This window comes from Triticum aestivum, chromosome 1B (genome assembly GCF_018294505.1).
Source record: "Triticum aestivum cultivar Chinese Spring chromosome 1B, IWGSC CS RefSeq v2.1, whole genome shotgun sequence".
Taxonomy (NCBI): domain Eukaryota; kingdom Viridiplantae; phylum Streptophyta; class Magnoliopsida; order Poales; family Poaceae; genus Triticum; species Triticum aestivum.
In genome coordinates this window covers 518,661,040-518,731,596 of record NC_057795.1, presented here as the reverse complement: position 1 = coordinate 518,731,596, position 70,557 = coordinate 518,661,040, and the positions used below count along the sequence as shown (strand labels likewise).

At 46.5% G+C, this 70,557-nt stretch overlaps 2 protein-coding genes across 8 annotated transcripts; both read left to right on the top strand.

Moving 5' to 3' along the window:
• The first annotated feature begins 26,512 nt into the window (after positions 1–26,512).
• LOC123093603 (very-long-chain (3R)-3-hydroxyacyl-CoA dehydratase 2) lies at positions 26,513–29,203 on the top strand. Of its 2 annotated transcripts, XM_044515605.1 has the most exons (9): positions 26,513–26,746; positions 26,850–26,935; positions 27,045–27,092; positions 27,201–27,289; positions 27,401–27,454; positions 27,980–28,047; positions 28,393–28,440; positions 28,547–28,646; positions 28,755–29,203. In XM_044515605.1, exons 1-9 carry the CDS (start codon positions 26,688–26,690, stop codon positions 28,857–28,859), a joined length of 657 nt encoding a protein of 218 aa, XP_044371540.1. In that variant the 5' UTR covers positions 26,513–26,687; the 3' UTR covers positions 28,860–29,203. The 2 variants fall into 2 exon arrangements, with proteins under 2 accessions (XP_044371540.1, XP_044371532.1); XM_044515597.1 differs by lacking the exon at positions 28,393–28,440 and having other exon boundaries at positions 28,472–28,646.
• Positions 29,204–30,127: 924 nt separating this feature from the next.
• On the top strand, positions 30,128–45,860 carry LOC123136108 (uncharacterized). 6 transcript variants are annotated; one of them, XR_006466579.1, is made up of 22 exons: positions 30,128–30,421; positions 30,606–30,648; positions 30,752–30,890; positions 34,518–34,776; positions 35,174–35,405; positions 37,742–37,892; positions 37,996–38,202; positions 39,333–39,387; positions 40,584–40,744; positions 40,828–41,089; positions 41,574–41,796; positions 41,906–42,056; positions 42,159–42,746; positions 42,904–42,965; positions 43,039–43,093; positions 43,190–43,226; positions 43,357–43,688; positions 43,837–43,968; positions 44,055–44,215; positions 44,838–44,912; positions 45,039–45,107; positions 45,609–45,860. XR_006466579.1 is itself a non-coding variant. In XM_044555421.1 (21 exons), the coding sequence occupies exons 2-21, from the start codon at positions 30,635–30,637 to the stop codon at positions 45,661–45,663; spliced, it is 3,339 nt and encodes a 1,112-aa protein (XP_044411356.1). In that variant the 5' UTR covers positions 30,128–30,421; positions 30,606–30,634; the 3' UTR covers positions 45,664–45,860. The 6 variants fall into 6 exon arrangements, 5 of the variants coding, with proteins under 5 accessions (XP_044411356.1, XP_044411349.1, XP_044411341.1 ...); XM_044555421.1 differs by lacking the exon at positions 44,838–44,912 and having other exon boundaries at positions 30,758–30,890; XM_044555414.1 differs by lacking the exon at positions 44,838–44,912 and having other exon boundaries at positions 41,577–41,796.
• Positions 45,861–70,557: the final 24,697 nt, after the last annotated feature.

The window sequence follows — 70,557 nt, the reverse complement described above, 5'->3', positions numbered from 1 at the left end:
TGCTCGAGAGAGAGTCAGACTCCGGGAAGAAAAGGGTGGGAGGGCGGGGAAAGCAAAGGCAACTTGGAAGGGGAAATCGACGAATATCTTGAAGAGAAAACACTGGTTGAAAGAAAGCAAAGGCTTCACACGAGTAGGATGGATACTCGATAACGGACTCTGGCTTCCAGAAGAAAAGGGGTGGGCGGGTGGGAAAGAAAACAACTGAGGATTGAACTTGACAAAGATGAAGAGGCTCGAGTCAACTTGACGAAAAATGCACCGGATGAAAGAGCTGAGGAACAACTACCGGAAAACCAACTGCGCGAACCTAAAGAAAAAATTTGAAGGGGAAGAGGAGTAATTCAAAATACCTACGTCAAGATTCCTTACCAGAGCGACGAAGGGGCTGAGGAGTAAAAGAATTCCTACTCTCCGATATAACGAGACTCCGAAAATAGTTTTCTTCTAGACTCAACAATGGCCAAACTACACGATCAATCAAGGGGGCTCCTAGGGTCGGTCGAGGCTCTGATACCAACTTGTCACGCCCAATATGCGACCCTATCCAAAAGGAACTCGAAGGTCCCACCAAGGATAGACCCGCATATTGAAACGCTTTTGCAAGGTGGATATCATTACATCAACATTACATAATAGATGGGGAGACATACATAAGGCATACAATGCCACACGAATACAACATCACAATACATAAGAACATCATCCGACTACGGATGAACCACAAACAGAAACTCAAACGACATCCACCCTGCTAGCCCAGGCTGCCGACCTGGAACCTATCCCCTAATCGAAGAAGAAGCAGATGAAGAACTCAACGCAAGCAAGCATCGCTCTCGCGTCATGATCATCGAATAACATGTACCTGCAACTGTAGTTGTAGTAATCTGTGAGCCACGAGGACTCAGCAATCCCATTACCATGGGTATCAAGACTAGCAAAGCTTAAAGGGAAAGGAAGGGGTAAAGTGGTGAGGCTGCAGCAGCGACTAAGCATATATGGTGGCTAACATACGCAAATAAGAGCGAGAAGAGAACAAGCGGAACGGTCGTCAACTAGCAATGATCAAGAAGTGATCCTGAACTCCTACTTACGTCAAACATAACCCAGAAACCGTGTTCACTTCCCGGACTCCACCGAGAAGAGACCATCACGGGTACACACGCGGTTGATGCGTTTTAATTCGGATCTGGTGTCAAGTTATCTACAACCGGACATTAACAAATTCCCATCTACCTATAACCGCAGGCACGGCTTTCGAAAGATTATACCCTGCAGGGGTGTCCCAACTTAGCCCATGACAAGCTCTCGCGATCAACGAAGGAATAAACCTTCTCCCAGGAAGACCCGATCAGACTCGGAATCCCGGTTTACAAGACATTTTGACAATGGTAAAACAAGACCAGCAAAGCCGCCCGATGTGCCGACAAATCCCGATAGGAGCTGCACATATCTCATTCTCAGGGCAACACCGGATGAGACTAGCTACGAGTAAAACCAACCCTCAAGTTGCCCCGAGGTGGCCCCGCAGGCAGCTCAGTTCGGACCAACACTTAGACAAGCACTGGCCCGGGGGGGCTAAAATAAAGATGACCCTCGGGTTGGCCGACCCAAGGGAAAGGTATAGGTGGTGGTGAGGCAAATGGTAAAACCAAGGTTGGGCCTTGCCGGAGGAGTTTTATTCAAAGCGAACTATCAAGGGGGTCCCATAAATCACCCGACCGCATAAGGAATGCAAAATCCGGGAACATAACACCGGTATGATGGAAACTAGGGCGGCAAGAGTGGAACAAAACACCAGGCAAAAGGCCGAGTCTTCCACCCTTTACCAAGTATATAGATGCATTAACAATATAAGAGATATTGTGATATCCCAACCAAAATCCTGTCCACCATGGAGAAATCTTCAACTTCACCTGCAACTAGCAACGCTATAAGAGGGGCTGAGCAAAAGTGGTAACATAGCCAAACAATGGTTTGCATAAGAAAGGTGTCAAAGGTTAGAGGTTCATGGCAATTTGGGATGGCTTGATAAACAGGTGATAGGTAGCGCAGTAAAGCGATAGAACGAAGCAACTAGCATAGCAATGGTAGTAGTGAGATCCAGGGTAGCGGGCATCTTGCCTGAAATCCCGCAAGGAAAAAGAACGAGTCCATGAAGAAGACGAACGGATGAAGTCGAACCAAGCGTAGACGAACGAATCCTCACGATCGCAACGAAACAGGAACTATCGAAAAGAAGCACACAACATAGTAAACACACCACACATGAACAAGGCATGATGCACAACAAGCATGATGCAAGATAAGACTACATGAAGCTACTCATGGCAAGAGATGATGCAACCAAGAGCAACACATCAAGGCAAGTTTAAATGAGGCCGGAAACAACATATAACAATATCGGTAAGTCCTCATATGCATATTTCGAAATTGGTCCAGATCTGAATAAACCTTATGTTCAAGTTGCTAAACAGCAAGTTAAGATGCACCAAGATGATCTACACGAGATTCTAGTCAAGTTACATATAAAGTTCATTAGATTTGGAGCTACGGCCTAGAAGATATGAGCAAAACGAGATCAACATGGCATTGATGCAAAATGCATTCAAACATCAAGCAAACACCTCAAAACAAGGAATAAACATGATAACATGAAACTACATGCAATTCTAAGCAAGTTTCATATAGAGCACACTCAAAACGGAGCAACGGTTCAACACATGCACTCTATACAAGTTTAAAGGACAAGCTGTCCAAAACAGCAACTAGGCATATTGCAATCATCAAAACAATATGCTACAGCACCCCAACATAAAAACAAAAGGCATAGACATGAAGTACAGGTAAAGCATAACAACACATGAATACTGAGCTATCTCGAGAAATCACTAGAACATGCTTAACCACACATGGTAAGATTGCAAGTTATTACAATTCAGACTTTGCAGAAAATAACATCACGATGCAATGTTTAGAGCTATCAAACAACATGTTACAGGAACTTATCATGGCAAACAAAGGCATGGCATGAATCTACTAAATGCATAGATCAAAAGTCCCATACTGACCATAAGCCAAAAAGGATCAGAAAATATGATGGCACCCATGTAAACATAGCAAGTTATTATACAGATTCAAACATAGCAGAAATAGAATTATGAAGGCATGTAAATGAGCTTGTGCAACTTACTACAGAGCAATACATGGCATGGCAAGGCAACCAACAGTAAGAAGACATATTTGTGAAGCTAAGCATGGCAAGAGCAAGTCCATAGGATGCATATATCACTAGCAACAATCACGATAACAACTGAACTTAATGTTAACAGGCTGACAGCAACATTATGAAGCAACTTTGGAGCAAGATATGAACAAGCTACAGCAAGCAATAAATGCAACCAGGGGCATGGATGGATAGAGGATGACATGTAGATCAAAACATGTTTATAGAACATCTCCAGATTATGCATAGAATGATTTGTAGAAGCATGTTTACATAGCATCACGAAATAACAGATTCAGCTTAGCAAAATAGCAACATCATGAACCCTACTTAACAAGCTCGATTCACTCACCACATGTCATTGCATGACAAGATAAGCATAGCATCATCAAGAAGACATGTTTTTGAAACAAATCAAGTCAAGAACAAGTCCATAGCATGCAAGGGTCAACTATAACAAGCTTGGCCAAATTGAATAACATGTAAACAATCTGCCAGGAAACATTTTGAAGCAAAAGTAGAGCACGAAAATGACATGCTAGACTACTCCATAATTGCAACCAAGGGCATGAATGGATAGACAATAACCATATGTTCAAAACACACTTACTGAAGTATCTCAAAATATGCATGGATCTCTCTGTAACATCAAGTTTCCATGGCATCAAAATAACAGCAGAACGGAGACTAAAATCAGCAACATCACGATGCCTAGTTTGCATGCTTGTGCTAGTCACCACATTGATCACAAAAATACATGGTAAACACCTCTGTAAATAAGACATAGCATAGTTCAAAACACATGTAGACATCAACTCATAGGATGCACACATCAATCATGGCAAAAATGACAAAAGAGCTCGTTCTGATAACCGACAGCAGAAAACATTATGAAGCACTCTTACAACGATGATTCAGGCATCAAGATGAGCTCAAATGAATATGATGCAATGAAATGAAATGATTTACTCGTCGAGGTGAACAATTTAACATATTATATGCACGAAATGGAGCTACGGATGCAGAGATACGGCATGACGAACATGGCATGAAAATTACTGCAGATCTGGGACTTAGCAGATTTTCTCAAAAAAACTACAGATGAGCGTAAAAACAACTTCATCCTCAAGATGGCGCTCCCACCCACCCACCCACCCTCCGGCGACTCTCCTCGGTGATCTCCTAGTTCCTCCGGTAACTTTTGGATCTTCTCCACGCATTGGATTCGGTTTTCTCTCCTCTCTCTTTGGACCCATTTCTCTATGGGTTTGGATAGTGGTGCAACCCTGGATCTGGATTTTTCTCGTGGTGTGGCTTTCGCCGATGAGGTTTTTAGATCTTCTGGTCTTTCGATCCATCCTTTGGAGGGATCCCGTCCTTTTGTTCTTGTAGTCTCTTTCAGTCGGCATGATTTCCGGCTTGATGAAGATTCTGTGGCTGCGGCGCTTGAGGCAGCCCTAGGGGGTTCAGCAATTGATCTCATGGTGACATATGTCAAGGACAAAGTCTTTTCGTTTGTGGTGTCCTGCAAGGAGGTTGGTTTTCATATTGTTGATTCACGTTCCTACGCTTGCCCTCAGTTTAAATGTTATTTTCATCTTTGGGGCAATGGTGGCCCAAATTGGTGGCGTGAGTTCTTGATCTGGAAAAAGGAGTGTGATGCTGAATGGATTCTTGTTAGTCCTTCTAAGAGGCGAGCTGCTCTTGGTTTGTTGGCAATGCATAAGCCACCTGTCAAGTCTGCGATCAGATCTGCTAATCCTACTCGTAAAAAGCTTTCTTTCGCCACATTCCAGAATTATGATGTGTGCAAGGGATATCGCTATCCGGCTACTCAGAATTGTCTTGAATTGGCTTCTTTGTCTGGCTATGATCTTCCCCCAAAGGAACGCGTTGTGATTCACCCCCCGCCGCTGGTGGAGCTACAGTGGACGGTTGCCTCGCCGTCGATCAGTTTTGGTACTGTCGTTCCTATCCGATCGCTTTCCCCGGAACCCCTACCTCCATCTCCGGCGTGTCTTCGGGCGGATTTGCTAATGATTCCAATGAAGCCATGTTGGGCCCCTCCGCCATGTTGGGCTCTTCGGATTCGGTGGTCACTGGTCCTTCGCCCAACTGTCTTCCCAAGCCAGGTTTTTCTCCGTTATGTGGCAGCCCAAGTGCTGTGGAGCCCAATCCTTCTACAATTGGGCCTTCTAGCCCCACAACGTTACTGATCCCGTCCACGCAAGAGGCTCAGGATGCTTTCGAGGCCATGGTCAATGACATGGTGGACCAAGTGCTGAAGTGTTCTCGTTGTTCTCTGGGGGGGCCACTTGTCTGTCAGCTGCCCCTCCACCGTTGGATGTTTAGCATGTGGTGATCCTCATCATTCAAGAAAAGACTGCGACTATATTGCGATTGAAAAAGGTTTATGTTGGAAACGGAAGCGTCCCCCTATATCGGATACGCCGGTCTCTCCTTGCTTGGGGAAGCGCGCGCTGCCGCCACCTCTGCAGGCTTGCCCTATCACATCGCCATTAACCTGCCCGCAGTCTTGCACTCCGCGCACCCCATCTACTCTGCCTCCTCCAACGCCCCCGCTTCCTTCATCGCCGCCTCCCATGGCTACCTTTGCTCTGGACCCGCAGCGATATGTGCCGGTGGGTCATCACATCATTGACGGAGGTGTTCATCGCCTTCCTCGTACCTTCGTCTCGCCTCCATCGCCCATTGTTCGTTCGCATGAGAGCTTCATGATTGCTGAGGTGATGCCGGCGCCACCCTTGCATCAGATGGGTCAGGTACGTGAGCAGGTGGTGGAGCTTATCAACCACATGGGTTTTCATGTCCGCTCTGCTCAACCATGGATTTCTGGAGTGGGTCTATTTGAGGTCAGGGATGCTGGTGAGCGTTTTGCTTTGATTCAACTACCCCCTCAAGATCTTGGTCAGGATACATTTGTTTGCTTTATGAAGCATGACCACGGAGAGGGTTTTCGGGGGGTTCAAGGCTTTCGTGAAGGGTGTTTGATGTTCTTAGGTGTCCCCCTGGATCTTCGTAATACTGAGAATTTGAGGGCTGCTGTTAATACCTTTGGACAGTTCCATCATTGGATTAGTGATGATCCATATCTTGTCCAATCTATTGTGTTTGCCTCCTTCCCTGAGGATATTCTGGTTCCCAGGGACGTGGTGTTCTCTGATTATGCTGCTTGGGGTGGTGCTAAGGTTTCTTGGACAGCGCCTTGTTATATTTTAGGAGCCAATTTTGCTGAGCAAATGCCACAAGACGAAGATCCCATGCCTCTTGACGGCAATCCTCACCCCATGCCTGGTCACTTAATCCATGAAGATAATATCTTTGCTCTTCCGCCTTACCCTGCTCTTGGGTGGAACGATGTGCCGCCTCCTCTTCCTCCCATGGATGATAATCAGGGTGCTGGTTGGGGTTGGCACGCCAATCAGCAGGATGACCAGGTGGACCCAGTGCAAGTGGAGCTTGCTCCTGATCAGGAGTCTATGGTCATTAACCAGCAGGATTTCTCGGGCTCTGTTAGCCAGTCGGTAGGGGAAGTTCAGGCTGATCCTATGTTACAAAATGTGGCGATTGTACAAGATCCAGCTGTGATTGTGCAAGTTCCGGACGATATTGGAGATAATGCTTTGGATGCTCAGCTTGATATTGTACCAGTGGAGCCAGTTCTTGGCCAGGGTGATCTTCAGATTGGTATTCAGCATGCTGTGGATGTGGATGAAAATGTCATTCAGATAGATGCGCCACCTGTTGATCCTAATGCCTTGGCTATTGTGTCGTTCCAGCCTTCAGATCTTGTTGTTGGTAGAGTGCAGGTTGTTTATGGCCCACCATTACCTCCTGAAATGGCCTGGAGACGAACTTTTGATACTCTGTTGGGGCGCTGCACTACTCTTCAGGTTCCAAAGCCAGTCATGCAGTCTCCTTTTGGGCAACTGGTCCTTTCCAAGAGATCGTGGTCTATGGCTTTTGAGAACATCCATTGGGTTTCTGACATTATCATTGATGATTCGTTTAGCATGGTTGCCCCTCTGTCTGCTTTCTCACCTCCTAGGGGAATTGCTCGTGATCTTTTTCCTGACAACCAGATGGAGTTGGAGCAGGACACAGGCCTGCAGTTTTCGTCTGCTTCTGATGGGCAGTTCTCCTTTTTTGCTCCTTCTCTGAAGAAGAAGAAGGCCCCCAAGCGCAGTTGTACTCCTGTTGTGGACTCTGAACTACGTCGCTGCACCCGTAGTTCTGCAAAAAGAGATGGTTTCAAGCCAGTGTTTCAAGCCTTGCCTATGGTTGAACCTAAGAAAAAGAAGCCCCGCTCCAAGCCACTGACGGATGATGGTCCTGCTAGTCACATGCCCTCGGTGCCACCTCCAACACCTATTCGTCATATTCAGCAAATTGGAGCGGATCTGGGGATCTCTGCTGATAAACTCTCTGTGGATGCGCTTATGGCGGATCCTTCTTCTGACAAGGACAAGTCATCCCATGATTAGTCTGTGCTGTTCAACCGGGGTGTGGTCGACCCATAACTGCACTAGTTATCGTAGGATTTATTTCCATAATTTGTATTCGGGACTTGTATGCATTCGTTGTCCTTGCAAACTTCTTTTGTTTGGCGTTGCTGCATGTCTGAAATGCTCTATGTGCTGCCTGCTATGTGGGTATGCTGTTAAACTTGTAACCTCTATGCTCAATGGATATTCGGTCTACTAGAAGTTGGCGGGTTATGTGTTGGAATGTTCGGGGCTTAAATTCTGATGATCGTCAGCTTGCTGTTCGTAATAAAGTGGATGAAAGTCAGGCTTCTGTTATCTGTCTACAAGAAACGAAAATGGAGTATATGGACTCCAGAACTGTCAGGAAATTTTGCCCTTCTCGTTTTGACTCTTTTGCTAATAGCCCTTCTATTGGGGCTTCGGGCGGAATTGTTGTGTTATGGAACTCCTCTATCCTTATAGGGAGATTAATTGAGGTCAAGCAGTTTGGTGTAATAGTGCACTTTACGTCCAAACATAACAATGAACAATGGACGCTTGTTACGGTCTATGGGCCATGTCGTGGCCAGGCAAGGGATGATTTTGTGGACTGGCTTTATAACCTTTCCATCCCTGACTCTGAAAATTGGCTTATTTTGGGAGATTTTAATTTTATTCGATCAACTGAGAACAGGAACTTACCTGGTGGCGATGCTAATGATATCTTCATTTTTAATGAGATTATTGGCCATCTTGGCTTGCTTGAGTTGCCTATAAAAGGGAGATCCTTCACTTGGTCGAATATGCAGGATAATCCTCTACTAGAGCAGCTTGATTGGTTTTTCACTTCCTCAAACTGGATCACTTGTTACCCCTCCACCCAGGTGTTGCCTCTGGCTAGGACTGCTTCAGATCATGTGCCTTGTGTGGTAGCCATCAACACTTCCATCCCTAAATGTAACATCTTCCGCTTTGAAAATTATTGGGTGGAGCTGCAGGGTTTTATGGACTGTGTGTCTGCCTCATGGTCTTCTGCTTCTAGCAAAACCAACATCTCAGCCAAGATTGCTGGCAAATTGAAGTCCTTGAGGAGGGATCTTAAGAGTTGGCACATGAATGTTTCCAAAATGAAATTATTAATTGCTAAATGTAATAGGGTGGTTCTCATTTTGGATTGTTTGGAGGAATTGAGGCCACTTTATAGGCATGAGTTCAACTTTCGTACTCTGGTCAAGTTGCACTTGGAGCATCTGCTGCACCTTCAGTTTCTGTATTGGAAGAAGAGGTGCACTATAAGATCTATTAAAGTTGGTGAGGAGAACACTAAATTCTTTCATGCCATGGCTTCTGAAAGGTTTAGGCATAACTCCATTGCTTCTCTGCGTTTGGATGATGGTACAGTTGTCTCTGATCATGAGCAAATGGCTGCTGCTCTTTGGCAAAATTTCAAGAACAGGATGGGTACTAGTCATGGTATTGACATGTGTTTTGATCTTTCTTCCATCATGCATAGAGTTCAGGGTCTTGACTCCCTCACTAAGACGTTCTCCAAGGAGGAGATGGATAATACTGTTAAAAGCATGCCCATTGATAAGTCTCCTGGGCCTGATGGCTTTAATGGGCTATTTTTTAAGAAGTGTTGGTCAATAATCAGTAAGGATTTCTATGAGTTGGCTTCTGCTTTTCATGAGGGGTCTGTGAATCTGGAGAATATCAATTATTCTTATATCACCCTGGTCCCTAAGAAGAGATCCCCTGAGTCTGTTAATGATTTTAGGCCTATCTCTCTTTCTGGTATGGGGGTGAAGTTTCTTTCTAAGATGGCTGCTAACAGGCTGCAGCAAGATATCACAAGATGTTTGCATAAAAACCAATATGGTTTTATCAAATCCAGAACCATTCAAGACTGTGTTGCTTGGACTTTTGAATATTTGCACCAATGTCATCAGTCAAAGAGACCCATTGTCATTCTAAAGCTGGATTTTGAGAAAGCTTTTGATTCTATTGAACATGAGGCCATTCTCCAAATTTTGAGGCACAAGGGTTTTAATGATAAGTGGATCTCCTGGGTTAAACAGTTTTTGGCTTCTGGAACTTCCTCTGTTCTGCTTAACGGAGTTCCTGGGAAACAATTTGCTTGTAAAAAAGGAGTTAGGCAGGGTGACCCTCTTTCTCCACTCCTGTTTGCCATTGCTGCAGATCTATTGCAATCAGTGGTAAATGATATGCATCAGAAAGGACTGTTACAGCTCCCTATTCCATGCCATGATAAGGAATACCCAATTATCCAGTATGCTGATGACACACTCATTATTATGCCTGCTGAGGAAGCTCAATTGCTCTCCTTGAAGAAAATGCTACTTCTCTTCTCTAAGTCCACTGGACTGCATGTTAACTATCATAAGTCTTCCATTCTTCCTATCAATGTGGATTCTGTGGAGATTGCCAGACTTGCTGCTGTATTTGGTTGTGTGGTTGGCACCCTTCCTTTTACTTATCTTGGGCTTCCTGTGGGAATTACAAAACCTAAGATATTGGACTTAATGCCACTGGTGGATAGTATGGAAAGGAAGCTTTCTGTTAGCTCTTCCTTCCTTGCTCATGGTGGGCGCCTGCAGTACCTGATCTCTGCCCTTTCTTCTGTGCCAATTTTTTTCCTGTGTAGTCTGGATTTGCCTCCTGGTATTTTAAAGCAGCTTGAACGAATTCAGAGGCAATGTCTTTGGAGGAAGTATGGACAAGATTCTGGTCAGTCCTTGGCTGCTTGGGGTTTGGTTTGCAGACCAAAGAACAAAGGAGGCTTGGGTATTTTGAATCTGAAGCTGCAGAATGAGGCTCTGCTCCTTAAACATGCTAGTAAATTCTACAATAAAGTTGATGTGCCCTGGGTTCAGCTCATCTGGAACACTTACTATCATGATAGGGTTCCTCATGCTACCATCATTTGTGGCTCTTTCTGGTGGCGAGATATCTGCAAGTTAATGGATAACTTCAGGATGGTCAGTGCAGTACATGTTAATAAGGGGGACACTATCCTGTTTTGGTCTGATTCTTGGTCTTTGGGGGACACTAATACTCCTCTTGAGCAGAGGTTTGCTAGGCTTTTTTCATTTGCCATTGATCCCCTAATTTCTGCTGCTGAGGTTTTTGATTTGACTGAGCTCACCTCCTTATTCCATTTACCACTCTCTGAGAGAGCCTTTGGAGAGTTACAGACTTTACAAAATCTGCTGCTGCTCTCAAACCATGATCCTCAGCTTAATGATACATGGGTGTGGAAGGAGGATGGCAAGGGATATTCTGCCAAGAAATACTATTCTTTCTTGCATAAACACATTGTGCCCAACCCACTCTTATCCTGGGTGTGGGCTAGCTGCTGCACTATGAGAATTAAGTTCTTTGCTTGGATGCTGATTATGGATAGGCTGAACACTCAGGATATGCTGGAGAGAAGGCACTGGAATGTATCTGATTCTAACTTATGTGTTCTATGTCCAACACAAGCCAAAGAGGATAGAGATCATCTATTCTTTCAATGTAATTTCAGTTGTAGGGTCTGGAATTATCTTCAAATCAACTGGATGGCTGGAGATGATATGATTGCCATTGCTTATCATGCTAGAAGCGACTTTGCTAAGCCTTTCTTCTCTGAAGTGGTTTTCCTAGCATGCTGGAATATCTGGAATGTTAGGAATGACAGGGTTTTTAGGAATATCCCACCATCTTTTCATAGATGGAGGTCTTCTTTTATTCTAGACATTTCCCTCCTGGTTCATAGAATTAAGCCTAAGTTCAAGGAGGATTTGCTTAGATGGATTTCCTTTTTGCCTCCTTGAGGTGAGTTTCATGTTTTCTTTCTTTTTCTTTTTGGGTCTGTTAGACCTTGTAAATTGTGTACATTTGTAACCTTTTCTTGTAGAGCAATAAAATTACTGTGGGGTCTATACCCTACAGTTTCAGGTCAAAAAAAATACTAAATAGCGCATGGGGCGAGGGATAGGGCTGCTCACCACTGGGCTTGGCCCAGGAGGGAAGAAGAGGCAGGCCGGCGAACAAGATGTTGGGCCGGGGTGCCTGGACTGGGCCTTGGCGGGGGGACGGCGGCCCACGAAGACGCGGTGGGCCGAGCCCACACGGGGCGCAGGAGGCCGGGTCAGGCGTCGCCTGGATTGGGACCTCCCGATCCATGGTGGCGGCGGCGCTGGAGGTCTCCGGCGAGGCAGGGTGAAGTCGCGGACGGCGGGGCGCGATGAGGAACGCCGGGGACGGCGCGGGGGCTGCCGGATCTGGCCGGAGTTGGCCGGATCCGGGCGATGGCGAGGTGGAGGGAGACGCCGGAGCGGGCGGCGCTCGCCTGCGAGTTGGCGGCGGCGGCGAGCAGGTGCGGCGGCGGGGTTCCGGTGAGGCGGCGGCGGCGAGCCGCGGGGCGCGGACGGACGGGGGCGGGGCTCGGGCGCCCGCGGGAGGCGGCGCGGCGACCCGGGCCGGGAGGGTTGCGGCTGGGCCCGATGGGCCCGCGCGGGTGCGGCGAAGTGGGCGCAGGCGCGGAGGCGACGTGGAGGACACCGGTTGGCTGCGGCGGCGGGGACGGTGACGTGGCGAGCTCTGATTCGCCGGGGTGAGGTGTCCGGCGGACATGTCCGGCCCGATCCGGACGTGTCCGGCGGCGGAGAGGAGCGGGGCTAGGGTTAGGGGGATTTTCATCCGCGAATTTCGGGGGAGGGGGCTATAAATAGATTTCTGGGAGCTAGGAGGGTCCAAATGAGGAGCAGTTTTCGGCCACGCGATCATGATCGAACGACCAAGAGCATGGAGGGGAGTTTGCTGGGTTTTGGGCCACTTTAGAAGGGGTGTTGGGCTGCGAAGAGAAGGAGGCTTTTACGGTTACCCGGTTAACCGTTGGAGTACCAAACGACCTCCAAATGGCACGAAACTTGACAGGCGGTCTACCGGTGCTATACCAAGGCCACTTGACAAGCCTCGGTCCATTCCGATAACGTTTAACACCCGCTCACAACAGGAGACAAAAGGGGAACGCCGAAGAGCATAGGAGCGCCGGATTGCAAAACGGACAACGGGGAAAAGGCTCGGATGCATGAGACGAACACGTATGCAATGCAATGCACATGATGACATGATAAAATGCAACACGCAAGCAAATGACATGGCAACAATGACAAATAACTGGCAGACACCTGGCGCATCGGATCCGGGGCGTTACAAGAATGCCGAAGCCACGTTCATGAGGATGATTCAGAAGTGTTTGCTCACTCAAATCAGTCGGAATATGGAAGCATACATGGATGATATCATGGTCAAGTCACGGAAAGGTTCCGACCTGCTGACTGACCTTGCTGAGACATTTGCCAACCTCAGGAGGTATGATATCAATCTTAATCCATCAAAGTGCACATTCGGAGTTCCTGGCGGAAAGTTACTCGGTTTTCTCGTTGCCGAACGAGGAATCGATGCCAATCTAGAAAAAGTTGGTACTATACTCCGAATGAAAGGACATGTGCATTTGCACGATGTCCAGAAGCTTACTGGTTGCTTGGCCGCCTTAAGTCGATTCATCTCTCGTCTCGGTGAAAAGGCATTGCCTCTTTACCGATTGATGAAGAAGTCAGACAAGTTCAAGTGGACTCCTGAAGCTGACGCAGCGTTTGCAGAGCTAAAAGCCCTGCTTTCCACCCAGCCGGTGCTTGTCGCCCCAATCAGCAAAGAGCCTTTGCTGCTTTACATTGCAGCCACAGGACAAGTCGTCAGTACAGTACTTACGGTCGAGCGGGAAGAAGAAGGAAAAGCCTTTAAAGTTCAGCGTCCAGTATATTATATTTTTGAAGTTTTGACCCCATCAAAGCAAAGATACCCCCATTATCAGAAGCTTGTATATGGGATTTATATGACCACGAAGAAGGTTGCTCATTACTTCTCTGACCATTCCATTATAGTCGTCAGCGACGCCCCATTGTCAGAGATTCTGCACAATAGGGATGCAACTGGTCGAGTGGCAAAATGGGCGATTGAACTCCTTCCCCTAGATATCAGATTTGAGGCAAAGAAAGCCATCAAGTCCCAAGCAATAGCAGATTTCGTTGCCGAGTGGACCGAACAGCAACTGTCGACTCAAGTTCACTCGGAGCACTGGACCATGTTCTTTGATGGTTCTAAGATGCTGAATGGATCCGGTGCTGGGGTAGTGTTGGTTTCCCCCCGAGGAGATAAGCTCAGATATGTGCTCCAGATTCACTTTGATTCCTCCAATAACGAAGCAAAATACGAAGCACTTTTGTATGGGTTGCGTATGGCCATTTCACTCGGCGTCCGTCGCCTCATGGTCTATGGCGACTCTAATTTGGTGGTTAACCAAGTGATGAAGGAGTGGGATGTCAGAAGCCCAGCCATGACTGGTTACTGCAATGCAGTGAGAAAGCTAGAGAAGAAATTCGAGGGGTTAGAGCTTCATCATATACCCCGACTGAAAAATCAAGCAACTGATGATTTGGCAAAACTAGGTTCCAAGAGAGAAGCCATTCCCAGTAATGTGTTTTTGGAACACATCCACACACCATCAGTTCAAGAGGATCCTTTCACCGAAGAAGCCACGCAGCCAAAAAGTGCCACAGATCCGACTGAAGTTGAGGTCCCGGCTGTGGTCGACCTGATCATGGAAGTTTTGGTCATCACTCCCGACTGGACAGTGACGTACATCGCGTACATCCTAAGGAAAGAACTCCCAGAGAACGAAGAAGAGGCTCGACAGATCGTCCGTTGATCCAAGGCCTTTACTGTGATAAAGGGACAGTTGTACAGGGAAAGCACGACTGGAGCCAGTCAGAAATGTATAATGCCAGAAGAAGGTCGGATAATTCTTAACAATATCCACTCGGGGACCTGTGGCCACCATGCGTCCTCTCGGACTATTGTAGCTAAAGCATACCAAGCGGGGTTTTACTGGCCCAGCGCAAATGAAATGGCGAAGGAGATAGTCAACAAGTGTGAAGGATGTCAGTTCTATTCCAATATGTCACACAAGCCCGCCTCAGCCTTGAAGACCATTCCACTCGTCTGGCCCTTCGCTGTTTGGGGATTAGATATGGTTGGACCACTGAGAACTGACAGGAGCGGCTTCACCCATGTACTGGTGGCAGTCGACAAGTTCACTAAGTGGATCGAAGCCAAGCCTATCAAGAATCTTGATGCCTCCACTGCTATTTAGATATGGAGTTCCGCATAGCATCATCACTGATAATGGGTCAAACTTCAATTCCGACCAATTCAGAGCCTTTTGCGCTTCTCAAGGCACACGAGTCGACTATGCTTCCATCGCTCACCCCCAGTCGAATGGACAAGCAGAAAGAGCAAACGGTCTAATTCTCAAAGGACTGAAACCCCGGTTGATGCCTGATCTCAAACACGCAGTAGGCGCGTGGGTCGATGAGCTCCCATCAGTCCTTTGGGGATTGAGGACTACTCCTAATCGGTCGACTGCGCGAACTCCATTCTTTCTGGTCTATGGAGCTGAAGCGGTTCTGCCGAGTGACCTGCTTCACAATGCACCCCGAGTCGAGCTCTACTCTGAAGATGAAGCAGAACAAGCTCGGCAGGACGCAGTCGACCTTCTAGAAGAAGAAAGAGAGATGGCCATGATCCGATCGACCATCTATCAGCAGGACTTGCGTCGATTCCATGCCAGAAAAGTGAAGAGTCGAGCCTTCCAAGAAGGAGACTTGGTCCTCCGAGTGGATCAACAGAAGCCACACAAACTCGCCCCTACTTGGGAAGGCCCCTTCATCGTCACCAAAGTTCTCCCCAATGGAGCATACCATCTTTTCAATGTCGATCTCCAGATTGATGAGCCTTGAGCTTGGAATGTGGAGCTGCTCCGCGCCTTTTATACTTAAGTACTCGCCTAAGTGTTTAAAAATCCTACCGGGTGGAGAGCAAACCTCCCCACTCGGGGGCTTAGCTGCAGTCCAGTACTCGCCTAAGTATTTGAAAATCCTACCAAGTGGAGAGCAAACCTCCCACTCGGGGGCTTAGCTGCAGTCCAGTACTCGCCTAAGTATTTGAAAATCCTACCGAGTGGAGATCAAACCTCCCACTCGGGGGCTTAGCTGCAGTCCAGTACTCGCCTAAGTGTTTGAAATCCTACTGAGTGGAGAGCAAACCTCCCACTCAGAGGCTTAGCTGCAGTTCAAAGTGCTCTGCTAAGTATGAAATCCATCCCGATCCGCAAGGACGACGAGGTGCAGGTCGACTGCTACCATTTCCTTCGGAGCTACACCACAAATACAATGCGCGCTCTGCAAGGACGACGAGGTGCAGGTCGACTGCTACCTTTTCCTTCGGAGCTACGCCACAAATACAATGTGCGCTCTGCAAGGACGACGAGGTGCAGGTCGACTGCTACCTTCTCCTTTGGAGCTACGCCACAAATACAATGTGCACTCTGCAAGGACGACAAGGTGCAGGTCGACTGCTACCTTCTCCTTCGGAGCTACGCCACAAATACAATGTGCGCTCTGCAAGGACGACGAGGTGCAGGTCGACTGCTACCTTCTCCTTCGGAGCTACGCCACAAATACAACGTGCGCTCCATCTCAATCCGCAAGGACGCAGGTCGACTGCAATCTGTGCTCCATCCTTACCTGCAAGAGCGATGAAGAGCAGGTCGACTGGATTCTCCACCTCAGGGCTGCGTCTCAAGCATTAAACTGTATTCCGAGTGAAGAACAAAGTTCGCTCGAAGGCAAATGCAAGCATATTCAACGATAAGTTCAGATAACATCTTACGGATTCAGAAGTGCTCAGGCATCAAGCCTGTAAAAGTTTATCAGTTACAAAACCACTCGGCATTCCGAGGCAAATTTAAGGCAAAGCACAGAAGTTTTTCTTACTCCTCGGGTGGAGGACTGGAAGGCGCGACAAACTGGTCCAGGTCAATTCCATCAGCAATCCGAGTGGCAGCAGCAATGAAGGTCTCCATGAAAGATTGGAAGTCATGCTTCTTGGTATTGGCCACTTTGAGGGACGCCAGCTTGTCCTCTCGCGCATCCTTGCAGTGAACACGGACCAGGGACAGAGCAACATCAGCACCACACCTGGCAGAAGACTTCTTCCATTCTTGCACTCGACCTGGAACTTCATTCAGTCGAGTCATTAGAGACTCAAGGTCATTTGAAGCGTCTCTCCTGGCCAGAGTGTCGTGTCGATTCGCGACGCCGCAACCTTCAGTCGAGCAAGATACTCAACCACACCAGCAACACGAGACTCCAGTCGGAGCACGTTCATGGCAGTTTCGTCCTTCACAGGAGAGTTGATGGGATCCAAGCCTGTCTCCACTCGGCTGGTCTCCTCCTCGAAGTTTTGGCAGAATTCTGTAAACACAATTCAAAGATAAACCAGCAGTTCTACGATGAGTCGACGATAACAAGTCAGTCGGGTAGGAGAGATTACCCTCAAGCATGATGAATAACTTCTTGGCAAGCCCCCCCCCCCCCCCAGATAGACCTCCAGATCATTCTTCTTCCCCGCCAGTTCACTAGCCTTGTCACTCAGAGCTATCTTGTCATTCTTCAGACGGCTGACCTCCTTGTTGGCCGCGTCGAGAGCAGCTTTCAGATTGGCGTTCTCCTCTTCAAGTTTACCGACTGAAGCCAGTTTTTCTTCCGCAAGCTTCGTTTTGTCCAAAGCCGCCTTCTGCGCCTCGGCAAGGTCATGGTCCTTCTTTTTTAGAGCCTCCTTCATTTTATCTGCAAAATGACAATGAGATCAGAATCAGGAATGAGCAGAAAGATAAAGACAGTTGTCAAGTTCTCACCAATCATACCTTTTGCTTCGTCCTTCGCCTTCTGAAAGTTCTCCTGAACAAGCTTCAAGTCAAGGTCGAGCTGGATATGTTTGTTTTCCAACTCAGTATAGCGCGCCACAAGCTCGCAAGATTTCTGCAAAGAGTCAGTCGACAGACATTAAAGAGAGGTTGCTTCCGAGTAACTAAGAGAAAAACCGTAACATTTCTAAGACTACAGTCGAATCAAAATATTCAACAGTAGTCTCGGGGACTACACCCAGTGGGTGCACTCAGCGTGCCCCCACTAGTTCTACCGACTTGGTCCGATCAGTCGGCCGAAAATAGACAAAGAGGTTATGATCCTAAAACCATAGCTCTACAGCTAACTACCAGCAGTCAGCCTTGGTCTCATCATGATCTACCAAAAAAACAGGTTCTTCAGACTACAGTCGACTGCCAGCAGTCCAGCATAGTCTCAAGGACTACACCCAGCGGGTGCACTCAGCGTGCCCCCACCGGTTCCAACATTCCATTCGACATGGTCCGACCAGACCGAGTGAAGAAGTTAGAGTGAAGAAATTTAAAGTACGAAGACTACAGTCGACTGCCAACAGTCCACCATAGTCTCGGGGACTACACCCAGTGAGTGCACTCAGCATGCCCCCACCAATCCAAAAAATCAATCGACACACCCAGTGGGTGTACAGATACAAAGATCTTCGGAAAGAAAGTCTTCAGATAGCATATCCTAACAGAACAAGCGGTGACCAACTAACTTGGACATTGCTCTGAAGGGCTGAGCTAGCATCATAAACCGCTTGGCTGGCTTCCCGGATCACCTTCACCTGCTCCATCATGATCCCCGCCTGGCGTATAGCCTCCTTAGCAGCACCCGCTTGGTCCTCTGGGATGTGGTGCGTGGCGAAAAGGGAGGGCGGGTCAGCAATCGATGACGAAGGTCGGGCACTCGTCAGCGGCACATCAAAGGACACGGAATGCCGAGTGACATCACCACCTTCTTAAACCGATGCCTCAGGCACTGATGCGATCTGAGTGGTCTTGCCAGTCGGCGCCTTTTTATTCCTCCTCACCCTCAGTGGCACCTCGTCGTCATCATCAGGGAGATCAATGACATGAGGAGGAACTACAGGAAAAATCCAAAGTTAAAAACGAAAATCCAATCGACCAAAAGTGAAACTACAGAGAGCGTACCAAGGTTGGAGGTGGCAGCGTCTTCCATTTCCTGATCTTCGTTCTTGACGGAGGTCTTAGAGGTAGCAGCACTGCAGGTTTCAGAAACCAGTCGGTTAATCAATGAGTCGACGAAGAGTTCGTCTGTGCTAAACGAGAAGACACTGGTTCTGCTGTTACCCGGAAATGGTGGGAATGGCCATTCTCATCTTGGGCAAGGCCTTCGGCGGCTTTGATGGCGCCGCTCGTGGATGCTTCGGCGCTTTTTCAGTCGGTGCCGGAGAAGCCGCCCGAGGGCGCTTTGACGATTGCACAACAGATGCAATCGCTTTGCCGCGCTCGCTCGCGGGGTCGTGGGCAAGTTTGGATCGCCTTTCCGTGTGAGGAGGATCGACTTCCTCCTCCTCCTCTTCGCTGGAGCCGTCGTCATCCTCTTCCCCCTCGCCATCAAATTGCCACTCCTCCTCCTCATTTTCACCTCCGCTCGCCTCTCCTTCCTCGGCGGAAGCAAGCGCGGCAGATAAGTTTGGAGAAGAGAGGGGGAAATGAGAACGCACTGTTCAAAAAAAAACCCGTCCGGCGCCTTATATGAGGTTACTTCCGAGTGACTGACTTGTAGGCCCGGGCGATCCTGTCAAATCCCGCAACAGTCGCGCGCGCGATACATGGCGAAAAAGGTGGCGCGGAGATTGAGGCGTCCATGCCTTATCCCATCCGATTACTGCGGCCTCCTCAGCCCCGCGCGCTTCCCGAAATACAAATCCCGCTGAATCTGCGAGTTGCAGAACAACTCATCGGACGAAAGATCTCCTCCGCTCTGTCGCTCGGAGCTCTCCAAGTAAGAACTTCACTCGACGGATACAAAGAATGGATCAAGACGACTGAAAAAGAAGTTGGTGCCGTCACCTAAAGTTCATTGATCCAGAACAAGACATGCGCAAAGCACGAAAACGAGTCGGAAGTGTGTTCAACTCCTTCCCCACTCAAACCTCGATCCATTCGGGGGCTAATGATGAAGCTATGTACTTAGGGTAGGGTCATGGACCTGACCAAGATACCCTCCCCAAGGACATCTCTAGAAGAAATCACCTTTCAGTCGACCCGGAAATGTTCTACTTGACGGACTCAAAGACACTCGACCATGAAGCCATCCACTCGACAGCCAGGAGACCTAAGGTCACTCTGCACGCCAACGGTCGGTCATTAAGTGTCTTTTATGGTCATCATAGCACTTTATTTGTAGCGTTACCAGTAACGCCCGATCTTAATGTATCTTAAACCCTGCATAACTGAGGGCCGGAGGGGTCTGGCGGACTCTATATAAGTCACCCCCTCCTCAGTGTAAAGGGTTCGCACCCCTGTAACTCATACGCATATAATCCAGTCGACCGCCTCCGGGCTCCGAGACGTAGGGCTGTTACTTCCTCCGAGAAGGGCCTGAACTCGTAAACCCCTTGCGTATACAACTACTCCATAGCTAGGATCTTGCCTCTCCATTCCTACCCTCCTACACTACTGTCAGACTTAGAACCACGACAAGCCCTGTATTTAAAAAAAGAACATTTTGAAGTTTCAAAAAAATGTGAAAACTTATACATGTGGTGATTTGTAAGCTACAAAATTTCCAACCCATAAACAAAAGAAAAATCTCATTTTGATATATGTATTTCTGTTGTGTGCACAACCGCCCTACCAAATCGTGGGGTGCCAATTATTTGGCGGAGGATCGCGACCGCCACTTTGCCCGACGGTTGATGTAAAAACTGAACGGTTGACCAAAATCTTGGTGCAAATTCAAAAATCAGGCCACCATCCAAATATACACCAACGCCCGCAGTCAACGCCGAAAAAATGGTAAGGTAGTTGCTGGCTCCAATCGAAGCGGCCCCTTAACCCATTCCTGGTCAAATTTTGTCAAAAGAATTAAAGTGTCTAATTTTTTTTAAACATGAACATGAACGCTAATATAGTGACCATTCTGTAAAATTTTCACACAATTTGGCCGTACAGATTTTAAAATACCATGGAATTACAATTTCAGCCCATTTTGGGTCAAATTTTGTCAAAAAATTGAGTGTCTAATTTAAAAAAAAACTTCCATGCAATCAACGCTGATATATTTATGGGAAACGTTTGTATTCACCCGGCTGATCTTTCGGTGCGCGTCAACCGCCTCCGTGGGTGTTCGATCTGTTTTGATCGGACGGTCAGGAGCCAACCTCATCTACTTCACATTCTTGCAACTCCATCCCTATTTCAGAATCACTTCTGCAACTCAGCACTTGCTGCAGATGGACTACATGGCCAGGTAGTGTGCTCACTCGTGCTCGCCGCTGGCCCCTCCGACAACCGTCGTTCGCCGGCGAGGGAGGCCTTCGTTGTCCCAATTCCATCCCTCATCTTTTCTTTCGCCGCCTCACTTGTCGTCGGCAGGGCGCCCTGCATGTAGATCGGGATTGCCAAGCCACCACTCGACATCGGCGAAAGTGCCCGAGATTCGCGTGGCCCAGTCGTTGTTTCAGTGGCACGCGGCGCAGCGCATGGCCTCTCTGTCGATGATGTCGGTGTCGGGGGAGCCCTCCCTGCTGATCTGTCCCGGCCCTGCGCGGCTTTTTTTTCTGAAACAAAGTCATTGTTACAATAGTTATTTCTAAAACAAAGCTCTTGTTGCAGAGAAGGGACCCATACGCAGAGATGCTTTTTGCAATGTCATTAATGTTTCTGAAACAAAGCTCTTGTTGCAATAATCACCGATGTGTTTTTGAAAGAAAGCCCTTGTTACAATAGTCACCCTTGTTTCTGAAACAATATCCTTGTTGTAAAGACAACCTAGATCGAACGGCTCGCGAGGCGGCAGGTCTTTTAAAAAGATTGTCTTTTCACACAATTTATTATTCCGAAAAAGTTTCACACAATTTGACAGAACGGATTTCAAAAAAGGAAAAGCTTACCGTCATTCGGCGGATCGTAGTGGCCGTGTCCGCCACCTCCGCTGCATGACACGCATCCAATTGATGGCTTGCATGCCGTTCTTTGTCGAACGCGCTTCCAAAATAGAGGCTATGTTTTAGAAACATATGCGGTGTTGCAATGGTCCATGACGGGTCTAGTTTTGCAACAAAATCTTTGTTGCGGAAATTTTCTGCAACAAGACCTCAGTTGCAGAAAAAATGCAAGAAAACCCTAGTTGTAACTTTTTGTTTTGATAAAACAGCTGTTGCAAAAAAAATCGGTAACAAGACCTATGTTGCACAAATAATTTTTGCAACAAAACCTGTGTTGCAGTTCCGAAGGCACGCTCGGCTTGCTTGATGCGGCAATCCGACGGCTCAAGAGCGGGCTGATCTTTTACAAATATCAGCCGGCGTCTGCTGCGCCATCCCTGACCACGCGTACCAGCCGGGAGCCGCCACACCGTCGGGATCGAGTGCTTCTCCCCGTTCGGCACTGCCACTGCCTCGCCGTCGTCGCCGTCAATCTACACCACCACGACCTCCCCGGCCTCCCCGACCACGCCGTCGCGCTCACAGTGAGGCCCTCCGCCGATCCCCCTGACGCCGTAGGCCGCCATCACCATCGTGCCCGAACCCCTGCGTACGCGTGGGTGCGGCTGCCGCTCCTGCGTTGTTGGTGTCGCTGCTGTGCGCGCGCGCCCGCGCGTAGCCTCGCCGCGGCTTGCTGCTGCTCGCCAACCGCTGCGCCTGCTCGCTGCTTCACTGCTCTGCTTGCTGCTCCTTGTACTGCTGCTGCTGCTCCGCGGTGCCCCGGCCGCGCGCCCCTGCTGTACCTGCTGCTGTTGATCTGCGCTACTGCCGTTGTCACCGGCCTGCTGCTGCACGCTGTCGCCGGCCGCCGCCTGCTCTCCTTGCTGCGGCTGCCAAGGGCCGCCGGCGCCCGCGCTGCTCTGCTTGTGAATGCTGCTGCGCCTCACATGCCTGCAGCCACGCCACTGCCCAAATTGCTGCTATGCTGAACCTACTATTACTACTAGCCAGCCACTGTAGCTGCTACCAGTTAGCTTTTGAATTTCTACATTGACTAACCCCCTAGACAGCCCCTAATCAGTGGTTAGACAACTACTAACAGGAGTAAAAATAATATGAGTAGAAAGTATACATGACAAACTCTATTTTATCCCACTGGACCAAATCCTTTCGATGTATAGATTAAATTCTATGAAAATCGCAAAGTGGTATGTTCTGTTAACCGAAAACCGAAAAGCAACTTTATTTTCATAGCTACTTTAGTGTCGTTGATGATCAAGCAAATGAACTCTAATATGGATGAAAGTGATACTAACATGTAGATTGCAGAGAAATGCTCACAATTGATATAAGGCACAAAATCATAGGATGTACATAGCAATAGCTATAGCCTCCGGAAAACAGCTAAGTGATGTTTAAAAAACTGATGAATTCTCAGACTTCGTGAAATTTCAGGCATTTTTCGGGTATTGTTAAATCTTTGAAAAATCTTAGAAAATAAACCGTATCTCGGATGAAAAAGTTTTCTGCATGAAAGTTGCTAAGAACGACGAGGCGAATCCGAACGCCCGGTCCATTCATCTGCCACACGCCCCTAGCATAGCGAACATGCAACCTTACTCCTTCGGTTCGTCCGTCCGAAAATGCCGAACACCGGGGATACTTTCTCGGATGTTTTCCCCCTTCGCCGGCATGTAGCATTGTGTTAGAACACCCCTTGCATCGTGTATTGTTATGTTATGCTTTGTCATGCATCTGTTTGCTCTGTATTTTCTGTTTCTTCCCCCTCTTCTCCCCGGTAGACCCCGAGACCGCTGCTGATGCCCTTGTGATCGACTACGTTGACGACAACCCTTCTTCCCTTTCATCGAAGCTTCCAGGAAAGCCCCCCATTTGATCATCCCGATATCGCCCATTCCATTCTCTCATGCTTGCATTAGATTTTGCTACTGTAATTGATTGCTCCTATTCTGATGCATAGCCTGCTTTTGTACCTGCTGTTGTACCTTACTTGCTTATCCTAAACTGCTTAGTATAGGTTGGTTAGTGGTCCATCAGTGACCCCCACCTTATCCTTGTTGCCCTACTTTATCATCGACGACTCGATCAACGTGATCGACGACCAGAGCCCGACACCTCACATCACATCACGCCCATTTTGTTGCCCGACTCTGCAGAACTACTATCGAGTGTAGAGGGTGGTACCTCATACATCACTCCTGATGAGATCTCTGTAGTGTAACTATTTGGTCGTGGTCGTCGAGGGTGATTCCTCCTTAACCACTTCCGATACGACTCTGTTGTGCAACCCCTCAAGTGTGAACCTCGAGGGTGGTTCTTCTTACCTTCACCTTGATGATTACATCGAGTGGAATCCACCGAGGGTGATTCCTCGGGTTTTCCCCTTGCTGTTTGGACACACGGTTACCCGGACTTTACTTGAGACCATTATTGAAGTCGGGTCGGCCCTGAGGGGTACCCGCGAGTTGATGTGAAAGTCGGGCGGGCCCGTAGAGCACCCGCGAGTTTTCCACGTGGCACGGCCGGGCGGTCTGGGCCCTTGCCGTAAGTCCACGAGACGGGGCGACGGGGTCACATTATCGTGAGTCTCTGCTCGTCTCCGCGAGCCCCCAATGCACTAATGGTTTGGGTATTTGTTCTGAGTTGGCCTCTGGCCTTTACGCACTAACCACCACGCGAGAATAGTTATGGGCCTCGACGTCGCGGTATCAACCGAAGCTTTGTCAGACATCCAGTTCATCAGTGCGGCACGGCTGGGCCGGCACCATCCTGTAGTGGTGGAGCCTGGTCCGCCCTGCTCGCAACGACCCGGAGTGCAACGGGCGATGGGCCCAGACCCCGGAGTGCTTAGGAGGTAGAGCGGTGGGGACCTCTCTACTGAGCCTAGGTGGGCTACGACGTGTTGATCTTCCGAGGCCGGGCATGACCAAGGAAAGTGTGTCCGGCCAGAGTAATCAAGCGTGTTGGAAAACATGGTGCGCCCCTGCAGGGAAGTTATATATTCGAATACCGTGTCCACGGTAATGGACGTTCAGATTTATATCCTGATCTTATATAACTAGAAATGGATACTTGAGATATGTGATGGATATGTGGCTCCGAGATTGCTTTCCCGCAGGGAGTCGGGGAAGGATCTCTGGGCGTTGTTTCTACAACATGATTGTTAAATAAAAATGCTATTCTTTACTCTCCTACATGCTGCAATATGCTCGGAGCTGCTTGAAGATGCTAGTCTTCGATAGGCTAGGTCTCCCCCTCTATTCTGGCATTCTGCAGTTCAGTCCACAGTTACAACCCTTTTATTTGATACCAATGCATACTTAGTATAGATCTGATGCTTGCGAGTACTTTGGATGAGTACTCATGGTTGCTTTGCTACCCCCTTTTTTCCTCCTTCTATCTTCTTTCCGGTTGATGCAACCAGATGGTGGATCCCTGGAGCCAGATGCCACCGCCGACGGATACTACTATATGGAGACTGCCGACGACCAGGAGTAGTTAGGAGGTCCCAGGCAGGAGGCCTTGCCTCTTCGATTGTGTTGCTTTTGTGCTAGCCTTCTTAAGGCATTCTTGTTTAACTTATGTTTGTACTCAGATATTGTTGCTTCCGCTGACTCTTGTGTATCGAGCTTTTGTATTCAAGCCCTCGAGGCCACTGGCTTGTAATATAAAGCTTGTATTATTTTAATTTGTGTCTAGAGTTGTGTTGTGATATCTTCCCGTGAGTCTCTGATCTTAATCGTACACATTTACGTGTATGATTAGTGTACGGTCGAATTGGCGGCGTCACAGGCGGCGAAAGAAAAGATGAGGGATGGAATTGGGACAACGAAGGCCTCCCTCGCCGGCAAACGACGACTGTCGGAGGGGCCAGCGGCGAGCACGGGCGAGCACCCTACCTGGCCATGTAGTCCGTCTGCAGCAAGTGCTGAGTTGCAGAAGTGATTCTGAAACAGGGGTGGAGTTGCAAGAATGTGAAGTAGATGAGGGTGGCTCCTGACCGTCCGATCAAAACAGAACGAACGCCCGCGGAGGCAGTTGACGCGCACCAAAAGATCAGCCGGGTGAATACAAATGTTTTAAATCGTGTGAAAAGACAATCTTTTTAAAAGACCCGCCACCTAGCGAGCCGTCCGATCTAGGTTGTCTTTGCAACAACGATATTGTTTCGGAAACAAGGGTGACTATTGTAACAAGGGCTTTCTTTCAAAAACACATCGGTGATTATTGCAACAAGAGCTTTATTTCAGGAACATTGATGATGTTGCAAAAAGCATATCTGTGTGTGGGTCCCTTCTCTGCAACAAGAGCTTTGTTTCAGAAATAACTATTGTAACAATGGCTTTGTTTCAGAAGAAAAAAAACGCCGCGCAGGGCCGGGACGGATCAGCAGGGAGGGCGGTCGGCTGCCCTGCCGACGACAAGTGAGGCGGCGAAAGAAAATATGAGGGATGGAATTGGGACAACGAAGGCCTCCCTCGCCGGCGAACGACGGCTGTTGGAGGGGCCAGCGGCGGGCACGAGCGAGCACCCTAGCTGACCATGTAGTCCGTCTGCAACAAGTGCTGAGTTGTAGAAGTGATTCTGAAACAAGGGTGGAGTTGTAAGAATGTGAAGTAGATAAGGGTGGCTCCTGACCGTCCGATCAAAACAGATTGAACGCCCACGGAGGCGGTTGACGCGCACCGAAAGATTAGCCGGGTGAATACAAACGTTTCCCCAAAAAAAGATTTCAACCCATTTTTTGACCAAATTATGGCAAAAGACGTCATCGGCTCATCGCCCTTCTTCAGTCCTCCCGTCCACTTCAGTACAGACGACGAGCAACGAGGGCACAGAACCTCAGCCACATAAACTGCTCCGTCAATACTCATCTGCAGCCACTTCTGGTATCCTAGGACAAACCCTCTCTGTTCCAACACGAAGCGTCTCGCCGCCTCGGGAGGTTCGCCGGCCAGCGGCGAGAAGGAAGCGAGGCAGCGGCCATGGCTCGCCTTTCGCGGCTCTACCTCCTCGCCTACAACTCCCTGCAGGCCATCGGATGGTATCCAAACCACCTCCCAGCATCAGCAACAGCAACAGTTGAATTCCCTATTCGCTTGAACTAACTAATTTATCTCCCGGTCCCCTTCCTCGTCCAACTTCAGGTCCGTCGCCCTGCTCCGTCTCCTCCCCTGCCTCGCCCCTCCCGTCTCCGTCCGCCCCGCGTACGCCGCCGCCGGCGACCTCATATGTGCGTGCGCCCTCCCGCCTCCCCTTAATTTCTATTCTCATCTGAATTCTGAATTTCGTGTGGTGTGGACTGATAACTTCTTCTCCACATTTTCTTGCCGTCTCTGTAGGCTTTCTGCAGACCTGCGCGGTTCTTGAGACCGTCCATGCCGCCGTCGGTGGGAGGATGAAACTGCTAGCTAGACTTAATTTCGTCTTCTGCTGGATTTTCCCCCGTGTTGGCGATGTGAATTGACTCTGCATCGTTGGCCCTTTTGGTTGTCCAGGATTGGTACCCACCTCGCCGTTTCTTGTTTTCCTGCAATGGGGAGGGAGGACACACTTCATCCTCGCCCTTCTCCGGCAAACCCCTGAGGTTAAATGAATGCAGGAACCAACTGCCTTAACAAGTTTCTTCACTCTTCCTTCCTACACTTTAGTTCTGTAGAGTTTGGCTGATAAGTTCAGTCTGCTATTGCAAATGCAGGTTCAGGGCAGTCCCTCTGTGTTAATAACGTTTATGGCTTGGAGCATATCTGAGGTGTGGCAGAATCACTTCTCGTTTTCTCACTTTTTCATGAGTTGTCTTATTGTGACCAAGTCACCAGTAACCACACCAATGGAGAGCGGCATAACTTTGCTACTCTCTTATGTTTGTGATCCACTTGATGGCTATGTTAAGATGCATTGCGCTGATATAATGAGTTACTGCTCTGAAAGCCTGTTTTAATATACAGTACAGCTTTGATTCTTCTCTGAACCCATATATCTGTTGCTAGGCTAATTTGAATTCGTATCATGTTTGTGGAATCAATTCGTATCATGTTCTGTTCATAAAGTTTTTCTTGATGTATTTACCTGATAATGTTCGGTTTTTAAGAGAAAATAGACCGGCAGTTACCATTTGAGGAAACACGGATGAACAAACATAGTACTATGTGGTATCTTTAAGAATAATTAGCGGTAGAAAAATGTCCCTTATTTAGAATCTTCACAAGATTTGTAAGGTCCACCTTTTAGTTGAAGTTTTTTGGACCATACTAAATACATTGTTGTCATTGTGCAGGTCATTCGATACTCTCACTATGCTCTGACTACGTTAAAAGTTTGTCCAGCATGGCTGACTTACCTCAGGTTCCATCCTTGACAGAGTTGATATCGACATGCATATTTCATTTTAATTACATATGCTGCCCAATCATATGAGTCATTGTTGGCCGCGGACACGTAAAAGTTGAACTCATAGGCTAAACTCAGCTGATTGGCATTAGACCTCTACTGTCTTCTGAAAGAACTACCTAAGATTTGCAATTATAAAATTGAAAAAACTACTGTAAAATGGCCATCCTGTGTGAAGATTTTTGATTTACATTTTTTTTTTGCTGCACTGAGGTTTTTAGTCAGTACACCTCAATGCTGGTATTAAACTGCTTTCTTCTGCTTTGGGAAAACCTAATCTCAAATAACTACTGCCTGTAGGTACACTGCTTTTATCCCGTTGTATTCTATCGGGGTAGGGCCAGGAGAAAGTAAGCTGAGAAACTCTTTCGCGCTGCAGTGTGCCTACAAAGACACTTTTCCTTAATCTTGTAATCCACTGTTGTGCTCTACTCTCCTTGCCATGTCTGCATGCAATGTGGACTATGTACCAAGCTCTTCCATTTGTAAAGGAGAGGGACCTCTACTCAGGCTTCTTTGCAAAGTTCTCCATGAGCTACCATTCTTTTCTGGTGGTACGTCCGTGTCGAATCAACGAGACTGAATACACCCTGCATCCCTTCTGCTTTTCTGTTTTATCATAATGTTCACTTGATCACTTACCGACAAACTTGCGGTGACAGGGTGTGCTGCTGTGCTATCCACTGCTGTGGCTGAAGCTGTACCTGCATGTGTTCAAGCAGCGCAAGTCCAAGCTGGGAAAGGTGGACAAGAAGAAACGGGCATGAGGCAAGCAGATTTTTGGGAGGGTATTGCAGCTGAAGCAGTTGCGGCGCTTGGCTGGGTTGAACAACAACTTACTATACTGCCAGCAGATTACTGTGGCTGTCTACCTTTGGAACAACAACTTATTATACAACTAGCAGAGTACTAATCTCAAATATTTTTGAGAGTAATTCAGTTTGCCCATTTTGGAGGTTATGTGCACTGAGAGCAAATAGGTGTATACTTCTTTTCTATGAGAAAACGGTTGGACAGTAGATCAGGCCTTATGAGAAAGGCGAGGAAGGCCCATAGCTGCCTTTTGTTTTTTGTACTTCAATTTGATATAGTGAATTTCCATCATTGCACATGCAGAAATTACTTCTACAGTAGAAGGAAATTTGCAAAACAAGGCATAGTCGTTAAAACAGCTAGAGAAACTCAAAGAGCTCGATCCTAACACGTTTTATTCATTGTGTTCATTTTGTGAAGAAAAGAACTAAAGTAGTGGTCACTTCTTGTTTCAGAACAAACACACTATGGAGAACCATTTTAGTAAAAAATAATAATTGATGTTAGTTCTGTCCATTTTTTTTCACCTTCTTTTTTCATGAATGTGATAAAAGAAAATGTAATACAAGTGGGTGAATTACCTCTAATTTAAAATTACCTGAATTTATCAAATGTTTATTCATTTAGTGTTATTGATAAATTTCCAATCCTTCTTTCATTTCATCAAAATGGATGGGCACGGCAACACTAGTCTTTATGTTTTCGTGAACCAAATGATATCTATTTCGCTATAAAATTTGAGATACATGTCATCTCATTTTCCATCGTATCTTCATTCTCACCATGATATACATATCTTATGAACAACGGAGGCCTTAGAATTAATTTGAAGCAAAGGGGCCTTAAACGAAGAAGCCGGCCTCGACATATGTTCCTTTACGCACACGCAACCCAAGTGCTCAACAAACAAATCAACACACATTCACACATGGTTCCTGCAGTTCCGTTTTAAGATAATGAGCACAGTACTAGGCTTTGCCAGAAGGCTCGTGACCAAAGCACTTTGTAGCACAAGAATCTAAAAACTTCTTCAGTGATGCACCACACTCCTTGTTTAACAAATCAAACCTCCTGCAAAGCTCACATGTTTGCACATCCCCTACCCGTTGCTTTTAGAATGAACGACACACAGAGGTCAGGCGGTGGCTCCATACTGTATAGAAAGCCTCTCCGTAAACTATTTTTAATTCATCGGGCCTGCTCATCTACCTGCGAAATTTGAATCTCAGATCTGGTCTTGGCTAGACCTTGTTTCCCGAGCCAAGCCGGATTTCTTATCTTCAGATTAAAACTTTTTAATTGACCACCACCGTTTAGTTAATCTTCTTGCTGTCCGAGCGTCAAAAAAATATCCGGTCCTGGTCCTTCCCTCATTAAAGAGCCAAGCTCTTCATTCCTATCGCGGTCTCGCTCAGGCCAGTTTCTTCGTCTACACAAACCTTCTTGTACTGCGGTGCTGCTTGTGCTCTTCTCTTCTTCTCCGGGGAAGTATCCTTTACTGCTGCTCCGTTTTCAGGTGCGATTTAGCAGCTTCCTGCATACGTTTCACTGCATCTGTGTTTAATTAGCACAGATCTTCATCAGTTACCAGCAACTTCCTTCTATACTACAGTATACTGTACCTAACATTAGCTCACCAGATCTTGACTGAATGCAACCACTTATCTTCATATTGTGACAACTTCTTTGTGCACATGTAGTTGAAACTTACAAAAGCTCAAGGGGGCGAATGGCAGAGGACAAGTAAGCTACGTGTTTCTCCTAGCTTATGTTTTGTGGCTTCCATTTCAAGGTAAAAAAAAACCATGTAGTAGTTCTTATCCAAGGGTATTCTCATTCTAACAAGGAGCAGTAGCATCGGGAGCAAGGTTGATGACACAAGTGGTCAGCCGCGTAAGCTATCGTACCAATTTCTGAAAGATATTACGAATGATTTCGACGAGGCTCAAATAGTTGGCCGTGGTGCATACGGTACAGTTTACAAGGTATGACTATGAACACAGTCTTTGTCTTTATAATCAACAACAACAACAACAAAGCCTTTAGTCCCAAGCAAGTTGGGGTAGGCTAGAGGTGAAACCCATAAAATCTCGCAACCAACTCATGGCTCTGGCACATGGATAGCAAGCTTCCATGCACCCATGTCCATAGCTACCTCTTCAGTGATACCCCAATCCTTCAGGTCTCTCTTAACGGACTCCTCCCATGTCAAATTCGGTCTACCCCGCCCTCTCTTGACATTCTCCGTACGCTTTAGCCATCCGCTATGCACTGGAGCTTCTGGAGGCCTGCGCTGGATATGTCCAAACCATCTCAGACGATGTTGGACAAGCTTCTCTTCAATTGGTGCTACCCCAACTCTATCTCGTATATCATCATTCCGGACTCGATCCTTCCTTGTGTGGCCACACATCCATCTCAACATACACATCTCTGCCACACCTAACTGTTGAACATGTCGCCTTTTAGTCGGCTAACACTCAGCACCATACAACATTGCGGGTCGAACCGCCGTCCTGTAGAACTTGCCTTTTAGATTTTGTGGCACTCTTTTGTCACAGAGAATGCCAGAAGCTTGGCGCCACTTCATCCATCCGGCTTTGATCCGATGGTTCACATCTTCATCAATACCCCATCCTCCTGCAGCATTGACCCCAAATACCGAAAGGTGTCCTTCTGAGGTACCACCTGACCATCAAGGCTAACCTCCTCCTCCTCACACCTAGTAGTACTGAAACCGCACATCATGTACTCGGTTTTAGTCCTACTAAGCCTAAAGCCTTTCGATTCCAAGGTTTGTCTCCATAACTCTAACTTCCTATTTACCCCCGCCCGACTATCGTCAACTAGCACCACATCATCCGCAAAGAGCATACACCATGGGATATCTTCTTGTATATCCCTTGTGACCTCATCCATCACCAATGCAAAAAAATAAGGGCTCAAAGCTGACCCCTGATGCAGTCCTATCTTAATCGGGAAGTCATCAGTGTCGACATCACTTGTTCGAACACTTGTCACAACATTATCGTACATGTCCTTGATGAGGGTAATGTACTTTGCTGGGACTTTGTGTTTCTCCAAGGCCCACCACATGACATTCCGCGGTATCTTATCATAGGCTTTCTCCAAGTCAATGAACACCATATACAAGTCCTTCTTTTGCTCCCTATATCTCTCCATAAGCTGTCGCACCAAGAAAATGGCTTCCATGGTCGACCTCCCAGGCATGAAACCAAATTGGTTTTTGGTCACGCTTGTCATTCTTCTTAAGCGGTGCTCAATGACTCTCTCCCATAGCTTCATTGTATGGCTCATCAGCTTAATTCCACGGTAATTAGTACAACTCTGAACATCCCCCTTGTTCTTGAAGATTGATACTAATATACTCCGTCTCCATTCTTCTGGCATCTTGTTTGCCCGAGAAATGAGGTTGAAAAGATTGGTTAGCCATACTATCGCTATGTCCCCGAGACCTTTCCACACCTCAATGGGGATACAATCCGGGCCCATCGCCTTGCCTTCCTTCATCCTTTTTAAAGCCTCCTTGACCTCAGACTCCTGGATTCGATGCACAAAACGCATGCTGGTCTCATCAAAAGAGTCGTCCAGTTCAATGGTAGAGCTTTCATTCTCCCCATTGAACAGCTTGTCGAAGTACTCCCGCCATCTATGCTTAATCTCCTCGTCCTTCACCAAGAGTTGGCCTGCTCCGTCCTTGATGCATTTGACTTGGCCAATATCCCTCGTCTTCCTCTCTCGGATCTTGGCCATCTTATAGATGTCCCTTTCGCCTTCCTTCGTGCCTAACCATTGGTAGAGGTCCTCATACGCCCGACCCCTTGCTTCACCAACAGCTCGCTTTGCGGCCTTCTTCGCCATCTTGTACTTCTCTATGTTGTGTGCACTCCTATCCAGGTATAGGCGTCTGAAGCAATCTTTCTTCTCTTTAATCGCCTTCTGGACATCATCATTCCACCACCAGGTGTCCTTATCTTTGCTTCTCCTTCCCCTGGATACTCCAAACTCCTCTGAGGCCACCTTACGAATGCAAGTCGCCATCTTCATCCACACATTGTCCGCATCTCCTCCTTCCTCCCAAGGGCCCTCCTTAATGACCCTCTCCTTGAACGCCTGAGCTATCTCCCCCTTGAGCTTCCACCACTTAGTTCTAGCGACTTTAGCCCGCTTATCCCGCTGGACACGAATCCGAAAGCGGAAGTCAGTAACCACCAGCTTATGCTGGGGTACAACACTCTCTCCAGGTATCACCTTACAGTCTAGGCACGCACGCCTATCTTCCCTTCTCGAGAGGATGAAATCAATCTGGCTAGAGTGTTGGCCACTACTAAAAGTCACCAGATGTGATTCTCTCTTTCTAAAGAGGGTGTTGGCTACAATCATGTTGTAGGCTAGAGCAAAGCTTAAGACATCTTCTCCTTCTTGATTCCTGATGCCATAGCCAAAGCCCCCAATGCGCCCCTTCAAAACCTGTGTTAGATGTACCCACGTGGCCATTGAGGTCTCCTCCTATGAAGAGCTTCTCACCAATCGGTACACTCCTAACCATGTCTTCCAGGCCTTGCCAGAACTCCCTCTTGGTGTTCTCATTGTGGCCTACTTGCGGGGCATACGCGCTGATAACATTGAGAACCAAGTCCTCAACGACCAGCTTGACCAGGATAATCCAGTCCCCACTGACGTCTACCACTCCATACTCGAGGCTCTTGTTGATCAAGATGCCTACGCCATTTCTGTTTGCAGCCGTCCCCGTGTATCATAGCTTGAAGCCGGTATCCTCCACCTCTTTCGCCTTCTGTCCTCTCCATTTGGTTTCTTGGACGCAAAGGATATCAACACCTCTCCTCACCGCTGCATCAACTAGCTTCGGTCAGAGACCCTACGTTCCAGCTACCTAAGCGAATCCTCCTAGGCTCGGCTAGCTTCCTTATCCTTCGCACTCGTCGAGTCAAATGCGAAGACCCTTGCTCATTTTCCACTACATCCGGGCACCGATGTAGTGCGCCACTAAGGATGCGACGACCCGATCCTCGCTCACTTGCCACCGTATCCGGATCAAGATACGGCGCGCCACCTGGGGGGTGACGGCCCGGCCCTTGCCCATTTTCCACCACACCCGGGTTCCGATGTGGCGCGTCGCTGAGAGGGTTACGCCCCAACAAAAATCATTTGGGTTTCATCTCCATAAGAGTGGCTGAGTTTTTACGTTGGCTCGCCAAGCCTATCACAACCCTCCTCCTTTACCCGGGCTTGGGACCGGCTATGTTGAGACAACATAGGCGGAGTTAGTCTTTGTCTTTATAATGTAGAAACAATATATTATCTGTGATTAAGTGTGGACCGTGGGACAAATTTATATACTCGGTACAGACCTACAATAGATATTCGTTTGAAATGTGATATTGACTTGGTTAAACTTTCAGATCTTTTCCTCAGAAACCATATGGATATTAATTAAAGCTAGTACACTATCTTCCTAGTAACTTTTACTACTGTGTAATTTAATCAGAAAAAATAGTAATGGTAGCCTAAAATGCATTTAACCATAAAGTCATGTCAGTGTTAAAAGGTACTTAAGAGTTGATGAACAGGGTACTTGCGAAAATGGTGAGGAGATTGCTGTGAAGGTACTTACGAACATGACAGGACTTGATAATAAGGAGTTTCAGAAGGAGTTCGAGAACCTTAGGAGGCTCAAGCATCAAAATGTTGTTGAGCTGTTGGGTTTCTGCAACGAATCAGAGGAAGTTGTTGTAGAATATGATGGGAAGACAATTGTCGCTGAAAAGATGCATACCGCGCTCTGCTTCGAGTATGTACGTAATGGTAGCCTTGCCCAACATATTTCTGGTAATCTTCTGTATCTAATTAGCTAGCTTCCACTAACTTATTTTCTCAATATGAAAGCATGTCGTGTCATCATTCAACATGCATGGAAAAAGGCCCACCTCAACAATGCAACTATGCATAATAAAAATCCACCTGAACATGGAAACATGCATGCACGGAAAATTTCATTCTATTATGCTATTTACATTTAATTATTTTATTAGTTCTAAAATTATTATTTCAAATGTTCATGTCCCATATAATCAAAACCTCATTGAAATATTTTACAACATTCCGAAAACAACGTATGGGGCATCATCTAGTTAAATTGCACAGACATTTTACTTATTTACCATGTTATCGATACGCTTTAGTAAGTTATATAATGACTTCATAAAAATTTCTGGCTTTTTTACAGACGATGGATGCTCGGGACTTGATTGGCAGATACTATACAAAATAATTAAAGGGATCTGTCAGGGTTTAGAATATCTTCGGCATGGGTTGGAGTTTCCAGTATGGCATTTGGACTTGAAACCTGCTAACATATTGCTAGATAATAATATGATTCCAAAGCTTGCAGATTTTGGCTTATCAAGACTCTTAGGTGATGAAAACACAAGAAAGACCATCAGTCCCATCGGTACAGGGTAAGTTGAATACCTCATGCCGCAACATTCTATCTGGCTATGTGCATTGAGACTTGCAAAGCTTAGCAACTTCCCTTATGTGAAAAATGTTCCATTTGTACTGGCCTCTTTTGTCTTTGTGTTTCCAAACAGATTTTCTCTTTTGCAAATTTGTGTTTCCATAGTAATACATTAACTAAAAGTAAATAACAGAATAAAATAATGATTGAATCCTATTCAACCTAGGAGAAAATCATATATATTTAATATTAAATAATAAACTAAGTGATATTTTTTAGAAAATTTATATGAGAACCAACATGCATATGTTGGGTGATTTGTTTTCTGAACCACAAACCATAGAACAGTTGTTCTACGGTAATTTTCTACTAATACTCAAAGTAAAGTAAAAATATAAATAAAAGAAAAGAAAAAAAAAGAAAAGGTAAGCAGTTAACCAATGCCAGTCCTTGGGATCCTCATCCAAATTAGTGACACAAAAAACTTAAAGTGCAAAGCATCATAGATGTGCACTAATCCAAACTTGCAAAACAGGCAAATGTTTTGCCTTGATTCTGTGCTCCAACAACTTCAGATCTTCTTTGAGTTTGTATTTCCAACAGTACACACTAGGCACTTCGTGTTTGAAGACTTCTCTATTTCTTTGCATCCAAATGTTCCAGCACCTTAGAATGATCCCTCCATAGCAACGTGTCTTGGCAGTAATTGGTGAGCAATCATGATATCATCAAAACCAGAAATACCTAATTTTTTGGATGAGACGATGTTGTTCCAACAATCCTAGGAGAAAAAACAATCCCAGAACAGATGTCTTGAGGTTTCTTCAGTATTCTCATTTAAGAAGACACAAGAATAGTAATCCAAATGAGAAGTTCTCCTTAAAAGATTCATGATGTTTACTCTATCATGCAGAAGCAACCAAAAGAAGATCTTGTGTCTTAACCTGCTATCACTCTTCCAGATCCATTTGAATATGACATGCTCATGCACCCAATGGGAGTCCTAAAAGGGTGAAGACGCCCCGTTGCCAACAGTGATGGTCGTGGAGGCATAGAACAAGTCAAAGTTTGTGTCATCACTAGGGTTGCCCATTCAACCCACATTTTAGTTGACTCCTTCCACTCAAACCAAAACCGCTGTAATCTAAGAGCCCATGCAAAAAGTTGTATTTAACACACCAAGAGCTCCAAGGTCATGTGGTCGGCAAACAGTGTCCCAATTAACTTTGCATTTTGCATGAGTGGTCGCGTCCATTTCATTTTGCAATGGACTCGTGTTTTAATGAAATGAACGAATGTTCATGGCCCCTCATGTATGTTTGTTGTGCTATTTCATCGGCTTGTCTGGCTGGTGCATTGCTCTTTGTTGTGTGACCTGCTAGTTTTGTTGTTTGCGTGCGATAGGTGTAGCTCATCGGAGGATGTCTGTGGCTTCGTGGCATGTCTTTATGTGGATACGTAGTTGTGTTGTGTGTGTGTGTTGCACGCGGGGGGGGGGGGGGTATGTGTTGTTGTTTCTTCTAGACACAAAACATGTGGTTTGGCTTGGCGACTAGAAGGGTGGGTGATGAAAGCTATTCGATGAGGTTCGAGTGCCTCTTCACTAGGTGCACACTACTTAGAGAGGGGCACCGAGCTAGGTATGGTAGTCATAGACTCACATAGGTGTCTATTGTGGAAGGGGGAAAGAGATTGAATGGACAACTCTAAAAATAAAACATGCAAGCATATGGAATTAAGAGTGGAAGCGAAACTTGCAATAAGTCCATTTCATTAAACATGAGTCCATTGCAAAAACATGGAGATTTCTTGGGGGCTCGGATTGTCGACAATTTCATTAAACATGGAGATTTCTTGGGGGTTCGGATTGTCGACAATTCTACTCCTCGTTGTCGAAGGTTTGGACACGAAGTCCTAAGATAAACCAAGGTATTGGCTAGCATGACCACAAGAAAAATCCAAGCCGTCTTAGATTCTGTGTAGTAAATTTTAATAGCTCAGGTTAGCGACATCCATATTTGATGAGTTTATTTTATTGTCCTACGGCAATGTTGGAAATGATGATGAACTTTCAGAGATTCAAAAGCACACACTTCCGCGTACAGTCAATAAACTTTCAGGGATTATTATTTCTTTTTCCTACAAGCGAGTAAGAAAAACTACTCATTTCAATAATAATATTTCAAAAACATGTCTCTTAGTTTACCAGTATTTTAGATGAAAATATACTATTATTGTGCTCTTCAGAATTTGCTAGTGCCAGTGCCACTGTACATAAACTGCGATCATATATATAGTTGCCTGACCCAAATTGTTTCAATGTACAATGACATGCAGTGGTTACTCGCCGCCGGAGTATGTAGATCATAGACTAATAACAAAAAAGTTCGATATATTTGGCTTGGGTGTTATAATTGCAAAGTTAATGGCTGGACGTGAACGCTACTCTGAAATTGATTACATGACGGAAAAGGTGTTTACTAAGCATGTAAGAATAAAAAGTTCTTCATATCAGTACTACCGTCGCTTTTGGGAAAAGCATATTTGCCTTGTCTGTGCTATATAGTTATAACGTCATGTTTCGATGCCAGGTACATGGCAGCTGGAGAAAAAAGATGCGGGAAACATTGTCGCCTAGACAACTGGAAGTATATTGTGAACAGGTCAAGATATGCATTCAGATAGCACTGAAATGCATGAAGCGTGACAGACAAGAAAGGCCCACTGTACAGTCCATTGTCTCTAGATTGGAACAGACAGAAATAATGATAGGTAGCCTGGAGCTGCAGACAGAACAGGTGAGATCACTTATGAGATAATTGTCATTTCCTTTACCTGAAGAAATAAAAAAATGCGAGAAAAGAGGTACTCTTATTAGTAGCACGTACAGCATCTCATCATCATATAAATGTAGTACAATATCTTATTTACTTGAAACACTTCCAAGCTATACCCTGACTTCATACTCACCCAAAAGATTTTTTGAAAGATCCAGCTCGGCTGGCTTCATTAGATTTAGCAGAAGGTAGAACAAGATACAAAGTTGATCAAAAGATCAGAGAAGCAAAGAAAAAAGGCATGGGTTTTCTAGGGGTGACAGACCACCCCCTCTAAACCAGGGTCCTAAAGTTTTCATCTCGCAACTAAATCCCAGAACGCGGTCTCGATGACTTTGACTTCTGCTAGACGCCACTGCTCCATGGTTAGCCTAATTGCCCTGATGATGTTTGATGGTTCCGCCTTCTTATCTCTGAAGACACAGTTGTTTCTCGCGCACCATAGCTCCCAGGTGGTTGCCATGATCATGGTTTTTACTCGTTTTTTCCCCTCTCTGTCAATTGCTTCAAAGAAGGGACAAAAAAATTAGCATAGACATTTCATCAAACACTTGTCGGGCGTAGTGACTATTGTAGGGGCGGATGGTACCTACGCGGCGGATGGACGAGAGGTGTGTGTACCGGTGGCGGAGGACAAGCGGCGTGGAGGCCGCGTGTAGCGATGAAGGGCGCGCAGAGGTCACAAAGTTCCGGCAAGGGCTTGGTGGTTGGCCAGGGTGGTAGAACGGCGGTGGCGGCGAGAGAGAAAGCGAATGTGGAGAAATAGGGAAGGATGGAGTGTGGGGTCCGCGCGGGGTTTTGAGTGGGATGCAGGTGTCGAGGTCATACATGACCGGTGTCCGGACTCTCTTAAAGCCCCCTGGTTTGCTTCCGGTTTATGAAAAAACGGGCGCCTGAACCAGTCCATGGACTGATGTGGATTGTTGTTGCATGGCAAAATGCCTCTGGACAACGTGCTCTGGATGCTTGCGGGAGGTTTGAGAGTCCGCTTAGATATGCCCTAGGGTCTCGCAAAAAAAAGGATATGCCCTAGGGAAACATATGACTGCTCTTTAACTTATTGGACTAATTGTATATTTTATTCTTGACAGTTCTTTGATGGGGAAACCATTCACCCCAAGGGAGGCCTCCAGGCTACACCTCCAGGTTAGTTCTACCGTGGATACTATTTCTTTCTGATGAAGAAAGAGCAAAACTGCACCATTCTCTGCATGGTTTTAAATATTATAGGTCCTTACAAAATTAAAAAAAGGCTGCACAGTTGGAAAAACTTAAACATTACTTCCTCCATTTCAGAATTATTAGAGTTTTAGATTTGTTCTAAGTTAAACTTCATTAAGTTATCCATATAGACAGAAAAATATATTACAATCTACAATATCAAATATATATAACATGGAAAACATATTCCGTGACGATCCTAATGAGGTAACTCTGGTGTTGTAGATACTAATATATTTCAAATTAAATTTGGTCAAATTTGAAGATGTTTGACTTAGGATAAGTAGTTTAGAATGGGGGTGTAACACCCTGGCCACTAGTTCCTGGTCGTTGTGCCTGACGGGATCCAACAATAGTCTTTTTTGCTGCACCTGGAATCAACTTTCTAGTTGGTCACCCATCCTCAAAAATTTTCTGAAGCATGCTTAACTTTCGAATTCTTTAGAAATAGGCTTTCAGAAAAAAGAAAAAAACGCACCCTGTTGATATGAATAGTCTATCACTCCTATTAAGTCAGGATGTCATGGACCTTTAGGCTTTCCTCGGGTCAGCATCCCTCTTCCCCTCGCGATTACTGTTCCCACAGAAATGTCAGATCGGGATCTTACTGGTTCAGACGATGATTGTATCTTTGTTACCTCCCTGAGGCATCGTCTTGGGGCCTAATCTCTGTCGGGCAGCTTCGCTGGTCGGCTTGGCTGCCTTTCTCACGAGCACTCGTTATTACTCCCTCCCTCCCAAATTAAGTGACTTGACTTTTTACTAACTTTAGTATAAAGTTGAGTCACTTATTTTGGGACGCAGGGAGTACATCTCAAGAGAATGGAGTGCTGACATTTTAACTGTTTTGATCCTTTACATTTTTTGCTGTCACGCAGATGACATTTGCGAGATTTATAAATTCATATTTGTCTCTCATAGTTTCAGTCACATGCTCAGCTGTGTAATGTTTGTGAGCGTTGGTCAATAGTGGACGGCAGTGTGCGTGTGCACCTTGCTTGCAGTCGTACATAACTGTGTCAGTATAGGATGCTAAGAATAAGACGCTCTGCGTGAAAAAGAAGTCAAAGTTTCACATCAGTGCTACCTCTTGAAAGCCTTTTAACTGTTTTGATCATCAGAAATGGCCCCTGACACCAGCAGTGCTAGAACCGACGATGGTAAGACAGGCACTACGAGTGCAGAACGGAAGATGTGGCCGCTACAACTATGGAAGAATATTACGAATGACTTCTCCGAGGACCGAATAATTCGCACGGGTGCATTTGGAACAGTTTATAAGGTATGACTTTACCTTACCAGTTTCTGTGTTTTCAGTGATGCTGGAAAAGGATGCCAATATAGGGCCAATATGACGTTAAACAGGGAATTCTGGAAGATGATGAGATTATTGCTGTGAAGAAACTAGCGGAAAATGCACCGCTGCCAAGTGACAACGTGTTTACTAAGGAAGTTCGAAATATTATGGCTCTAAAAAATGAAAATATACTACCCTTGGTTGGCTACTGCCGGGAAGGACAAAAGAAAATGGTGCAAAACAATGGAAGATATATTGTTGCAGACATAGTTGAAAGTGTACTCTGCTATGAATATTTACCTAAAGGAAGCCTTGCGAAGACTCTTTTTGGTATGCAATACACTATCCAGTATATTTTGCGTTTCTAGTTTAGATGTAATGTTTACACTATTAATGGAGTTTGGGCAGGCTTTACATATTGATCAAATAGGGGAAACCATTGCAAACTATCAGCAGGGGATGTATAGTTATTTTTGTTGAAATAGATTGCCATTTTTCTTTAATAGCTCAAGATTTTGGGTGAACTGGTTAGGCGCATATAATTTGATATGACATCTAAGCCAAGAGGTCGTGTAAGAACCATTCTAAGACAGTACTAGTAAAGATATTTGTCATCCACATCAATCCCAAGGCTATGGCTTGGAGGAGTCTTAACTTGGAGGAGTAATGTATATTAGTGTAATACATTATACAAATATTTAGTTCAAAATTTCCATCTGCCAATATTTCTTTTATTGTTAGGATTCAACGAAATAAATACTATTGGATGTTATCATCTTAAGTGCTTAAACAATTTATTGTTTTACTTTGTCAGAAGTACCCAAGAAAATAGACTGGGAGACACGATTCAAAATAATTAAAGGGGTTTGCAAGGGTTTACTCTTTCTACATAGCATTCCTATTGTTCATATGGATCTCAAGCCTGAAAATATATTGTTGGATAATTACATGCGGCCGAAAATTGCGGATTTCGGTCTCTCGAGGCTCTTCGGTCAAAAACAAACACAGATGAATACACAAACTGTCATTGGATCATAGTAAGTCAATCACAAACTGTGATAAGATATTGTTTGTTTATTATGAAGTAAATTGCACTTTAACCTCTTTGATAATGCTTATTAATCTCTTAATATTGATGGTATTCAGTGGATACATAGCTCCGGAGTATCTATACAGAGGCGAAATCTCCACCATGTCAGACATTTACAGTTTAGGCGTACTCATCATGGAGACCAGCACAGGAGAGAAAAATATTCTCAAGCAAAACGAACCGTCTGCAAGGGAGTTCATTAAAAATGTAAGGAAAAACTTGACTTGATGATATGAATGAAGTTTAGGAACTTATGTTACATTTGTTTTATATTGCCTCAATGGATCATAATTCCAATTTTGTATGTAGGTACGTGAAAATTGGACAGAGGAGCGCATAGCGTCAAAGTACCCGTCGTTAGCTGCAGTTTGCCTGAACCAAATAAAAGCATGCATCAACATTGGACTAGAGTGTGTGGAGATTGATCGGCGCAAGAGACCATCCATAGAAAAAATTCTGGACACGCTCAACAGACTTCCGCAGATAGACTCCAATAACGTTCTCAGCCTGCAACCCCAGAGGATAAACTTCCCTATTGGGCCAAAGAGGTTGACCTCCAGCTCGCTTTACCTAATAAACAACAGAGATGATCGTATTGCCTTCAGGCTTGAAACCAAATTCCCAAGGAGGTGCCTTACAAAGCTTCCATTGTGTGGCGTTGTCCCGCCGAAGTGCACCTACATTCTCACTATGCTAATGCGCGAACAGAAGAAGTCGCCACCGTCGAACAGCGACGATGGTTTGATACTACAAAGCAGTATTGCACACCATGAGGACCTCGACAGTGTCGACCCAGCTTCCGTGGCCATGTTCCTTGACTCCATCGGCGATGAGGTGAAAGAGGCGAAAGTTCCGGTTGCTTGCGAACCACTAGCTGAAACAATCTCTAACGATCAGGTGAGTTCATTTGAGATCAAAAGTAAATATCTACTTAATATTTTCACTCTCTTAGTTTGTTAGTGTGGTTTCCAGGGTAGTGATTTTTCTTTTTCTGTTCCTTTCTACTTGACTATCAGAAAATTCTCTAACTTCCGTTGGTTTTTTGGGGGGTTAGATCATAGATGGTCCTAATTACCGGGAGGTGTTGTCTGTAGATGTCCATCCAACAGAACCATGGTGAGTGCTTGCTAATTCGTGAGGCAGTCGATGATTTCCCCTCTGATTTTCTATTTCCCATCATCAAATGCAGGATCTTGACGAGCAACAAGAGGGGTCATGTTTGCATTTGGAACTACCAAACTCAGGTGTGTTGTCAACTTGTCATCCTCCGTGGTTATTATAGTGTGCTAGACCGTGGACTGAGCATTTAGAACTGATCAAAAAATGTTCTTGTTGTGCAGGCAGAGGTGAACTCCACTGAAGTCACTAGAGAGCCAGGCATGCTTCCTAACACTATTCACCTTATTTAAAAATAACTTGGTCTCGTCATGAACTTTTTAGGACTTCAAACCAGTAGCAGTGATCACGTACGAGAACTACAATTCTGATATTATCTTCCCCATTGCAGCATATTCGGCAAAAATTATTGAACGGGAGGGATGGTTTGTGGTTGGCAGCGGCGATGGGTGCATCTATGTGTACGATTATAACATGATGGAAGATGTAGAAATGATCGAAGAAGCTCATGATAGTCATCGCATCATGTGTTTGGCGGTTAATCCAACTCATTCATTTCTGCTGTCAGCATCTGATGACCACAATATTAAGCTTTGGGATTGGACTAACGGATGGCAGTGTACCCGAACTTTTGAGGGGCACGATGACACAGTCACACAAGTAATGTTTAACCCGAGGCACAGCAGAAGCTTCGCGAGTGCTTCCTTGGATCACGGAGTCAAGGTTTTACTTCCTCTCTACTGAATCTGATAAACAAAATTATACACGGTTCTTGATTGAAATATTATACTCTTTGAGCCTTGGACTGCACTACCCAATGCTTGCAAATTTGTTATCTTTTTCTTTCTGAGCAAATGCTTGCAATTTACAGATTTGGAATATTGATTCTGGAACGTGCAACATCACGTGGGATGGCCATTCGGGTGGTCTACTCTCTGTTCATTACCACCCACGGTATTTTCAGCAGTCTTTGATTTGTGGATCTTCAGATGGTGCCGCAAAGGTATTACACATGGCTTCTTAACAGAACAATGCATTTGCATTTATATGTGAATACTAATATGTTGCTTCACTTTCTTATTCAATAAGATCTGGGACCTAGAGACGGACAGTTGCGTCGATACGCTCCAAGGACATGAAAAGGGTATCAGTGCTCTTTGTTGGCACCCAGAACTTCGGGCACTAGTTACTGGTTCGCTTGATGGGACCGTGCGAATCTTGAGCTGGATGTGTCATAGCAATACATACAGGTACTTATTTCTACTTATGTACAGTCTTACACCAAGAGAATGCAGACTCGATCTTAGTCAGATGATATAGATTAACTTTTATTTGGCCTGTTTCTCCAAAAAGCATTTGATGGACGCATCAAAGTGATTATTTCCTAGAAAGAGGGTTTCCCCTCCAATTTCCATACAGGATGGAAACAAACAGTACAAAGTTCGGAGCAACAAATAAAAAGAAAGACATTCAGAGATTTTTAACACCAGACAAGAGAAACAAAAGCCCTTGTCTGAAAGTAAATTGTTCCATGAGCCATGAAGTCTTAAGATTGTTAGTTGACCTCCAACCAAGCATGTATTTTCCTTGATTAGTAGCACTAATCGGAGCTCATTTGCTAACTGATCGTTAAAATTACAACCTAGTTCAACATCAAACAATCAATGTTGGCCTCCCCTTACTTATTTATTTATTTATTTATTTTATAAATACATGCCTTGTCTTATTTCTAGTATCAAAACTCCACTCGTGGCCATCCGTGCGGTGCATTAAAGATTTGAATATTACAGAAGTTGCATTACTACCGAGCTGTCCTGTGAGACTAAAACAAGTGTTGTTTCTTGTTTTCCAAATTGTCCATGCTGCTGCTAGGGCAACCAATCTCAACTACCTCTTATCATGATCAAAGGAGCTATGCATGCCATGGTCCAAACATATAGTTGAAAAGTACGTTGCGCAATTTGCTAAATGAAGTATTTCATAGAGCACCTGAAATCAAATGCTTAGGATTTGAAGTTATGTTTTTAGCACTTTTTGTTGAAGTTGATGGTGGCCGGCCTTCTGATATTGCAGGCTTGAGAACGTCATTGGATTAAATCTCGGTGCTGTCAATGCTCTTGGATACCTAAAGGGATTAACAAGGTAAGAAAATTTCTGTGTCATCTTTTATTTCAGTTAGTAGAACATTGGTTACCAAACTGTGAGTCTGCGTGAGTTAGTGATTTCGTACAAACACAAATATACTGTTCTAAAATATAATGTGTGGACGTGAATGCTATTATATTATTCTATTATTTACATTTAATTTTGGTTAGATGTACATTTCTTTCCCAAATTAACTTCGGTGCTCGCGGTTGACTATCTTTCTGGACTTTCAACTTAACAAATATTACCTCTGTTCATTAATATAAGACATTTTTTTAGACTTATGGACAGTCTAAAAACGACTTATATTAATGAACAGAGGGAGTATTATCCAGTGAATGAGACTTACTTCACACATTACGTTCTATTTCAGCACAGATGTTATAGCCTTTCATAAGCATGTCCGCCAATAATTTGTTTGAGAAAATTCTGCAGTGCCATTCTTATTTATTTTCACCGACATGGAATTTGTAATGATAAATATGTTGTTTTGTGTAGGATTGTGGTCGGATGCGACCAAGGAATGGCACTGATGGAAATTAACGTGATTTAAATCAAGACCCAGTCGTTGGCTAGGTAGGAGGAAGGACTCTAGAGAAAATTAAGTGGAAGCAAAACTCTTATTGAAATCAAACATTAAGAATTTCCAGAATTATATTTGTTTGTTGTATTATGGAGTTCCTCTTGGACAGTACTAATGGTGTGGAGACTCGGTAGCATCCATTAATACGATATAAAACTGTTCGTTTATTCACCTTTTCAGTTGTTCTGGTTTCAGCTTAAGTGCAACTATGTTGGGGAAAAACTAGCATGCACATTATGTTGCAACAAACAAAGCATGTTGTAGGGGTATATGAGTCGGTGTCTTATTTTGTTTTATTTTTTAATAAGAGTCTGTGTCTCATTGTTCTTAGTAAAAAAACTAAAGCATGGCCAACCTTACTAACTGAATTTCTGAACTAAAAAGAGTCGGTATGGGAGCTCCTCAGATGCTGCTCTCAGTCAACTATCTAAAGAGTCATTTTTGTAGAATAATGATCTCAAAGGTTTTTTTTCTTTTGCGGGAAGATCTCAAAGGTTGTGGTTGCCTGAAATGAAATTTCCTTTTCTTGAATGTAGGGTGATTGCCTGAAATTTACTCCATTTTGTTCGTTTACAACCAAACTATCATACTATTTGTCGTGGAATTAACACGTCAGATGTCCTCATGAAAGGACTTAGTCGTGGAGCCATCGCTATGGGTTAGCTTGAAGGGGTTAAACCGGACAAGGGACACGGGAGTTTTATACTAGTTCGGCCCCTTCGATGAAGGTAAAAGCCTACATCTAGTTGTGATGGGATTGATTGGGTTTCGAGGATCAGGGAGCAAATATGCTTTGCCTGAGCCTCGAGTTGTTATCTGTTGTCCCTGAACCGCCACCAGGTCGTCCATTTATATACACAGGTTGACGCCCGGCCGGTCTACAGAGTCCCGAGGCCGACTCATGCAAGGGTCCGGCTCGGTCTCTCCTTTCCTAACTTACAACACAAGTTTACATAACCATGACGGTTTGCTATTATGGGCCCTAATCCGCCTTTGGGCTCCGGGCCTCTAAGCTTCATAGTAAAACGCCATCTTCTGAGTCTTCATGGGCTTCAATACGGTTGAGGGTAAACCGGCCCCTCCTGGGCGGTTTATACTCAATAGTTATATCCCCAATATTAGGCCCGAGAGTGATTTGAACCTGTTCATGTCAATCTTCAGTACTTAGAAAAATCCCGCAAACATCCTCCTTCGTTTCTCGTAAACCGCCGTGATGTCCTCTTTTATCAATTTTGTTAAACCGCCGTGACGTCATCCTCCGGATACAGCAACGGATCATCATGACATCATCTCTATAAAAAACGAATAAAAAGATTCCCTTCATTTAATGTTATCCCGGAAATCGAGGCGACAGCTGCGCCACTTGCCGCTTTGGACTCCTTGATTTCCGCGCCAGCCTTTATCTCCCTTCCCTGTTATAAATAAACCCAACGGACACTTTCATTTTCCCCTTTCTCCTCATCTTCTTCCTCGCGACCGAAGAACTCCAGCGCCGCCGCCGCCGTCGATCTTCGAATCTGCACCGACCAAGGCCGCTGCATCACCCTGTTTGTTCCAGAAACCCTACCGCGCTCCTCCGCCGCTGAGTGGTCTTCTGGTAAGTTCACTTCCCTGTAACCCTAGATCTTCATTAGGGTTTTCGAGTTCATCCATGTCCGCCGCCGTTCCTTAGTTCTTCTGCAACCTTCTTCTTAGTCCTTTTACTGAGGGTGTCTGTATGCGTCTCCTAGGCTTTGATTTGCGGCTAGATTCATTTTGATAGTCCACCATCCCGTGGTTTCTTGCTGCTCAAAACAGACTGTGCCTGGATCTTCCCTATTCCTCTTAGCGCCATTGTAGGTTTCAGGAAAATTTTCTTTAGTTATCCACGGTAGATCCGAAATTGTACTGCGATATTGTGAAACCTGTTTTTGTAACACTTAGTAGATTTTGAACCCAGGCCCTTCTGCCTATGGGCGGTTTAACCTTTGATAACCAATCCGCCATATATCATTAGCCCTCTCTTAAACCGCCAATTGAACTTGAGCAGCAATTTTCCGGTTTAACACTGAATAGTACACTTAAACCATTAATTGTAAACCGGCTTTTATTTTTCCTTTCAGTTTTCCTTCCGAGATGACCAAACAATTCTCTGCTTGCAATTGGGTTCCGTCCTGGATTACGGAGGCACAAATCAACGGATATGTCACCACTGGCGCTTTAGCCTCAAAAAGGGTCCTTCATTGGCGAGTTCCGGGCTCTGAATGCCCACCTGAACCTCAAGATGGAGAAGTGATTGTATTTATGCAACACTTAGACCGGGGATTTGTTGGGGAACGTTGCAGAAAATTAAAAATTTTCCTACGGTTTCACCAAGATCCATCCATGAGTTCATCTAAGCAACGAGTCATGGGAGATGCATCTACATACCACTTTGTAGATCGCGAGCGGAAGCGTTCAAAAGAATGGGGTTGAAGTAGTCGTTCTCGTCGTGATCCTATCACCGGAGATCCTAGCGCCGAACGAACGACACCTCCGCGTTCAACACACGTATGGAGCGGATGACGTCTCCTCTTTCTTGATCCAGCAAGGGGGAAGGAGAGGTTGATGATGATGGCTCTAGCAGCAGCACAACGGCGTGGTGGTGGTGGAACAGCAGCACTCCGGCAGGGCTTCGCCAAGCGCGTGACGGAGGAGGAAGAGGTGTAGCAGGGGGAAGGAGGCGCCAGAACTTCAGGGTGCGGCTGCCCCCTCCCCCTCCTCCCTTTATATAGGCCCCCAAGGGGGGGCGCCGGCCCTGGGAGATCCAATCTCTCAAGGGGGCGGCGGCCAAGGGGGGTGGAGTACCCCCCCAAGGCAAGTGGGGCGCCCCCCCCCCCACCCTAGGGTTTCAACCCTAGGCGCAGGGGGTGGGCCAAGGGGGGCGCACCAGCCCACTATGGGCTGGTTCCCCTCCCCACTTCAGCCCTTGGGGCCCTCCGGGATGGGTGGCCCCACCCGGTGGACCCCGGGGACCCTTTCGGTGGTCCCGGTACAATACCGGGTGACCCCGAAACTTTCCCGATGGCCGAAATATCACTTCCTATATATAATTCTTCACCTCCGGACCATTCCGGAACTCCTCGTGACGTCCGGGATCTCATCCGGGACTCCAAATAACATTCGATATGCTGCATACTCATATTCATACAACCCTAGCGTCACCGAACCTTAAGTGTGTAGACCCTACGGGTTCGGGAGACATGTAGACATGACCGAGACGGCTCTCGGGCAACAACCAACAGCGGGATCTGGATACCCATGTTGGCTCCCACATGCTCCTCGATGATCTCATCGGATGAACCATGATGTCGAGGATTCGAACAACCCCGTATACAATTCCCTTTGTCAATCGGTACGTTACATGCCCGAGACTCGATCATCGGTATCCCAATACCTCGTTCAATCTCGTTACCGGCAAGTCACTTTACTCGTACCATAATGCATGATCCCGTGACCAAACACTTGGTCACTTTGAGCTCATTATGATGATGCATTACCGAGTGGGCCCAGAGATACCTCTCCGTCATACGGAGTGACAAATCCCAGTCTCGATCCGTGTCAACCCAACAGACACTTTCGGAGATACCTGTAGTGCACCTTTATAGTCACCCAGTTACGTTGTGACGTTTGGTACACCCAAAGCACTCTTATGGTATCTGGGAGTTACACGATCTCATGGTCTAAGGAAGAGATACTTGACATTGAAAAAGCTCTAGCAAAACAAACTACACGATCTTGTGCTATGCTTAGGATTGGGTCTTGTCCATCACATCATTCTCCTAATGATGTGATCCCGTTGTCAATGACATCTAATGTCCATAGTCAGGAAACCATGACTATCTGTTGACCAACGAGCTAGTCAACTAGAGGCTCACTAGGGACATGTTATGGTCTATGTATTCACACGTGTATTGCGATTTCTGGATAATACAGTTATAGCATGAATAAAAGACAATTGGCATGAACAAGGAAATATAATAATAACCCTTTTATTATTGCCTCTAGGGCATATTTCCAACAGTCTCCCACTTGCACTAGAGTCAATAATCTAGTTACATTGTGATGAATCGAACACCCATAGAGTTCTGGTGTTGATCATGTTTTGCTCGCGAGAGAGGTTTAGTCAACGAAACTGCGACATTCAGATCCGTATGTACTTTGCAAATATCTATGTCTCCATCTTGAACATTTTCACGGATGGAGTTGAAACGACGCTTGATGTGCCTGGTCTTCTTGTGAAACCTGGGCTCCTTGGCAAGGGCAATAGCTCCAGTGTTGTCACAGAAGAGTTTGATCGGCCCCGACGCATTGGGTATGACTCCTAGGTCGGTGATGAACTCCTTCACCCAAATAGCTTCATGCACTGCCTCCGAGGCTGCCATGTACTCCGCTTCACATGTAGATCCCGCCACGACGCTCTGCTTGCAGCTGCACCAGCTTACTGCTCCACCATTCAACATATACACGTATCCGGTTTGTGACTTAGAGTCATCCAGATCTGTGTCGAAGCTAGCGTCGACGTAACCCTTTACGGCGAGCTCTTCGTCACCTCCATAAACGAGAAACATGTCCTTTGTCCTTTTCAGGTACTTCAGGGTATTCTTGACCGCTGTCCAGTGTTCCTTGCCGGGATTACTTTGGTACCTCCCTACCAAACTTACGGCAAGGTTTACATCAGGTCTGGTACACAGCATGGCATACATAATAGATCCTATGGCTGAGGCATAGGGGATGACGCTCATCTCTTCTTTATCTTTTGCCGTGGTCGAGCATTGAGCCGAGCTCAATCTCACACCTTGCAGTACAGGCAGGAACCCTTTCTTGGACTGATCCATTTTGAACTTCTTCAAAATCTTATCAAGGTATGTGCTTTGTGAAAGACCTATGAGGCGTCTCGATCTATCCCTATAGATCTTGATGCCTAATATGTAAGCAGCTTCTCCAAGGTCCTTCATTGAAAAATACTTATTCAAGTAGGCCTTAATGCTGTCCAAAAGTTCTATATCATTTCCCATCAAGAGTATGTCATCTACATATAATATGAGAAATGCAACAGAGCTCCCACTCACTTTCTTGTAAACGCAGGCTTCTCCATAAGTCTGCATAAACCCAAACGCTTTGATCATCTCATCAAAGCAAATGTTCCAACTCCAAGATGCTTCCACCAGCCCATAAATGGATCACTGGAGCTTGCATACTTTGTTAGCATTCTTAGGATTGACAAAACCTTCCGGCTGCATCATATACAACTCTTCCTTAAGATAACCGTTAAGGAATGCCGTTTTGACGTCCATCTGCCATATCTCATAATCATAGTATGCGGCAATTGCTAACATGATTCGGACGGACTTAAGCTTCGCTACGGGAGAGAAAGTCTCATCATAGTCAATCCCTCGAACTTGTCGATAACCTTAGCGACAAGTCGAGCTTTATAGATGGTAACATTACCATCCTCGTCCGTCTTCTTCTTAAAGATCCATTTGTTTTCTATCGCTCGCCGATCATCGGGCAAGTCTGTCAAAGTCCATACTTTGTTTTCATACATGGATTCTATCTCGGATTTCATGGCTTCAAGCCATTTATTGGAATCTGGGCTTGCCATCGCTTCTTCATAGTTCGAAGGTTCACCATTGTCTAACAACATGATTTCTAGGACAGGGTTGCCGTACTACTCTGGTGTGGAACGTGTCCTTGTGGACCTACGAAGTTTAGTAGCAACTTGATCCGAAGTACCTTGATCATCATCATTATTTTCCTCTTCAGTTGGTGTAGGCATCACAGGAACATCTTCCTGAGCTGCACTACTATCCCGTTCAAGAGGTAGTACTTCATCGAGTTCTACTTTCCTCCCACTTACTTCTTTCGAGAGAAACTCCTTTTCCAGAAAGGATCCGTTCTTGGCAACAAAGATCTTGCCCTCGGATCTTAAGTAGAAGGTATACCCAATGGTTTCCTTAGGGTATCCTATGAAGACGCATTTTTCCGACTTGGGTTCGAGCTTTTCAGGTTGAAGTTTCTTGACATAAGCATCGCATCCCCAAACTTTTAGAAACGACAGCTTAGGTTTCTTTCCAAACCATAATTCATACGGTGTCGTCTCAACGGATTTAGACGGTGCCCTATTTAAAGTGAATGTAGCTATCTCTAGAGCGTATCCCCAAAATGATAGCGGTAAATCGGTAAGAGACATCATAGATCGCACCATATCCAATAGAGTGCAATTACGACGTTCGGACACACCGTTACGCTGAGGTGTTCCAAGCGGCGTGAGTTGTGAAACGATACCACATTTCCTTAAGTGCGTACCAAATTCATGACTTAAATATTCTCCTCCACGATCTGATCGCAAGAATTTTATCTTTCGGTCACGTTGATTCTCTACTTCATTCTGGAATTCCTTGAACTTTTCAAAGGTCTCAGACTTGTGTTTCATCAAGTAGACATACCCATATCTACTCAAGTCATAAGTGAGAGTGAGAACATAACGATATCCTCCGCGAGCCTCAACACTCATTGGACCGCACACATCGGTATGTATGATTTCCAATAAGTTGGTTGCTCGCTCCATTGTTCCGGAGAACGGAGTCTTGGTCATCTTGCCCATGAGGCATGGTTCGCATGTGTCAAATGATTCATAATCTAGAGACTCTAAAAGCCCATCAGCATGGAGCTTCTTCATGCGCTTGACACCAATGTGACCAAGGCGGCAGTGCCACAAGTATGTGGGACTATCGTTATCAACTTTACATCTTTTGGTATTCACACTATGAATATGTGTAACATTACGTTCGAGATTCATTAAGAATAAACCATTTACCATCGGGGCATGACCATAAAACATATCTCTCATATAAATAGAACAACCATTATTCTCGGATTTAAATGAGTAGCCATCTCGTATCAAACGAGATCCAGATACAATGTTCATGCTCAAACTTGGCACTAAATAACAATTATTGAGGTTTAAAACTAATCTCGTAGGTAAATGTAGAGGTAGCGTGCCGACGGCGATCACATCGACCTTGGAACAATTCCCGACGTGCATCGTCACCTCGTCCTTCGCCAGGCTCCGCTTATTCCGCAGCTCCTGCTGTGAGTTACAAATATGAGCAACGGCATCGGTATCAAATACCCAGGAGTTACTACGAGTACTGGTAAGGTACACATCAATTACATGTATATCAAATATACCTTTAGTGTTGCCGGCCTTCTTATCCGCTAAGTATTTGGGGCAGTTCCGCTTCCAATGACCCTTCCCCTTGCAATAAAAGCACTTAGTTTCAGGCTTGGGTCCATTCTTTGACTTCTTCCCGGCAACTGGCTTACCGGGCGCGGCAACATCTTTGCCGTCCTTCTTGAAGTTCTTCTACCCTTGCCCTTCTTGAACTTAGTGGTCTTATTGACCATCAACACTTGATGTTCTTTCTTGATTTCAACCTCTGCCGACTTCAGCATTGAAAATACTTCAGGAATGGTCTTCACCATCCCCTGCATATTGTAGTTCATCACAAAGCTCTTGTAGCTTGGTGGGAGCGACTAAAGGATTCTGTCAATGACCGCCTCATCCGGAGGTTAATGTCCAGCTGGGACAGGCGGTTGTGCAACCCAGACATTTTGAGTATATGCTCACTGACAGAACTATTTTCCTCCATCTTACAACTATAGAACTTGTCGGAGACTTCATATCTCTCGACCCGGGCATGAGCTTGGAAAACTAGTTTCAGCTCCTCGAACATCTCATATGCTCCGTGTTGCTCAAAACGCTTTTGGAGCCCCGGTTCTAAGCTATAAAGCATGCCGCACTGAATGAGGGAGTAATCATCAGCACGAGACTGCCAAGCATTCATAATGTCTTGGTTCTCTGGGACGGGAGCGTCACCTAGCGGTCCTTCTAGGACATATTGTTTCTTGGCAGCTATGAGGATGATCCTCAGGTTCCGGACCCAGTCCGTATAGTTTCTGCCATCATCTTTCAGCTTGGTTTTCTCTAGGAACGCGTTGAAGTTCATGTTGACATGAGCATTGGCCATTTGATCTACAAGACATATTTGCAAAGGTTTTAGATTAAGTTCATGATAATTAAGTTCATCTAATCAAATTATTGAATGAACTCCCACTCAGATTTGACATCCCTCTAGTCATCTAAGTGTTACACGATCCGAGTCGACTAGGCCGTGTCCGATCATCACGTGAGACAGACTAGTCATCATCGGTGAACATCTCCATGTTGATCGTATCTTCCATACGACTCGTGTTCGACCTTTCGGTCTCTGTGTTCCGAGGCCATGTCTGTACATGCTAGGCTCGTCAAGTTAACCCTAAGTGTTCTCCATGTGTAAATCTGTCTTACACCCGTTGTATGTGAACGTAAGGATCTATCACACCCGATCATCACGTGGTGCTTCGAAACGACGAACTTTAGCAACGGTGCACAGTTAGGGGGAACACTTTCTTGAAATTATTGTAAGGGATCATCTTATTTACTACCGCCGTTCTAAGTAAACAAGATGCATACAACATAATAAACATCACATGCAATTATATAGTAGTGATATGATATGGCCAATATCATATAGCTCCTTCGATCTCCATCTTCGGGGCTCCATGATCATCTTCGTCACCGGCATGACACCATGATCTCCATCATCGTGTCTTCATGAAGTTGTCATGCCAACGACTACTTCTACTTCTATGGCTAACGCGTTTAGCAATAAAGTAAAGTAATTTACATGGCGTTCTTCAATGACACGCAGGTCATACAAAAATAAAGACGACTCCTATGGCTCCTGCCGGTTGTCATACTCATCGACATGCAAGTCGTGATTCCTATTACAAGAACATGATCTCATACATCACAATATGTCATTCATCATTCATCACAACTTCTGGCCATATCACATCACATGACAATTGCTGCAAAAACAAGTTAGACGTCCTCTAATTGTTGTTGCATCTTTTACGTGGCTGCAATTGGGTTCTAGCAAGAACGTTTTCTTACCTACAAATAACCACAACGTGATTTTGTCAACTTCTATTTACCCTTCATAAGGACCCTTTTCATCGAATCCGCTCCAACTAAAGTGGGAGAGACAGACACCCGCCAGCCACCTTATGCAACTAGTGCATGTCAGTTGGTGGAACCGTTCTCACGTAAGCATACGGTAAGGTTGGTCCGGGCCGCTTCATCCCACAATACCACTGAAGCAAGATAAGACTAGTAGCGGCAAGCAAGTTGACAAGATCTACGCCCACAACAAAATTGTGTTCTACTCGTGCAATAGAGAACAACGCATAGACCTAGCTCATGATGCCACTATTGGGGAACGTTGCAGAAAATTAAAAATTTTCCTACGGTTTCACCAAGATCCATCTATGAGTTCATCTAAGCAACGAGTCATGGGATATGCATCTACATACCACTTTGTAGATCGCGAGCGGAAGCGTTCAAAAGAACGGGGTTGAAGTAGTCGTTCTCGTCGTGATCCTATCACCGGAGATCCTAGCGCCGAAAGGACGGCACCTCCGCGTTCAACACATGTATGGAGCGGATGAAGTCTCCTCCTTCTTGATCCAGCAAGGGGGAAGGAGAGGTTGATGATGATGGCTCCAGCAGCAGCACAACGGCGTGGTGGTGGTGGAACAGCAGCACTCCGGCAGGGCTTCGCCAAGCGTGTGACGGAGGAGGAAGAGGTGTAGCAGGGGGAGGGAGGCGCCAGAACTTCAGGGTGCGGCTGCCCCCTCCCCCTCCTCCCTTTATATAGGCCCCCAAGGGGGGGCGCCGGCCCTGGGAGATCCAATCTCCCAAGGGGGCGGCGGCCAAGGGGGGTGGAGTACCCCCCAAGGCAAGCGGGGCGCCCCCCCCCCCCACCCTAGGGTTTCAACCCTAGGCGCAGGGGGTGGGTCAAGGGGGGCGCACCAGCCCACTATGGGCTGGTTCCCCTCCCCACTTCAGCCCTTGGGGCCCTCCGGGATGGGTGGCCCCACCCGGTGGACCCCCGGGACGCTTTCGGTGGTCCCGGTACAATACCGGGTGACCCCGAAACTTTCCCGATGGCCGAAATATCACTTCCTATATATAATTCTTCACCTCCGGACCATTCCGAAACTCCTCGTGACATCCGGGATCTCATCCGGGACTCCGAACAACATTCGATATGCTGCATACTCATATTCATACAACCCTAGCGTCACCAAACCTTAAGTGTGTAGACCCTACGGGTTCGGGAGACACGTAGACATGACCGAGACGGCTCTCGGGCAATAACCAACAGCGGGATCTGGATACCCATGTTGGCTCCCACATGCTCCTCGATGATCTCATCGGATGAACCACGATGTTGAGGATTCGAACAACCCCGTATACAATTCCCTTTGTCAATCGGTACGTTACATGCCCGAGACTCGATCGTCGGTATCCCAATACCTCGTTCAGTCTCGTTACCGGCAAGTCACTTTACTCGTACCGTAATGCATGATCCCGTGACCAAACACTTGGTCACTTTGAGCTCATTATGATGATGCATTACCGAGTGGGCCCAGAGATACCTCTCCGTCATACGGAGTGACAAATCCCAGTCTCGATCCGTGTCAACCCAACAGACACTTTCGGAGATACCTGTAGTGCACCTTTATAGTCATCCAGTTACGTTGTGACGTTTGGTACACCCAAAGCACTCTTACGGTATCCGGGAGTTACACGATCTCATGGTCTAAGGAAGAGATACTTGACATTGAAAAAGCTCTAGCAAAACAAACTACACGATCTTGTGCTATGCTTAGGATTGGGTCTTGTCCATCACATCATTCTCCTAATGATGTGATCCCGTTGTCAATGACATCTAATGTCCATAGTCAGGAAACCATGACTATCTGTTGACCAACGAGCTAGTCAACTAGAGGCTCACTAGGGACATGTTATGGTCTATGTATTCACACGTGTATTATGATTTCCGGATAATACAATTATAGCATGAATAAAAGACAATTGTCATGAACAAGGAAATATAATAATAACCCTTTTATTATTGCCTCTAGGGCATATTTCCAACAGGATTCAGCCCGCCCAAATCAAAAAAATTCCGGGATGTCCTCGCAAGCTTCCAACTCCATCCACAAGATATTGGACCGAACTCCGTGTCCAATATTTGCAACTTTCAAGTATTCTGCAAAGTCTACCTTCAAGAAGAGCCATCTGTGGAGTTGTTCCGGGATTTTTTTCATTTGAACCGCCATACGGAATTCTCTAATGGTCCAACACAGAACTTGATGGTGTTTCAATTCAGAAAAGGAAAAAAGTTGATTTCCCTCATGCAAAACATCATAGCCATCCTAAAGATTGCAACCAAACTTGGTTTTATTGCTGGAACACTGCCCCTGATGGAGAAAATCCTTTGTCGGGTTACCGCCCTCACCGGATTAGCAACGGTCACCCATTACCTTCACGCTTATCCGCTGCAGAACGAAAAGCCTTTGCACCTCAACTCGCCAAGCTCCGGGCTCTCATGGCCAATGGTTTGACTGGCATTGATCTCGTCCGCTGCTGGGTTTCTTGGGGCATTTTGCCTTTAAGCCGCCGCCCCGGATTGATGCATGAATATACTGGCAACGTCAAAGACCCTCAACGCTATCATGAAGTAGTAATGACGGACCTTGAAGTTACTGAATCTGTGAAGAAGATGCTTGATGAAACGATCTCTGCATGCAGCCAAACCGGGTTGCCACCTTTTTGCGTCTCCAATCAACCGCCAGCGGTAAAGTTCATCTTAATACTTACTGATTCGCCTCCGCTTTGATTATGTGCTAACATTGCCTTGCCTTAATGTCACAGGCCAACAACTCCTTCTGGAAAGGGACTAAACCGGCCAAAGCTCCTTGTGCAAAGACCAAGGCCACCAAGAAAATTTCCAAGAAGAAAACCGCCGAGTCTTCTGATCCGCCAGAGGATGAGGAATCAGACGAGAGGTAGAACTTGATTCACTTGGTTCCTTTTTCGTACATCTTATTGACAATGATTATTCCCAGGATGACGCTGAGGCCAGCCACGCAAACCATGTTAAGGTAATCACTCTTTCTTCCGATTCAGATCTTGTGCCGGTTCAAAGAATTCGCCGCACAGTTCGGAAAGTAAAACACTCTCACCCCCTTGCTCATTTGGATCCAAAATTTTCTTTGAAGACACAGCAAGCTGCAGAATGTCACATAACCTGGCACAGTGGCCAGCAAATCACCTCATCCGGTATACCAGATACACCAACCCGGAAACATCGTCCAGAGGTGACTTGTTCTCCTGAAAAACTTTATCCTTTGAAGGGTTTCTTCCTATGCCCACTCAATCCGTCTGACCCGAATTATCAAGCATCTTCCAACTCGTCTGGCGGTTCATCAACCACTCAGCTGCCTCCCCTCAAGACCGTTGCTGGGTAAGTACATTGTTCCTCAATTTGTTTCTTCATGCGTCAGTTTACCATATTCTAACTTTGGATGTTGTAGTGCCAAGGCCCAATTGAGTAAGAAAGCCAAGACCAGCGGCCCTACTGACGATGTTGATTCGGAGAAGACCCCAGAGAATGATGGCGAAAATCCTGAGATTGCCATAGACAACTCTACTCCGCAAAATCCTGGTGCTGATGCTAACTCGCCAGAAGCTGAACCGGAGACACATGTTGATACATCAAATCCTCATGCCACTCCTACAAGTCCAGTTGTTGATCAGCGGGATTCAACTGCTGTTCCGCCAAGCCCTGCTACTAGACCGCCAAGCCCAGCTAAGAAAAATGTCAATCCATCCAGCCCAGCCAAAGATGATGATGTTGTTGTCACTGGCACTGCGTATACCGCCCCAGGAAATCCAGTTGCTTTATCCAAACATTCCACGAAGGATGAATTTGCTTTTATGAACAAGGGGAAAAGCAAGACCGACTTGTCAGACTATGCTGATTTGTCTGCTCAGGATCTTCATTCCGGTTTCTTGAACCGTCTCTTCACAAGCCGGGACTATGAGGCTGGTTTGGTAAATCTGATGAAGGAAGCTATGAGGTAAACCGTTTGATCCTTTATTCTGTACCTTCATTGCATTGTAGCCCCCAAGGGCCGGTTTGTCTTAGAAAGTCAAACCGGGACTTTGTATATTCCATACCGTACTTTGTTGATCTTCCTTGTGTATTTTTTGATCAAACACACATTAGCCCCCAAGTGCCAAGATTAAAACTTGTATAAATCCTTGGGACTTCAAACAATTAATAGAAGAAGTGATCCACATTAGCCCCCAAGTGTCAAGATTAAAACTTGTATAAATCCTTGGGACTTCAAACAATTAATAGAAGAAGTGATCCACATTAGCCCCCAAGTGCCAAGTGTATAACTGGTTATATGCTTGGGACTTTCAAAAACATATTGACATGCTCTTCTGACTGTTGCAGACTAAGATAAATCAACAAGTCTCTCAAATTGTTGATCTTCAAGAAAATCTTAAATCCCAACAAGCAGAAACCACCAAGGCCAAGGATGAGTTAAAAACCGCCTTAACCACCATGGAGCAACTCAGAGAGTGGTTCAAGTCTGAGCGGGCCAACTGGGATACCGAAAAGGCTGGATTGCTGAAGCGGACGGAAGACGCTGAATCGGCTCTTAAATCGGTGGCGGAAGAGCTTACTGGATTGAAGCGCCAAGTCAATGCCATGACTTCTGCAATATTTGGTAAGTACCTTTTGCCAAGGCTTTGTGAATGTTCCGCTTTGAAACTTTGCCAGTTTAACATGAAATCCTTAAACCGCTGTAGGTAGCCGCACTGCTCATCTGGGCTCTGATATGCGGATGAAGCTAAAGGCGGCCTATACGCTGATTGAACAGCTGTATACTGGCGCCCAACGGGTTATCTGCGCAACTTCCTATGAAAATGCAGCCCCAACACTGATCAAGGACACTCTGGCCAGATTATCTATGACGCCAGCACATATAGAAGAGGTGAAGCGATCCGCTGCCAGGGCTGGCGCTTTGTTAGCACTTACCCGAGCCAAAGCATGGATAGCTAATCTCGATCCGGTTGATATTGCCAAGGGCTTTCCCAGTGAACAAGAAAACGGGGCAGTGTTTGATAATGAAGCCCTCAAAAATGTGACAAGGGAGATGCGTCCTCTGGCGATTCAGTTAGCAGAAGAAGCTAACTTGATGGTTCACCGATCCTTCTATGATGCTAACAACAAATGGGCTGAGGCTGTCATTCCAGAAGTGCAAAATCTTATTCCGCCAATCTGTAAGCACACTTACGCCCCTGAAGTTGATCCGACTGAACTTATAAGTGAAGAGGCTGTCTTTCAGGCCTTAACCCGGATTGACTGGACCACCACTGACTTCCAGCCACTGGATGGGGAGGAGGAGGCTGAACCGACGCCAGATGACCCATCCACTTCGCGTCAACATGGCGATGAAGCTTGATCTGGCAAGCTGGTTGATACTTCAGAAACTGTCCGGTTTAAGATAATTCCATATTTTGGGTTGTTAAGCGCCTTGTAATAGGGTAGCAAAAAATACTTTGATCTGCTGCCATCGTGCAGTGGGAGATACTTTATGTGATCCGTCATGATAACTTCAATGTTGGCTCATATATCATAGTATGCAATCCCTATGTCTGCATAAAAAGAATTGTCCGGGCGGTTTACCGCCGGACGGGTCATAATGCCCAAGATAAAGCCTGATTGATAATCAAACCTTAAGAAATATGAAACAACTCATACCTGTGATGTGATATCACGTTAGTTGGTTTACCAACTTTGATTGTAAGAAGGGTGAAGACCCAAATCTGAAATTTTGTATAACTCCATCATGTACTGATGGTGTATAATAAGTCATGCCGGGTTATAATGAACACCAGATGATTAAAACTGGCGACAAGTAGTCAAAGCCAGGCCGGGTTATGAAACTCCGGTTTGATAATAAGGTCTGTCAACTTGTAGTTGAAAACCAAGCCGGTTTAAGAAACACCAGGCTAATAAGATGACTGAAAAGCCATACCAGGTCAAAGAGACCGGTTTAACATAAAATTTATCAAAAGAAAAGTGATAAACACAAATAAAAATCGTGTAGTCGAGGCTTTTCAAGGGCTGCCATGCCCAAATCTGAGGCTTTTCATGGGCTGCCAGGCCGCTGAGTTAAACCATTTGACAAAGCCTTTTAAGATGGGCCTCCAACTAACCAATCACTGTTTTAACTTTGACAAGTTCAGGGTCTCAATGAGAGTAACTATCAAATGTTCGGAGGGTCATGCCAGGATTACCTGGATAGGAGTGGCTTACTTGATGAAGGCAGGTTAACCCGGGGTTTTAGGTAAATATACCAGGCTTCCAAGCTGTGTGTCGATACCCAGCTACAAAGGTCCTTTCAAACACCTTGGTATTTGACACAAGGAGCCCCCAAGTAACATGATGAGCTGTGCTCATTGGGTGCCTATGTTTGAGCTGTGCATAGCATCCAGGCTCTCTTTGGCCCCTTGGGTGTGAAGCTCCCAAGCTATTGTGGCGTGGTAGCCGGTTTAACAGGCAGTACTCCGCTTTGTCAGCTGAAGCCCCAATATAACTCAAAGGATATTTGAGAAAAAATAGCAGAGGCCCTACTTATAGCAAGGATGCTGGTTTATTTTATTAATCATAATATATACAATGTCGAAATATGTACATAAGAAAAGCCTATGGCTCAAGTGTAGTAAGGCCGTAGGAGAGCTATGTTCCACGGCCGTCGGGTCTCCTCCTCAGAGCTGCGTGAGTTGTCTTGAACATCAATGAGGTAGTATGATCCGTTGTGCAGATTTTTGCTGACCACAAAGGGCCCTTCCCAAGGTGGGGATAACTTGTGCATGTCGGTCTGATCCTGGATGAGCCGGAGCACCAAGTCGCCTTCTTGAAAGGTTCTTGTCTTAACCCGGCAGCTGTGATAACGCCGCACGTCTTGTTGATAAACCGCCGATCGAGCCAAACCCATGTCACGTTTCTCATCTAACAGGTCCAGCGCCTCTTGGCGTGCTTGCTCGTTGTCCGCTTCAACATAATTAGCAACCCGGGGCGAGTCATGACGAATATCACTTGGGAGGACCGCCTCTGCCCCGTACACCATGAAAAAGGTGTGTATCCAGTTGATCGATTGGGGGTGGCGTTGATACTCCATAAGACAGAAGGCAATTCTTCCACCCAACAACCCGGCGTCCGCTTCAAGGGAATCATGAGCCGAGGTTTAATACCTTTCAAAATTTCTTGGTTGGCTCTCTCTGCTTGACCGTTGGACTGAGGGTGCGCCACAGATGCTAAGTCAAGCCGGATATGCTCTCTCTGACAGAAATCCTCCATCTCTCCTTTAGAAAGGTTTGTACCATTATCCGTGATAATACTGTGTGGAAAGCCAAAGCGGAAGATAATATTTTTGAGAAATTGAACCGCCGTATCCGCATCACACTTGCTGACAGGCTCCGCTTCAACCCACTTGGTGAATTTATCAACCGCCACCAACAGGTGGGTCTTCTTATCCTTGGAATGCTTAAAGGGTCCCACCATATCGAGCCCCCAAGTGGCAAAAGGCCAAGTGATAGGAATCATCCGTAGTTCTTGAGCCGGAACATGAGCTCTGCGTGAAAACTTTTGACAAGCATCACACCGCTTTACCAGATCCTCCGCATCAGCATGAGCTGTCAACCAGTAGAACCCATGGCGAAAAGCTTTTGCAACCAGGGACTTTGACCCGGCATGGTGACCACAATCCCCTTCATGAATTTCTCGTAGAATCTCTTGGCCTTCTTCCGGAGAAACACAACGCTGAAATACGCCTGAAACGCTACAGCGGTGTAACTCGCCATTGTGAATAACCATGGACTTGGATCGCCGGACTATCTGCCGAGCCAGGACTTCATCATCTGGTAACTCATCCCGGTTCATATACGCTAGATATGGAACCGTCCAATCCGACACAACGTGTAAAGCGGCCACCAATTGAGCCTCCGGATCAGGAACATCCAAATCCTCTTCTGTAGGTAACTTAACAGACGGGTTATGCAAGATATCTAAAAAGGTATTGGGAGGTACCAGTTTGCACTGAGATCCAAGCCGGCTTAAAGCGTCTGCTGCTTCTTTTTTGCGTCGATCGATATGCTCAACCTGATACCCTTTGAGGTGACCCGCCACAATATCCACCTCACATATGTAAGCCGCCATGAGTGGATCCTTAGAATCCCAAGTACCAGAAACTTGCTGAGCCACCAGATCAGAATCTCCAAAACAACGAACTCAACTTAAGTTCATCTCTTTAGCCACTCGGAGACCATGGAGTAAAGCTTCGTACTCAACTGCATTGTTAGTACAGGGAAACATCAAGCGGAGAACATAGCAAATTTTATCACCTCGAGGGGAAGTAAGGACAACTCTAGCCCCCGAGCCCTCCAATTGCCTGGATCCATCAAAATGAATAGTCCAGTATGTATTATCCGGCTTGCCCTCTGGTGCTTGCAACTCGGTCCAATCATTGATAAAGTCCACAAGTGCCTGGGATTTGATGGTTGTTCGAGGCACATACTTCAAACCATGTAGACCAAGCTCAATTGCCCACTTTGCAACCTGGCCAGTTGCTTCCCTATTTTGAATTATATCACCCAAAGGAGCAGAACTAACCACTGTGATGGGATGGCCTTGAAAGTATTGCTTGAGCTTTCGACTTGCCATGGAAACTCCATACACCAACTTCTGCCAATGTGGATAGCGTTGTTTTGACTCGATCAGGACTTCACTTATGTAATACACCGGTCGTTGAACCGGATACTCCTTCCCAGCCTCCTTACGCTCAACCACAATTGCCACACTGACCGCTCGGGCATTGGCAGCCACGTATAATAGCAAGGGCTCATTATCAACCGGAGCTGCAAGAACTGGCGGTTCAACCAACTGCCGCTTTAACTCCTCAAAAGCTACATTAGCTGCGTCACTCCGGACGAAATTGTCTGTCTTTTTCAACATCTGATACAAAGGAATTGCCTTCTCTCCCAAACGGCTGATAAACCGACTAAGGGCTGCAATCCGACCCGCCAGACGCTGAACATCATTGATACATTTCGGTTTAGCCAGGGACGTAATCGCTTTGATTTTTTCCGGATTAGCCTCAATGCCTTTGTTGGATACCAGAAAGCCTAAGAGCTTGCCTGCCGGAACACCAAAAACACATTTATCCGGATTGAGCATCATTTTGTAAACCCGAAGATTGTCAAACGTCTCCTTGAGGTCATCTATCAGCGTTTCCTTCTTCCTGGATTTTACCACAATGTCATCCACATAGGCATGAACATTACGCCCAATCTGCGTATGAAGACAATTCTGCACACAAGCTGATAAGTTGCCTGGGCACTCTTGAGCCCAAAGGGCATAGAAACATAGAAGAAGGCTCCAAAGGGAGTGATGAAGGTTGTCTTCTCCTGGTCCTTAACTGCCATCTTGATCTGATGATAACCTGAATAAGCATCCAGGAAACTCATGCGCTCACAACTCGCCATCGTATCAATAATCTGATCAATGCGTGGGAGAGCAAAGGGATCGGCCGGACAAGCTTTATTCAAGTCGGTGTAGTCCACACACATACGCCAAGTGCTGTTTTTCTTGAGAACAAGCACCAGATTAGCCAACCATTCAGGGTGAAACACTTCAACGATAAACCCAACAGCCAACAGTCGGGCTACCTCTTCACCAATTGTCTTGCGTCTTTCCTCATTAAAGCGACGAAGAAATTGCTTGACCGGTTTAAACTTGGGATCAATATTAAGAGTGTGCTCAGTGAGTTCCCTCGGTACACCTGGCATGTCAGAAGGCTTCCATGCAAAAATGTCCCGGTTCTCACGGATGAACTCGATGAGCGCGCTTTCCTATTTCGGATCCAGATTTGTGCTGATGCTGAACTGCTTGGACGAATTGCCAGGAACAAAGTCAACAAGTTTAGTCTCATCAGCCGGTTTGAAATGCAGGGTTGGGTCATGCTCAGTGGTGGGCTTCTTCAGAGGGGTCATGTCTGCTGGATCAACATTTTCCTTATAAAACTTCAGCTCCTCTGTAGCACAAACCGACTCAGCATAAGCCGCATCACCTTCCTCGCAATCCAAAGCGATTTTACGACTTTCGTGAACCGTAATGGTCCCTTTATGACCCGGCATCTTGAGCTACAAGTAAATATAACAAGGCCTTGCCATGAACTTTGCATAAGCCGGTCACCCAAACAGTGCGTGGTACGGGCTCTGGATCCTTACCACTTCAAAGGTCAATGTCTCAGACCGGGAATCGTGCTCATCACCAAACACAACTTCCAAAGCGATCTTACCAACAGGATATGCCGATTTACCAGGTACCATACCATGGAAAACAGTGTTAGACGGTTTAAGACTCTTGTCTGTCAACCCCATGCGACGGAGGGTCTCATAATACAGAATATTGATACTGCTTCCTCCATCCATGAGTACCTTGGTGAACTTATAACCTCCTACCTGAGGTGCCACCACCAAAGCCAGGTGACCCGGATTGTCAACCCGGGGCGGATGATCCTCCCTTCTCCACACAATAGGTTGTTCAGACCACCGCAGATAACGTGGTACTGCCGGTTCAACAGCATTAACTGCCCTCTTGTGAAGCTTCTGATCACGCTTGCACAAACTAGTAGTGAACACATGATACTGTCCACCATTCAACTGCTTTGGGTGACTCTGGTAACCCGACTACTGCTGATTTCCTTGATTATTCTGCTGGTTATTACCACCTTGGTTGTTCTGGTTGCCCTGATTATTCTGAAACCCAGAGTTTGAACCGCTGCCACCATGAAAACCTAGACCTGAACCGCCTGATGGCCCCTGATCATATCGGAAAAGATCAGAGTTTTTGAACTCCTTCATAATGTGACAATCCTTCTAGAGATGCGTTGCAGGAACCTCCTTGGTCCCATGCTTTGGGCAGGGCTGATTCAACAAACGCTCCAGATTCATTCCGCCGCCGCGCTGGGGCGGTTTACCCTTACGACACTGCACATTAGCGTTAGCTACAAAATCTGAATCCGCTTTACGCTTACCGTTGTTCCCATGGACTCCTTGGTTGTGCTACTGTCCCTTGGCACCACCGTTCTTCTTTCCCTTCTCCGGTTTCTCCTCATCAGAATCGGGATCCTTGGTATTATCAGAATCGGCATACTTGACCAAGGTGGCCATAAGGGTGCCCAAGTCGTCGTAGTGGCGCTTGGGCCGCCCCAACTTCATCTTTAGTGACTTAAACCGGCAATTGCGTTCTAGAGTGATGATTGCCTGACCAGCGTTAATCCGGTCTGAAGAATGCAAGACTTATGAAACCCGGCGCACCCAATGAGTGGTTGACTCGTTCTCCCCTTGAACATAGGCATCTAGATCCACAATAGACATGGGTTGTTTGCAGGTGTCTTTGAAATTGGCTATAAACTAGGCCTTCAACTGGTCCCACGATTCGATGGAGTTAGCTGGTAAGTTTTACAACCAAGTGCGGGCTGTCCCTTCTAACATCATCGTGAAATACTTTGCACAAGCCACCTCATCCACGTCCAGCATCTCCATTGCCATCTCATAACTTTCGACCCACGCCTCAGGCGGTTGATCCGCCGTGTAATTCGGCATCTTACGCGGACCCTTGAAATCTTTAGGCAGTCGCACATTGCGTAGAGCTGGAATGAGACAAGGCACTCCCCAGGAGCTGAAAGCTACCCCGGTACCTCAGTCTTCTGACGCCGCAGGTTGAACCGGGGCGGGTTGATAATGACCTGCATGCTATGCTGCCAAAGCGGCCTCCCTTCGTGCCCTGCCATTATCCACCACATCCTGAGCATTTACTTCACCACGTGCCAGATCGGGTCTTTGGGGAACATTCCGGTGCCGTGCACTGCTAGACACTTCCGGTTCATCCATGTGCCTGCTATAACTTTTGCTCGGACGAGGAGTGGAATGAATTCTATCCCGACTGTAGGAATAAGCCTGCTGCTGCACCATGGCGTTTTGAAGAAGATCTCTGGCCCGCCGTGTCTCAATTGCTGCCAGTGAATCGCCCTCCATCGGAATAGCTGCCAAGCGAGATGCTGCAGCAATCATATTATCCAAAGGACTTGAGAAGTGACCCGGTGGAGTAGGCACGTATTGCGGCGGGTTATCTGTTCGTCGAGGTGGTTCCATCGTCCGTGGTTGATCCGGTGCTGCCCTCGGTGCGTCAATCCGGTTTGTGGATACCGGATTACTTGGCCCAGCCCCTGGCATGTTGAAAAGATTTACTCCCTCGAAGACTGATGGCAGACGTGATCGATACTTTCTCCACATTACATCATTTGTTGCATTCTGATCCAACAGGAGCCGGTAGTTCTGCGCCTATATTTGTTATGACTGGGCATCCAAAGCGGCCCATTCTTCAGCCAACCTAGCGTCCTCCATTGCTAGATCCTCCTTGGCCTGTGTTATCTGGTCCTTTAGCTTCGCAATATTCGCATGATGCTGATCCTGCGTCTCCGGGGTAACTGTCGTGGTCAATAAGGTAGCCCAGGCATCTATCAAACCGGAGAGGACTTGAGCCGGTCGGCGCGCCGGGCCTCTTGCCGCGGCTGCTGATCCGGTATTCATTGCTGCTGTGGACGAAGACTGCAGAGTGGGTGTCGGTGTCAAAACCGGCGGATCTCGGGTAGGGGGTCCCGAACTGTGCGTCTAGGCGGATGGTAACAGGAGACAAGGGACACGATGTTTTACCCAGGTTCGGGCCCTCTTGATGGAGGTAAAACCCTACGTCCTGCTTGATTAATATTGATGATGTGTGTTACAAGAGTAGATCTACCACGAGATCAAGGAGGCTAAACCCTAGAAGCTAGCCTATGGTATGATTGTTGTTCGTCCTACGGACTAAAGCCATCCGGTTTATATAGACACCGGAGAGGGTTGGGGTTACACAGAGTCGGTTACAATGGTAGGAGATCTACATATCTGTATCGCCAAGCTTGCCTTCCACGCCAAGGAAAGTCCCATCCGGACACGGGACGAAGTCTTCAATCTTGTATCTTCATAATCTTGGAGTCCGGCCGATGATGATAGTTCGGCTATCCGGACACCCCCTAGTCCAGGACTCCCTCAGTAGCCCCTGAACCAGGCTTCAATGAAGATGAGTCCGGCACACATATTGTCTTCGGCATTGCAAGGCGGGTTCCTCCTCCGAATAATTTATAGAAAATTGTGAACACCAGGATAGTGTCCGGCTCTGCAAAACAAATTCCACATACCACCGTAGAGAGAATAACATTTACACAAGTTCAATCTGCTGACGTATTTGGTGGCGTGACGTCACACCACTACCAAGCCTTCACTCGAATTGTTTTTATTGTAACACCTCAGCGCGTTTAGCGAAGCGGTTTCCTTGGCACGTCTTGTCGAAGCAGAGATCGTGTTCCCCTTATTCCGGGATTCCCATCAATACGGACGTGGGTAACCCAACCGCGCCATTGATTGCGGCGCTTGGGGGATAAGCGAGTTTTATCAGGCCGGTGGGGACGCATGTTTGTGTCCGCCCATATAAGGGGATAAGGATCCAACCCTTTTACCTGCGCCTTCTTCCTCCTTGGCTTATCCATCTCCGCGAACTCGAGCTCCAACGCCTAAGTCCGCACATCTCACCTCAACCTCCTCCAACTATGTCCGGAGCGGGAGGCAAGTGGATGGCCTCCTCCGTCACGGAGGGGCACATCCAGAAGCTGCGCAGCGCCGAATATTTATCCAGCAACATCACGCATCGGCTCCCTGACAAGGGAGAGCTCATCCCCATCCCCAGGCCCCATGAGAGGGTAGTATTTCTTCCCCATTTCCTCCGCGGACTGGGCTTCCCACTCCATCCCTTTGTCCGGGGGCTCATGTTCTACTACGGCCTGGATTTCCATGATCTGGCCCTGAATTTCATCCTCAACATCTCGGTGTTTATCGTCTTGTGTGAGGTCTTCCTTTGCATCCAGCCCCACTTTGGCTTGTGGCTCAAGACCTTCAATGTCAAGCCGAAGGTTGTGAAGGCAGCCAAGCGGAGTGCGGAGGCGCCATGGTGGGCAGGATGTCCCACGTTACTTGGCTCGAAGGCACTTTCGTGGAAACCATCAAGGGGTGGCAATCGGGGTGGTTCTACATCACCGAGCCGCGTGACCCTGAATGGGCAGCGGCCCCCGAATTCAGATCTGGCATCCCCACACGGCTCACCTCCTGGAAAGAGAGCGGCCGGACATGGGGTGATTCGGAGGAGCTGACCGGACTCCAAGCCTGCGTCCAAAAGCTAGTGGACAAGAAGCTCAAGCTTGTCAACGTAGTCCAGGTCATGCTTGTCCGCCGGATCCTCCCGTGCCAACGACGGGGCTTCAACATGTGGGAGTTCGATCCGGCGCAGCACCAGACTTTGAGCGGGCTCTTCGACACTACGTACGAAGATGTCTGGAAGGTGCTGTTCAAGGGCGCCGAGGCTCCTGCATCCACTACCAAAGATCGTGGATTCAGCTCGCAGCGTCCGGCTGACGAGGTAAGTGATTTTGTCCTTTACGGGAAGCTTGTTTGCCATAGTTTGACTCTATGCGGGATCTAAACTCCCTCTCCTTTGACAGGGCTAGCTGAAGAAGGCCGAACAGACTATCTGCCCGGCCCCATTGCCAAAGGACCCAGCGGACGCCCGCTTGACGGGGCTGCTGGCTCCGGCACCCCATGTGGTGCCGGAGAAGAAGGCCAAGAAGAAGGCCATGGGCACTCGGAAGAGTTCCCGTTTTCAGGTGCTATCGGATGATGACTCCGAGGCAGACTCCTCCCACAAAGGCGAGGAGGAGAAAAAGAAAGCCTCTCCCCCAGCGGGGGGAGGGAAGAAAAGGAAGGCCTCTCCGACGAGGGAGGCCGAAGGGTCCAAGAAGGGAAAAACTCTTTCCCCGGACTGCTCTGCCAACGCCAGTGACAATGACGAGGACTGGCCTCCAAGGGCCAAGCCCCTGGCGAGATCGTAAGTATCTGAACTCCCGAATAAGTTCATGGTTTTTCTTTTTTGCCACACAATGTCTTTCTAATGCCGCATACAACCCTGCAGTCCGCCCAAGGATGATCTTCCCGCTTCGTCGAGCGGGTCCTTAGGTGCGTCGGATATGGATTCTCTTCCAACTGCCTCCACCCCCCGTGATGCGGACGATGCCGAGGTGGGATCCCGGGAAGGGACCCGCCAGGAGGAGGAGCCCCGGAGGTGTCGCAGGACAACCTCCCGAACTTTGCACCGGACTCGGCCCCGGAACCCATAGTGGCTCCGGAGTCCGGTGGGCGGCCCCTTCGTAAGAAGGGCAAGACCGTGACGCCGGCAGCCTCCATCCAACCGGAGGTGCCGGATAGCTTGCTGGAGGCGCTCAATGGCGCCTCCATCAAAGAGGAACACCACACTGTTATGAGTGCGGTGATTCAAAAGGTTCAGCTTGCCAAGAGCGGGCTGACCGAAGCCTGCAGCAGCCTTCTAACAGGCTTTGAGGTAAGAATTTTGATGTATGTAAAATAGTACCGCATAGACAGTAGCCCCTGATGCTCGGTTCGGTGTTCGGAAAGAAAAGTCGGACTGAGGATCTAAAAAGATATACGCAGGAGTCATAAAAAATATGTCAATATGGGATTGCAGGCTGCGCTGCTGACCTCTGCCGCATTGACTGTGGAGGTCAATGCTTTGAAGCAAAGCCTCGAGCGGTCCGAGAACAAGCTCGGCCGTGCCAAGAAGCAGCTCGAGGACAAGGAAGGTGAGTAATACCTTATTAAAATTGTACCTTACAGAAAAGGATTTTGGTTGCAAGAAGAATGAC

Bases quoted from the DNA above. Each gene is read 5' to 3' on its own strand.
- LOC123093603 (XM_044515597.1), top strand. From the start codon at position 26,688: ATGGCTCGCCTTTCGCGGCTCTACCTCCTCGCCTACAACTCCCTGCAG. The intron at 26,747-26,849 runs GTATCCAAACCA...GTCCAACTTCAG, and splicing joins TCCCTGCAGGCCATCGGATG to GTCCGTCGCCCTGCTCCGTC. The intron at 28,048-28,471 runs GTTCCATCCTTG...TTCGCGCTGCAG, and splicing joins GCATGGCTGACTTACCTCAG to TGTGCCTACAAAGACACTTT.
- LOC123136108 (XM_044555406.1), top strand. The intron at 38,203-39,332 runs GTGAGATCACTT...TATTCTTGACAG, and splicing joins TGGAGCTGCAGACAGAACAG to TTCTTTGATGGGGAAACCAT. The intron at 40,745-40,827 runs GTATGACTTTAC...GACGTTAAACAG, and splicing joins CATTTGGAACAGTTTATAAG to GGAATTCTGGAAGATGATGA.